General features: G+C 35.8%; 2 protein-coding genes across 3 annotated transcripts; one reads left to right on the forward strand and one right to left on the reverse strand.

Moving 5' to 3' along the window:
• Window positions 1-4,706: 4,706 nt before the first annotated feature.
• LOC147868669 (ARM repeat superfamily protein) lies at window positions 4,707-22,324 on the forward strand. Of its 2 annotated transcripts, none has more exons than XM_087322150.1 (39): window positions 4,707-4,908; window positions 5,891-6,104; window positions 6,207-6,302; window positions 7,340-7,457; window positions 7,873-8,046; window positions 8,225-8,395; window positions 8,659-8,714; window positions 9,034-9,123; window positions 9,212-9,348; window positions 9,510-9,589; window positions 9,667-9,798; window positions 10,832-10,891; window positions 11,113-11,281; window positions 12,002-12,144; window positions 12,222-12,338; window positions 12,414-12,591; window positions 13,793-13,884; window positions 14,009-14,164; window positions 14,275-14,431; window positions 14,619-14,758; window positions 14,833-14,917; window positions 15,077-15,257; window positions 15,420-15,495; window positions 15,594-15,764; window positions 15,863-15,952; window positions 16,044-16,151; window positions 16,353-16,442; window positions 16,532-16,683; window positions 16,771-16,933; window positions 17,018-17,191; window positions 18,220-18,315; window positions 18,395-18,462; window positions 19,052-19,430; window positions 19,510-19,728; window positions 19,978-20,586; window positions 20,672-21,087; window positions 21,182-21,431; window positions 21,515-21,679; window positions 21,849-22,324. In XM_087322150.1, the coding sequence occupies exons 1-39, from the start codon at window positions 4,737-4,739 to the stop codon at window positions 22,077-22,079; spliced, it is 6,375 nt and encodes a 2,124-aa protein (XP_087178276.1). In that variant the 5' UTR covers window positions 4,707-4,736; the 3' UTR covers window positions 22,080-22,324. The 2 variants fall into 2 exon arrangements, with proteins under 2 accessions (XP_087178276.1, XP_087178285.1); XM_087322159.1 differs by having other exon boundaries at window positions 16,771-16,921.
• Window positions 22,325-23,984: 1,660 nt separating this feature from the next.
• LOC147868670 (very-long-chain aldehyde decarbonylase CER3-like) lies at window positions 23,985-30,335 on the reverse strand. The gene is made up of 11 exons (XM_087322170.1): window positions 30,027-30,335; window positions 29,356-29,579; window positions 28,323-28,558; window positions 27,604-27,823; window positions 27,371-27,495; window positions 26,707-26,966; window positions 26,141-26,248; window positions 25,671-25,877; window positions 25,405-25,515; window positions 24,628-24,804; window positions 23,985-24,389 (listed from the first exon to the last, which is right to left on the reverse strand). Exons 1-11 carry the CDS (start codon window positions 30,090-30,092, stop codon window positions 24,234-24,236), a joined length of 1,890 nt encoding a protein of 629 aa, XP_087178296.1. The 5' UTR covers window positions 30,093-30,335; the 3' UTR covers window positions 23,985-24,233.
• Between the last annotated feature and the right edge of the window lie 21,518 nt (window positions 30,336-51,853).

Below are 51,853 nucleotides of genomic sequence, written 5' to 3' on the forward strand. Positions count from 1 at the left end.
TACAGGTAGATTTATTTTTGTTTCAGTTCAATGTCGTAGACAAACAAAGATTATTTTTCTAATGGTTAAGTGGTCATTGCCACATGATTATATTTTGAGGATTGTTCTTTTGATGTTGCGTACCAATTGTCTTGTTTTCTTTTGTTCATCACATTATCAAATTAGCTCTATTAACATACACTATTATCATACACTGAATGCTATTTAAATCTAAGTATATTCCCCAATGGGCTTATATTCTCCAATTTTATTATTAATTTCCTGACTTTTGGGCGCACAGCTATGAAGACTTTTCATTGTCATTATTTTTATGGTTCCTTGTCAATAATCTCTTTAAAATTCTATTGACCAACTCTAACCCCTAAAATAATGTGTCTTAAACTTGGATGGATTGGTGAATCTCCCACTTGTTTCTTGTATATATATCTAGATTCTATATATCTGTATGCTCAAATGACTTTTTGGGGTCACGGAAAATGAATAATTAATTGTCAATGCCAAGTGAGTCACACATGAATCCAATCCCCTCTTCCTCATGCTATTGACTTTGGTATTGCTTCAAAATCATGAACCGTGGAAGACTCACTTTATTCTTGTATCTTGCAAAATAAATTCTAATCATCTAGCATTATTATGTGTTTTAACTGAACAAAGAAGTTGAAAGTTAAAAATGGTCATCTTTTAATAATTCACATATCTTCCCTCCCAAAGGTTGGTTTGCCATTCACTTATAAAGCAATTTTCTCAATTCTAAATAGTTTTTTATATGTGAAAGTACAAAATGGCATCATGCAACATCAATGCAAGGATGTGTGCGCAACAAGTTACAACCAAATGAGCTACATATAGGCAATGTTATTTTGTTTGCATTCATCATGCTACATGCATCATTAGCCTTTTCCTATGTAAAGGTATGTCATCATTTTGACACAACCTTACCATTACACTATGTGATATGACAATACTTTGGTTCAATCTAGCATAATAATGTTAACATAATGGTATGTTTTATTTCTTGTCATTGTTATGAACAACTATATAGTTTAAGTTCTTTGTGAAGCAATGAAGGCATGCCTTATCAACTTTCCTAAATTCAAACTCTAGTATTTCTTCCCCTTAATGTTTATTTTGTAAAGATGACAATGAGAAGTGCAAGATCAGAAATTCGCCTCCTTTGAGTTAGCTCACACAAGCTTCACACTCACACTCTAAGTTACAATTAATGATGGCATGTGGTATCCAATGTATTAGAGATAAGGGGGCAATTGTTAGCATGATCAACTTTGAGTGTTGGAAGAAGTGGGGGAAGCCAAAGATGGTGCCAAGAAATGTCAGGTTGTGTATGGTTGATGGATGCATCTACCCGACAACCTATGGGGAATGGTGGTACATAGTAGTTTTGAAATATATATGGAACATCTTTTTCCCTTTGTAGTCACAATCCACTAATTAGAAGGCTTGCCACTACCTCTTAGACAACCTTTCTATTCCAAAATTGTTGGTTTTCTTTCTTGTTTCACATGAACAAATTTGTCAAATTTTCATCCTTTTTTCTCTTTGATGCTTTGATTCTATGAGTATGTCAAACGGGAAATAAGACATCTAGCATTTCTTTCTCATAACCCTATATATTCTTAGTGCAATGCACGAACTATAAAATGTGAGATGAGAACATAAGGCATCTTGCATTTCTCTCTCATAATCCTTTAAATTTGCAATGCAATGCACATTATTTATTCGGCCTCCTGCTAAAAAGAACCAAGTCTCAATGAATGCACTATAGAGAATTCTTATTTAGCACATTTTAGAAAACGTTGTCCAAAAACATAAAAACATTTGGATCCAACCAATACTTGAGCATCATGGTCAAGGCCAAAAAAGGTAAATAAAAGGTATATGGAATGAATTCTTGGTAAGGTTCTTGATTGTAATGCGTAGGTAATTTTTGGCCACGAGTAACAATCGCGTGTTGTTAGATGACACCTAAGTTGGTTGATGGATGTACGTTGATGAAAGGGCCACACGCCATGTTGGGTGAGCTTACTTGAGGATGTTGGCCTTTGTTGGGGTCAAAATTAATGATCAAGTGTTCTTGATTGCACACAAGATCAAAAGGCCAATTTGGATGATGTCAATGTATGATTTATTGGGATAAACGTGGTTGAGGATGGAATAGAAATTGGTGGTCAAATTGAATTGCATGTGTGATGTCCCAATTTTATTGTCATGAGGGAGCTTGAAGTTGTTTGGACATGTTTGGAGGACAATGTCACAACATTCCTCGTGATGACTTTAACTTTGAATCGTGGCTTTGTTTCTCATTTAAAATAATTCAAACTATACCATTTGCTCCATCCTCCTTGTAAGTGGATCCACATGGTTCACAGTTCCAAAGACTTACTTTTGTACTCACTCAATTTGTTGGCAATTTTCATGTGGAGTTTTTGAACTCATCTTGAACTACTTGAACCAATCATTGTTAGATGTATCACATTATAAGTAATGCTTTAAGTTGTTGATAACTCGCTTAAATGGCAATCAATTTTCATGCATCACCGTGCCAATGGAAATTGCATGCAATAATGCAATTTAGATGTGGCAAAAAAGGTTGGCGACAAACACAAACCAATAGTTTATTATGTTGGTAGAATTAATCATCCTCCCAACCAAGTAGATTGATTAACATTGGGTTCACCCCAAAAATTGATGGGTTAAAATGGAACATATATTTGATGCATTGGAAGTAGAAATTGCATGCTATTTAGATGTGGCAAAATAAGCACAAATATATTGCATACCATTGGCATTAAACACAAACCGATAATTTATTGTGTTGGTACAAGTAATTTTCCTCCCAACTAAGTAGATTGATTGACATTGGGTTCACCCCCAATTTTGATGGGTTAAAATGGAACATATATTCGTGATTAGGACATGTAGCTAGTGGCTAACATAGAGGAGCTATTGGTGTGGTTGTTGATGTTGTGCCACGTGGTAGAACTGAATATAGCAAGTGGGCATGGCTTCCCTTGCTCATTGAATGCCTTCTCAACTTCTCTCTTATTTTGTCTAAAGGAAACATGCTTGAACTCGAACTGACTCTTGAAAATCTCAAATGTTGACAAAACAAAAAAGATCACGCATCCATTCAACACTACTCTTCTCTCTTATTTTGTCTGAAGGAAACATGCTTGAACTCGAACTAACTCTTGAAAGTCTCAAATGTTGACAAAACAAAAAAGATCACGCATCCATTCAACACTACTAAAAAGCTCAAATACCAAATCGTAAGTGTGTTTATGCCATTTTGGGATGATCGAATGAGGCAATCCTCAAAGAGACCCAATGTTGATTGCAACCAAATGGATGTGCAATGCATCAAGTAGCGTCATGTTGACTGTAAACCAAATTTAGCCCATGAGATTGGTTTACAACAAAATAGGGCGTTTGACCATTCATAAAAAATAAAATAAAATAAAATAGAACATGGTCTTGTTTAACCCGAGAGGCCGAAAGGAGGGTGGAAACTTCATCACAAGTTCCCTCCTCCTTTCCTACTTGGGGACCCACTTTGTGATTTCCTGAAGTCCACTCTCTCTTGGAGCTTGTAGAGAGGAAAATGGCTTTTCAGTTAAGTCAGGTAAAACTTGCTTGCCTTTTCGTTGAAAAAGCAATAGAAAAAAGTTACGAATACAAGAAAGAAGAAGCCGCAACCACAACCCAAGCTAAAAGAGTTCTAGTATTGTACAAAACGTGCTATGGTGTAACATATTTTATAAAGGAAATGACTTTGTACTAGGCCTAGTTTCATTTCCATCCAAGTCTCTCGAAAAGAAGCATGAGGTCAAAGGTTTTCAATGTGGGTGGAACTTGTGGTCCCGATGTATAAGGTATCCCAACCATTGCTTCTAGGCGGTGTAGCTCACATTCCCTTATCTCGAGAGAGAGAAAGAGAGAGGTATTCTACGCCTTAGAAGTATTTTGTCAAACACCTAAAACGTCAGCGAGAGAAAAGAAAGAAAGAAAGATATATTAACTTCTTCTAAGACCAAATTTGGCCCATTAGACAATTGATTATAGAGAGAGAGGTATTCTATACCTCAAAAATATTCTAGCAAATACCTAAAACCTCAGCGAGAGAAAAGAAAGAAAGAATGATATATTAATGTCTTCTAAGACCAAAATTGGTCCATGAGACAATTGTTCATAGTAATAGGATATGTACCCAACCATCAAAAATGATAAATCAAAAAACAAATAAACAAGGCCCATGAGAGAGAGAGAGAGAGAGAGAGAGAGAGATGTAGCTCTGTTGGTAAGGTTGCCCAATGGAGACAAGGTGGTCATGGGTTCAACCCCTACATTCCACAGTGGCATCTAGTGAAATAGAGATATATATGAAGTATATAATAGAGAGGTGAGGAAATTGGGTTTTGAACCCAAGACACAGTGCTTGTAGTGTTATCGACTTACCACTAGGGTAAGCTAATTACGATAAAAAAAATTAAAGAGAGAGAGAGAGGGGTATCTTACATGCATAAAACGGGGGATATTGTGGAGAAATCCAGAAATCGCAGGGGTATTCCGGGAAATACCTAAAATTTCAGTTAGAGGGTATAATACGAATTAAAAAAAAGAATACACATATGTACATTTGTTGCCCCAAAACCTTACCTTTCTCTGCAGACTGCTACAGAGAGGGGTTAGGAAGCGAAGCGAAACCGAGGTTTTTGGCGATGGCGACGACGGCCTTGGCGTTGCAGCTGCAGGCCCTCTCCGCTATCTCGAACACCTCTTCTTCTTCTTCCTTCCTTTCAAAGAAGAACAACACGAAACCTTCGATCCTCTTTGATCCTCGGGAGGCTGCAGATGTTGACTCTTCCACGATTTTCTCTCTCGCATTAGCTGGTAAAATGCCTTTCGGTCTATACACACAAAAATCATATCTTTCCATTGCGTTTCTGACATATCTATCCCTTTGGTTGCGATCGTATCTCATCATCTTCCCGAGAAAGAAATGTTTGTTTTTAGTTAGGTATGCATGTCTTTAGCAATGGATTTAATTCGAAGTAATATTTATATAGCCGAGAAAGAGAAAAAGTTTTGTTTCTCAATGCTTCTACTGTTTCTTTCTGCAATGCTTATTTTTTTGAAAATTTTCTCTCTTTCTCTCTCTCCCCCCCCCACGTTTTGATACACGAGTCGAGCCAACTTCATTAAAAACGTTTACGAGAAAGAGGCATTGACTAAGAAGGTTGCCTGAATTTAATTGTTAATATCTAGAAATTTAGGAATCTTAACATCTTACCTAGCAGAATCACAATTGCCATTTCTTGATGTGTTCTCTTGGTCTAAGAAAGAAAATCCTTGTGGTTTCTGGTATTTGTTTTTGCAGTATATTTGTGGTTTTTTTCCTTTTTCACACGAGGAATGAACACATAAAGATTACAAGTGGTGTAACTGATACAAATTCTTTATTTTTTGCTAAAACCTCATATAATGAGAGTATGTAAAACTGACCCTAATTTTATCAATTTTTTTCTGTTTTCTTTTTGGTGCTCTGATTCTATGAGTACGTGAGACAGGAACATGAGGCATTGAGCATTTCTCTCATAATCCATTTAATTCTTAGTGCAATGTGCCATATTTCTTCAAACTTCTGCTTTAAAAAACAGGCTCTTGAAGAGCTCACTGCAGAGAATTCTTATTTTGCAATGATTAATTTTATATTCTAATTTTATCAATTTTATTCCATGTTTCTCCTTGATGCTCTAATTTTATGAATAAGTGAGATTGGAACATCAGACATCTAGAATTTCTCTTTCTTCATCCTTGAAATTCTTAATGCAATGTGCCTTATTTCATCACACTTCTGTTTCCAAAAAACCAGGTCTCGAAGAGCTCACTGCAGAGAATTCTTATTTTGCAACATTTAAGAAATCACTGTTCAGTGTCGAGAGCAGCCAAACAGAAAGAGAACAGCAAGGAAAAGAATTCAATGAAAAATTGGATGCGTCTATTCGTAATTTCTTGTTATTAGTTTCAGATTATCTTCTTTTAAGTGCATCTCATCAGATCCTTGAGTATCTGATTAGGAGATACAGGTCACTATCCATTTCTCCTTTTTTCTGTTTTCTCAGAAGGCATTTTAGATGAGATTTGTGTAGTTCTAACATATTTCTATTGTTTTTGTTTTGATGTTCTAGTATTCACATTTATAACGTGGATGATCTGATTACATTTACGCTACCATATCATGAGACCAGCCTTTTTGTTCGAATCGTGCAGCTTGCTAATCTAGAGTATGCTGTTTATTCATCTCATTAAACCCACTATCATTAACTTGTATGAAATATCTTTATGCTATATAATTCAGTTTAAATGAAAGATTTTTCACACCCTTTCCAGTAGCTGAGTAAATAGAGAGTAAATTCTAATAAAGTAAAATTAAAGGAGTGACTGCTATGAAAAGGCAATGTACCGCTCACTACTTAGTCTTAAGTATCTTATAGAAATCAGTAAAAGCATATCTTAAGAAATCTATTGTTGTAAAAGCTCTGTATTATGTTTAGATAAAAGTTTGAAGTAGATGCTTCTGCTGTTCAGTTTCACATTAAATGCTTAAGAACTACATTTCTGTCAGCTGCATTGATTCTTAATGAACTATTGTTATTGAGCTGTTATAGCAGACAAAAAAAATGAAAGTTAATATACACACCAGTTTCTCCCCAAAAAGGAAAGAAAGAATTTACGCAGAGATATACAGCACAATTGCGTGCTTTAGATTGTGTATTGCAGTGATCTAGTGGAGTTCTTGGCCATACCTCAGAATTTGGCCATATTGCATTAACACAGTGTCCAGATAATATACAGCCCTCATTTGAGAAAGAAAGAAAGAAATATTAATGTCTTTTAAGAGGTTGGAATGGCCAATAAGACTAAACAAGATATTACATCTTAAAATGTTGTCTTCTCTGTGAGAACAAAAAAGCTGTAATTAATGTCGGTAAATAAATAGTAACTAAAAAAATAAATAAAGAATAAAAGAAAAAGAAAAAGAAAAAAAGAAAAAAAGGGAAAAAAATAGAAAAAGAAAGTAGAAGTGACTAAATAATTCTGCTATTTATACATGTAAGACTCACAACAAGGTAGATTCTAATTTCTGTCTTTGAAAGATCTCAACATGGTCGATATATCTTCTAAAGATAGTGATGGCCTATGATATCTACAAATTTACACGTTAGAGAAAGTAAAAAAGCTACCAAGCACTGGTCCTGTATTATCACACCAAATGTTTCTGTAAACAATGAAATGTTCATTTTGTCCCTTCTGTTTTCAGGAATACTAGATGGCACTTTCTTTCAGGTGTTAAGAAATCTGGTGCAGCGCCCCCTAGAGAGCTTGTAGTTCAACAATGCCTTCGAGATATGGCAGTTTTGGATGGGATTTGTGAGTTGGTATGTATTATACTTCCAACAATCTGGATATTGCCAGATGTAGTTAACATGTGTCTGTATTTTCTTTTTATGAACTATATTGTAACCAAAGACTTAGCTTCATCCTTTCATAATACTTATGCAGTCCATTACGATGTGCTTGTACCATTTGTTTATGAATCAGATTGTGGTGAAGTGTTAATGCCATGTCTTGTTATAAATGCTAGCTTTTTTGTGCTCTTATATTTTGTTCATGGATATGATATGCTATGTCATCTTGTTGTGTTTTACATGCTCATTAAATATTCTTTGTGGTGGTTCACCTTATTTCCAGGTGTTCTACCATCAACATATGTGGTGTTAAGAAAACTTTTACTTATTGTTTATGAATCAGATGGTGGCCTAACAGTTCATCTCATTCATGTCTTATTTCTAGGGCCATACTGTGGTATCTGGCAAGGTTTCCAGATTCAAGACAACTTACTCTTTTAGTGCCACTATTGTCATTGAGGTTTTGGCCACAGAAAAATCAGTCGATTCTGCTCTAATAAGTAGAATCCTCCCCTTCATAGAGAAATGCTTTAAGAAGGGCTCGTCTGAAGAATATGAGGTATTGTTTTTACTTGTTCTATGCTATGATTCTGTAGAATACTTTGTAAATGGTCACTCCTTTACTTTTTGATATATATATTCAGTCATAGTTATGATTCATGACTAATAGAGAGTATTCATGTATACTTGGATTTTATGTTAGTGCCTTATGATTAGAAGCTTATTTTATTTGGCAGATTGGAGGGTTGATGATTATTGGGACCCTGACTAGGAAGGCAAATTTAACTGAGGAAATGAGTGTGTCACTAGTTGATCTAATTGCAAAAGTTTTCAACAATGAAGTGCAACAGGTGGAAGGTGGCAAAATACTCGAAATGGGTTTGATGGTCATTATCCAAATCATGCAGGTTGGCCATGTTTATGAGGACAGTGTCACTAACAAATACACATGCTCTAGGAAAATGGGATAATTTTGTTTCTTATAGCACAAAGATCTTTTGATAATTCTGCACCATAGTAGCTCATTCATTCTTTTACATTGTAGGTTACATATTAGTTTTAGCCTATAGTCAACTCAATGAGCTTTTCTTTTGTATTGGCAAGATATCATTTTAATACTTGTAGACACTGTAATATAGTCTGTGTTTCTTTTTTTTTTTTGCTTTTACAGACTCAACCTGTGAGTTACTTTCCTGATAAAGCATTCAAGTCTATGGTCAAAATACGGTAACCTATTTAGGTCTCAAGCATTTTGGCTCCTGTAAAAGATGTTAATATAATTTTCTTTCTTTTTAATGTGAAAACGTTTGAAATACCCCAAGTTTTTTTTATCTCCACAAACGTCCTTGGTCAATGATGTTGTTTTATCACAATTACATGTCCTATTTGATCAATTATATGGTCAATTCATGGCCTCTGGGGCATGCGGGGAAATATCAAAACGGCTTTGAGGAAATGAATTTAAAACCAAGTGGTATTTCAGGGTTTTTCCTTTTCCAATATTGCTTTAAAGTGGGCTGATATTTGAACCATTTCTTGTTAACAGAGAGCTTCCCCACATCTTGAAAAGAATAACCACTTCTTTCAGATCTGAGAAGGCTTTATCGCTTCTAATCAAAAGCCTTGTTAAACTCTGGTAAAGTTTTAACTGAGATGTATCCTGTACATGCATATAGAAAACGTATTCTTCTGATGTGGTCATCTATATGTTTCATTGTTTGTAGTTTGTCAAGTCCGCACTATGGGAATTTGCTTCAAGATCTTATTCGTACCCTACCACTCCAGGATCATGCAGAATCAATGATATTGTCTTTTCTAGAGATGTGTTGCGCACAAGCCACAATGACGGATCTCTTGAAAGGTTTTATTTAATTATCAATCCATCCTACTCTTAATTGAGAACTCCTCTTGAAGCTCTTTTATATATAAGTGAATGAATAGGTTCAGTGCTTGTGAAGTTTGCACTCTGGCTTCAATTTCAACCTTGTATTTCATTATATGGTTTTGTGTATGTGTTTATAGGTGAACTTATGAAGCTACTATTAGATATGAAGAACAGTTTTCCTAAAGAATTGGACATGTCAATTAACAAATTCCTCAAGGTAGGTATATCTTGTAGGTCTGCATTGTGCATTAATAACAAACGTTGGTACAAAAAGGTGGTGTTATTATGTTGCAGTCTCATGTGGAAGCAAAACCTGTCGCAATGGGCGAACTTTTATCATTTTTACGTGATACCCTTGATGGAACTCTACATGCAGTTTTGCCCAGCACGAACCAGAGCATCTATATGTCCTTAAAGCATCCTGAGGTATTATATTTGTTAAGTAAGTGTTCGGATATTTGTTAATATTTTAAGTGTTAATTATTTTCATGATATATGATTTAAGCTTGTCAGTTGACAAAGAATGGCAGGTTCTTAACATGCTAGCATTTGATATTGCTATAATAAACACACAGTTTGTATCTAGCCTTCATACAGTATAGCATTTGAATGTATCCGAGATCATGCTGATGGGTATAAGCCCAAAATGGAGTATGATTAACAAAGCCGCTATTGAGGAGTGCGTGTTTCTGCGCGAAGTGGTCCCTGTCACGGAGTTTGATGGGAAATCCACATGGTGACTGTGGTTGATTGGGGAATAATGTCATGTAGAAGCTATAGTGGAGACATTTCCAAAGATTTATACCTTAGAACATTAATTATTTGATCTGCTAAACCATATTTCATATGCACACAGAGCTTGAAGGTATCAAACCTCCTCTACTAATTTATATTTCTTGAAAGAAATGCGAATAAATCCACATTAATGCACCTAGCTAAATCTGGTTCAAGCTTCTTGCTTTGGAAATGGTCTACTGCTGTACAATGGAACTTGATGATCCAAATAACCACCCTTGGTAGTTCTATTTGCTCATGGGTCATTATTACCATCAATTTCTATAGGAACTGCTATGAAAGGAATGATGACTATAGAGGTTGCAATTGATAGGGTAGGAATAATTAAGACATTGAACTATCCGATATACAGACGGTTTTCAATGCTGATGGTCCAGTCACAGAAGTAATCTCACAGGCTTGTGCTTTCGCTTCTTTCTGAAGTTGTGATCATGATAATCTTTCGTATCAAAAAAATTAGTGATTCCCCAGGGGAGGATGAAGCAATCTATTAATCAATGTTTATTTATCAATCTTTTATTTGCTTTCATTCAATTGAACCTTTCTCATTGTTTTTTTATGAAAAACTAAATTACGATGGAGTTAATGTAAATAATATCTCTTCCTTCAAGCTAACATATATACATTTTTCATGACATTTGACATTTGAGATTGTTTTCTACAGGCCAATTGTCGAGGCTTGGCACTTCAGCAAGTGGCAGATGTAGCCAGAAGAAATCCAGAGGTTAAAGCTATTATTTATTTGTTTGATGTGTTTTAACTTAAATTTAAGCCAATGGTCTTATTATATCTTATTTTTTAATAAAATATAGAGTTAGACGTAAAACAGATATAATTGTCCAGATTGAATATGTAGATGTACTTTATTCTAGATCAATAGTTGGTTTATTGTTTCATTTGTAATATCTAGTGTAGGCTTATTTTGTTTTCTTCCATCTGTGACAGATGAAAGTTATCTGCTCAGAGGCATTGCTTTTAGGACTTCATGATGAGGATATATCTGTAGTCGATTCAGTTCTATCTATAGATGGGCTGGAAAAGCTAGTGAATGCTATGGAGTTTTTAACGAGTATGATCGATGTTTTAGCAAGATGCAATGAGTTGTTTGAGAAAGGTAATTCTACACTGCTTGGAATCTGAGTTTTGTAACGTTCTAGCTAGGATGGATTGCCTGACAAAAGCAACATAAATTTATTGAATTCCTTTTACCATAATTAACTTCTAGGAAATTTAACTTATTCTGGTTATTCTGCTCAAAATTGTCTCGACAGGGCTAATTTCATACTTTTGCAAGCATTTTGCATGTATTATGAGAAAAACAATGGCATATTATTGTGAAATGCACATAAGAGATCAAAACCACCCTACTTAGCTTCTTACTTCTTGCTCAATTTATAATCGATACAAAGGTACCCATTTGGGTTGGCTTAGCTACATGCGTGCTAAAATGGGTGTCCTAAAAGGGTGGGTTGGCTTAGGTACATGCATGCTAAAAAGGGTGTGCACAAAGGAACACATGCACACCACATTATGATCCACTAATGCTTCTTCATAATTCTTCCAAGTTGACTTTCTGTGCAGCATATCGCTCACCTCTTTCAGATCTGATTCTATTGTTTCTATGTTATAACTTATTAGCTAGAGTAAGGTGTTTTTGTTAGTTCAAACTTAAGGATGTTCAAGCAGAAAAGCTTAACCTCGTACACATGTGAATGTATTTAGGTATCTGTAGTAGAAACTTGGAACTTGTGTTTCCACTATTTCTATACTAATCTTTGTTTTGGAAAAGCAAAATAACTCTGAAATGCATATTGATCAATCTATGATTGGACAGGATCTCGGTCAGTGAAAGCTCAGGCAAGCTCAATTGCAAGACATTGCCTACAACTGTTGTCGTCGTCATATTTGGATTCTAATCCAAGTTATGTAGAAAAAATTGGACAGGTGTTTTTGAGCTATATTTTCCTCTATCCAAAGGTTAGTTTTCAATCTTTTATAGGGTAAATAAAGTATTCACACTACATTCAACTCAAACCTGTGTCTTTTTGTTGCAGACATGGAAGTTAAACCTCATGGCATTAAAACAGTCGAAGAATTTGCAGTGGAGCTTCTTTAGAGGATTGTGCTCAGTAAAAAATGACATATTGGATGCAGATGTTGTTAATGACAAGGTAAAAGATTGTCTTAACTTACGAGATTTTTTGTATTTTTGTTTTTGATAATTTTCTTCATTTTTTTATTTGTAGGAGTCGAAGAAACTATGGTTATATGATGTGAATACTAAGGTTGTTGAATCACTTGCAAATGGCCTTTGGGAGGACTTGGATTCCCTCCCATTGGAGTTCGCTTCCACCACAAGAAACCATGGAACAAAGTGTTTTATACTGCTAGTCCTATTGAAAACATTGTCCAGAGGCCAGGAAGGTATTGTCTTATTTATTTTCTTTAACAATGGACAATCTGATATTTCTAGTATCTTGTTTAGATCCCACTACTGTGTCCCAATAATTCCCATCGAATTTCAAACATTATTGCTAGATGACACTTAACGTACATAGCTAATGGATTTCTCATGCAATTTTGATGACATACAACGCATTAATATATTCATCACCTGAATACATACGATTTTATCTTATGTGATTTGCTCACCATCAATCTAGGATTTAACAACATATGATGCATTAATTTATGAAATATGTAATTACTCACTGCATGTGTATTGTGTTTGACAAGTTTTTATTTGGAACTTTTCATGTTTCACAAAAGAAATAAGAATGTTGATATTTAGGATTTTCTCACATGAAATGAATAATGATCTTTGATGCCCCCACTCAATACTAGGCTAACCCAGAATCTGACAGTACCATTTCTTCCTTTTGTGTGTTGTTCTTTGTTTTTGTCCGTAAATAACTCAATATTCATTCCAAAGTGTAATGTTAGTCCTCAAAAGAATACCGTTGAATATTGTATGAATCTTCTTCGGTCGTATTGAAAGTCAAACTTTTTTGTTTTAACCAGGTAGTAGTATCGGATGGTAAACGTGGCAAATTTACATAAAAACTCAATATTGCTGTTGACGTTAATATGTTGGCACTCTAAGAAGTGCACCTGTATTACTAAGAATCAATTGGAATGTCATCCTGAGACTCACTTAAGCCTGATTTATTGAAATTGTACGCTACTGTTCATGGAAGTTAAAGAGTTACACAATGAATCTTTGTCTCCACTGATGACAAACTTCCATTTCTTTCTTTTTTTGGGGGTATTTGTGGTTCATCTACTTTTAACATAGTTTCCTTGACAATTTATTGTTCAATACTACTTGGAGCGCTTCTTGTATCATTCTTACAAATACATTAAAAGTGCGTGCATCCTATGGAGTATGTAGTTCACAGCGTAGGTTACTGAAGTTCAAGCGTTACTATCAAAACCTTGCAAGTGTCTGTTAGAATACTGATTGTTGAGCTGTGCCTATCAAAACCTTATGTGACAATACATGTAAATACTTGAATGCGATTTCATGTTAGTTGAGAAAATTTCATCTCAAAATTACAATATGATGTATGTTACTTAATATCTTGCAATGCTAAGAAATGTTGTAGTTTTATGCTCCATTTTTCAGGATTAACATTGAACCTCTCAAAAAAATATTTTGGATTTTTGAAGCAAGAGTGGATAGATATAGAGTCTAGTGAGGAATTTTCAGCATCTAAGGTATACATATTGGCATAGGCTTTGACTGTTTTTTATACAATCCAATGGAATGCATTCTAATATTTTATAGGAAGATGAATTTAGCAAACATTCTCTGAAAAAATCTCCATTTGTGGTGTTGTAGATTAACAATGACGACACCATTGGGGCTTCTCTGTTTACCTATGAGTTCTTCAAAACAATGCAACAAGAATCAAAACTTACATTTGGCCGTCTGGTGGTTGAATCCTTCTACAGAGTCTTGTCAAGCATGCCATTGATAGAGAAGGGAAGGAAAAAGGTGATATTTATTGACATAAATTATATTAACTCATGAAAAAAGATGCATTGGTGAATATGCTCTGTTTATGCAATGGCAGGGTTCTCACTTGATCTTCTTTTGTTTCCCAGGGATATGAGAAGTCATGGTTGAATATGATGGAAGATTTGTTTGTTGTTTTTTCATCATCTCATTCAAGATTGATCTTTGAAAAACACATTAAGCTTATTTTAAACAGAATACCGATATTGCCTGTGGTGTTCCTTTCAAATTTTTTCAATGCAGAAGGTTATGATTTTATTTCATATATTTTGTTGAACTTATTTATGGTGTGAAATAGATTTATATTGCCATATTTTCTTTTGAAAAAGAATTTCTGTGTTATGTTGCATAGTTATTTATTGAAGTCGACATTTTGAAGAAACTATTATCAGAAAAATATTAAAAAAGTTATCAATGAATGTTTTCTGTTTAGGTGGTACTGTTCCTGTGAGTGCTCAGATACACAGTTTAACTGTTCTATCTTGCTATTGGGATGAGACCAAAGATATTACAAGGTTAGACATGCAACTTGCAGTTCCTCATTTGGTTACAGCACTTGCAAGTCCCATCAAGGTATGAGAGTGTATATGTTATTGATATCAAGGTTGTGTTTATGTTCCAAATATAGCTAAAAGATCGGTAAACAGGCAATAAGAGAAGGAGCATGTGGCTGCTTGGAAAAACTCTATGCTCAATCCAGATATAGTTCAGGCTTAAGCAATGTTCCAAATGGTAACATGTATTTCATATGATGTAATGTGTTTTATTGGATTATTGGTAAGAGGTTATTCAAGGTGACTAATCTAGATTATTTGTAATAGGTTATTGAAAGGTAAATAACTTGGATTTTTGTATTTTTATATTCTTTGTTGGAATGCCATTCGTTTTCAGGTTCTCAGGTGGAGATTGATGTCCTTAATATTGAGACATTCCATTCATTTTTGGAAACATTGTTGGAGTTTAGAGGCTCATTTATCTCAGATGGGGACTTTGTATCTAAATTCTTGATATCTACATTGGGTCCACAGAAAGAGCATAGAAATAGAAAGGCTGAAAAGGAAATAACATTAAGGTGATAGTCTCTGTTAATGCTATCATCCAATCACCTATTAACTAAACATGCCTTTAATTCTTTAGATTATCATGTTAATTGGTTACTTATAGAAATATTTTCCCTGTCATATAACTTTTAACACATAAAATTGGTTATTGTATGATTCTCAATATTTCACAGGCTTAAGAAATCTGCTAGAACTGCAGTATTTCTGTTTCTTTTACGGAATGCCATCAACTTTTCTCTATATTCACAGGTTTATTTATTTTCCTGGCTGTTGTTACTAAGAAATCAATTTGGATGTAGTACTGAATATATTATAGAAATTCTCACCAAGTGTAATTTGATTTGCAGTATACTCTTTTTCTCAATTTGAAAGGAGTTGGTTATATGCAAGAGCAAGCAGTAGAAACAAAAAAAATATTTGATTCATTGTTGAGTAGATGGAATCAATGGAAGTTTCACGGAGCAGATGAGGAAAATCTTTCAAAGCTTGAGATACAGTTTTTTCAGCACCTTTTGCAGGTTTTATAACAGTCACTCTCATATGCAAATTGCAAAGTGGAAAATTGCCTCGCATGATTTTCAGTTTTATGATCTCATCTTTCGTTTCTCTGATCTAGATACATCTCCATCATGATGGAATGTTCTCACTTCCAAATAGCAAGGATGGATCAAGTATCTGGTTTAAAACATTAATGACTGTTCTTAATGTGAGTATCTAACCTCCACAATTTTAATGGGTTCCTCTGCAGAAACGTCTCAAATCAAAATACAATACTGACCTGGGTTTTGTGTGTATAGATTGGTGAGGTTGCAGGGTCCATTGACGCAGATGTAATTGAGATACTGTGTAGTGTTTTGCCTTGCTTGGATGATAATATTTTCAATATGCTAGATAGCACCTCTCAGGTACTCGTATAGTACCACATATAATAATGATAGCGTCTATTTGATTGGAATATGTAGTTGAGTTGGATAAACCCATAAGAATAGTGTGATAACTTCTTTGCAACCCCGCCAGATTCAAAAAAGTGTGGCTCTGTACAATTTTTAGAAAATTCAAAGTATTAGCATTTTCTTGGCATATTTATATTGAGTTTTTTAATGCAGGATACTATTTTGAAGAAATTGATTGGTCTGAGTTTATTAAATCCTGAGCCTGTGCAAAGAGCCTCGCGTTTTGCATTACATAAGATTCAGGTATGGAACCCAGATATTTCGTGCAGGATTAATATTATGTAGCATGTGAAGGTTTCAAAATATTAAATGATGTGGGAACTTGTGTGCAGATGCGTCCACAAGTCATAACGAGGAGCTTGAATGGTTTCATTGGTTGTATCTATAGATCTTCTAAAGAACCTGTTGTACTGGATATGGGTATTATTGAATCTCTTATTGCTATAATGGAGTTCCTCCATTCAGAAAATGAGATTACTGGCATGTACGGCAATAGAAATTTGTTTTCAAATTTGTTTTTGATCTTTGTATTTTGTTTTTGTTCTCTACATTGATTGGCATGGATTTACAGGGAAGAGCTTATTCCGGTGTTATTTGATTTGTTACGTAAGCTCCCGAGAACAATGAGCCTTGAGAATAATAAGGTCATTGAAGATCGTCATGTAAGTTATCTTGAGAACCTGGTCCTGGGAGTGATTGAAAAGATTGCTAAATCTACCAAAGTTAGTGCAGAGGTTAGCATACTGTTTTTCTCTTGCTCATTAACTGTAAATTACATATGCTATCTAAATAGTTATGCTAGTTATGGTTGATCACAGGATTCAATATATGATGTGGACTTTTTGGTGGAGTCTATCCACGGTGCAAATGATATAAATACTGTGAACCAGGCACTAAGCTTATTGACAACTGTTGCTCAGGGCTGTCCAGATATTGTCTTGAAACATGTTATAACTGTGTTTTCTATTCTTGGGGAAACAACTATGGTGCAGGTTTGCTACACTAACATGTGCTGTTTTTGCTCTATTATTACCCTATTCTGCAATAAAATTCAAACGAGAATGCCTTCTATGATAATGTGTATAATGAACGGGAATGCATCATATGATCTTTTGCATAAATCAATGGGCTGCTGTGCAGAAAAACGAAATATATGTATGTTTATGTTTCCAAAAGACCATAATGGACTATGAGAACTGACATACATTATAGCTCTTTATGTTTCTCGTTCTCGTGGAGAATGTAATCCATTGGTAAATGGGTTTATTTAGAAGCCTTTTTCTACTATACAAAGGTACTTCTTAACCGTAAAGAATCCTAGTGCACATCCTAGTTTTTGATTACTTTTTACAAGTGTAAAATAAGCTAGTTATATTTCAGATGAATTGTGCGAAATTTGACGTGGGGTTGTGTTCTCAACCACACTTACTAGCCATAGAATCCATGCATAACCAATGTTTCCATGTTGCTGCATTCTTGGAATTTGGGACCACACACATTGTCATGACAACATTGGAACCACACACATTGCCATGACAACAAATGGACCACACAGATTGTCATGACAACATTAGGATCACACACACATTGTCATGACAACATTGGGATCATGACATTGGGACTTAATACATTGGAACTGACTGCCAAATTTCCAACTGTTGCAGATATGACCCGTATGTTCGCAATAATATGGGTTGGGCAAAGTAAACACGATCTCATCTTTTTAAGAAGCATCACTAATTTGCATTTGTGAAAACCATCATGCACTACACCCATATATTATGCCCTTCCAATTCAGCCAAGTGTCATGGAACATGGATTATATATAGAATCTTAGCTGATGTAACTGTTAGTGTTTCAAAGTTATGGCTATGTTACTGTTTTACACTACAGATGCACTGGATTTTGGTGATTTTAGTTGTAACTCATATTGATGTATGGCCTACTGATTATAAAATCCAGTTCTCTATATTCCATTAGTCTGATTCTATTGGTGTTAACATTACTGCAATATATGCAGGATGATAGTCATTCATATCTTGTCACCGAAAAGCTTATATCTGCGGTTGTCCCAAGCTGGCTGCAGAAGTTTGAGAACCCAAGGCTATTATTGGAGGTAATAATTTTTGTACAGTGCATTTACCCTAATTCTGGCATTATCTTAGTCAGCTGTAAATTTATGTATCATTTCACAGATAATTGTGAAGGCGCTACCTGATGTTCCATCTCATAGGCGAACTCCTTTACTGAAGACAACTCTAAGGTGGGGTTACGTGTGTTCGTGTTGTATCTCGGTCTACTGAAGGTTTTTAGTTACTTTATTTAATCGGTCTTGTCTTTTTTATGTATGCTTATAGAGTATCATGAAGTTAGCAAATTGCCATCAAGTCATGCTAGATTAATGGCAATAGTTGTTTTTTACAGCTTATTGTTCATGGAATAATAGTAAGAAAGCTGATTATGGTTATATTAAACATACACAACTATGTACAAATTGTTTCAAAATTCCTAATGATCAGAATACAGTATTTTGAATATCTTAGATTGAGTACATCTGTAGTGTTTCATTGATACAGGGGTTGCTATGCATGGCAGGAAGAATAATAATGGTATGCTGAAATAGCAAAGCGTTTTCCAAAGAATTCTTAAAATGCTGGCATATGCTGTATTGTGTCATCAACATTATCCCTGAAATGTTGTTAAGAAATGCTAAACATTCCGCATGTGCTTGTGATCATCAAACCAGAAAGAATAATTTATCTGTAGGCTTGTGTAACTGAGATAAACTATGACTTGATATGCAGTAGTTATGTACTATAGCATCTTTATCTAAACTTCACTTTGGCATTAAGATTCATGCAGGAGTCCACAAGCTTACACCTTCTGTTGCTGCTGCTCATCGAAAACACCGTTTCATCTATGAGACATCCAGAAAAACTGCAGAAGAAAAGATTCAGGAACAGCAATGTGAAGTCTGTAGATTTGGATGTTAAAAAATGGTCTGCGGAGTTTAGTAACAGTATCTGTGAAGAGTATGAGATCCCTATACGGTTGCCTGGACTGCTTAACTTGCTGAAATGCAGTGGAGACATCTTGTTGTCTGAGGAAAAACCTACTAATGAAAGTTCAATTGTGATACATGATAAAGTGGTCAATTTCATTTCAGCTCAGTTACAGAAGATTGGCCAAATTGAAGATCTGCCACATCAACAAAATCAGAAAACTTTCAGGGTAAATATTGGCATGTATTAGACATGGGGTATTTTCCTTGTGAGTGGTCATATGACCTTTGTTTTTTAATTGTTTACAGGGAGTATTCATTGAGATGTTGGAAATAGTTCTCAGTCACTTGCAAAGTTTGAGCATTAAGTCTCTTGATAAGAAGGTATCAGTACATGATGGTCTAAAATCACTCCAGGATAGTTTGGAGTGTCTTCTTCAATGTATCACCAACCTGTTGTCTATAAGTGCATTTACTGAAGCGATTCTTCATGTACTCCGAGGTTCTGATGCAAAGATGAAGATGAGGGTAGGTTGTGTTTGTGAAATACTTCAAAACATTTTCTTTTCAGATGCCTTAATGTATTTGTTATTTCCCAAATGCCCTTGGTCAAGCCGTGTTGAACAGTTATATTGCCTACATCAACTGTTATGTAGCCTTACTCTTTCACAGGTTGGCTAGGGCATTTCTGAAAAAGGGAAACTTGGAGTCATTTCAGAGTTTTCTCATTTATTTTCATGAATTATTGGGCTGATGAAGCATTTCCTTAAAATGCAGGCACTATGTCTTATATCCATGAAGTTGAATTCAAGTAATGAATTGTTAAGACGAAAGGATAGTATTAGTGCTAAATCTGGAGCTGAATTTTCAACTGATTCTCTAGAGTCATATGAAAATCTGATCAGATCTATTGTTGATTGTTTGGAGGAGAATGAAAACGTGTCAGATTTGGTCCTTTCAGCACTTTCAGCTTTGAAGAGCTGTAGCCAAATACTTGCCAGCAAAACAGCGCCCGTTTTCTTGTCAAGTACACCAATATTGATTAAGAATGCTATGCAGAATGCTTCTATAGCACCTATGTGTTTCCAATGTATTGCATCTATAATATCGGGAACTGGGTCAAATTCCCTTCCTGTTCTAAATGAGGTTATCAGAGGAGTTCTTGAGATTGGCAAGGAAAAGGAGATAGCCAAGGAAGCTGATGTGTGTGTTGCAATTTTAGATGTTTTAGAGGTTATCGTTGAAAAGCTAGGTTGCTTTTTAAGCCCTTACCTTGATGAGATTTTGGATTTGCTCTTGCTTCAACGGTGTTTCTTGGAAAGCACGTCCAAACTTTTAACTGAAAAATCGGAATCAGTACGACAGTGTCTGCCAAAAATGATTCCGGTATGGACATCAGATTTTTTAGCCCTTTCAAAAAGTAATTAATTTTACAATTATGTAACCGAATAATGTTCATCTGTGTCTTCAGGTGCGACATCTAATCAACCCCCTTGTTAGTGCATATAATCGATGCCTTCAGAAAGGCGAACTTTCTGTGCTTGCTTGTATTAAGATGCTTTCTTTGATGGTGTCTCTGTTCGATAAGACATCTGTGGCAGCATATTATACAAAAGTTTTTGAGTTATGCCTGGGTGGATTTGATCTTCGGAGAAATCCCCCTAGTTGCCTTTCCTCTACTGTGGACATAGAGACAAGTATTATCTCTTTATTTTCTGGACTGATTATGAAGCTTAATGAGAAAACTTTTAAGCCCTTGTTTGTCAGAATATTAGAGTGGACAGAGACAGAAGTAGATAATGCAGCTGGAGAAAATGAGAACAATAGAAATGTTCCCCGTAACATTGTTTTCTACAGAGTTGTATGTCAGCTTGCAGAAAAACTCAGGTCGTTTATCCATTTTTTCTTGTGCATTCCATTCTGTGTCACAGATGAAGGATTGTAGTTGAATTTGATAGGTGAAATATACTTGAATTTGCAGGTCTGTTTTTGTACCATACTTCCAATACTTGCTTAAGGGAATTGTACAACTATTAGGAAGTGGACAGGACATACCAAGTTCCAAACCACGAAAGAAATCAAAGGTTTTGTCAGAAACTGAGCAGAGTAGTAAACATAAGTCTCAAAGCCTAACGAGTGATGTGTGGCATCTTCGCTATCTCATTGTATCTGCTCTTCATAAATGTTTCCTATATGATAATGTGGGTTTTCTTGATGCTGACAAATTTCAGGTAATTAGTTTAACAGTTTCTCTGTTTTCATTAAAGCTTTTAATTTGGTTTTCTTATTTCCCTTCGTTTTGTCATATTCTCAGATGTTGTTAGGACCATTGATTGAACAAATCAGTGTTGAGAAACCATTGAACACTACTGAGTCCATTCCCAGTACTCAAGACATGGATGAAGCATTGGTCACTTGCATTGGTCAAATGGCTATTACGGCAGGCACAGACTTATTATGGAAACCATTAAATCATGAGGTATTGTTTCAGTCACTTGATAACAATACAGTATCAAATGCTAATGTTAACATGATAGCCACTTTAACTTTCTATATTCACTTCAAAACAAACATTAGCATTTGATACAGTATTGTTAATTGTAATGGGACTGCAAATTTTAACTGCCTCTCTTTTGCCTTCTTTTAAGGTATTGCTCTGTTCACGGTCTGAAACAATTCGGGTTAGAATCTTAAGCTTGGAGATATTGAAATATCTGGTAGAGCATCTAAGAGAAGACTATCTTGCTCTCTTACCTGAGACAATTCCATTCCTTGCGGAGCTTCTGGAAGACGCTGAGCTTCTGGTTGTAGCAAAAAGTCAAGAAATAATCAAGCTTTTGGAAGAGTTGAGTGGGGAAAGCCTATCTCAATATTTATAATATCATAGAACATCACCAGTAGAAGGTTGCTGTGATATCACTCTTATATAAGTCTGATCAATATGATGCCCGCGATGATGGCACTAATGACATCAATCTGGTCCGTATAATATCACTACCACAGCCTAAGTTTGCAACACAATCAGAGGGCACAAAAGGTTTGCTGGTAGCATTCTTTTTCCAACTATGTTTCCAGCGGATGAATTTAGTTGGGAGTTGTGATAATTTATTATTGTGATATGGTATCCTTATGTGAGTGTAATTTGATTTTTTTCGCAAAATAACTTGTGAGAACGAATTTATTTAGATAATAGTTATTGCTGATTTGTATCTATTAATGTATAACAGAAATATGGGTGGTTGTAAAAGAGTGTTTATACCACGATTTTTTTTACCTGAATTTATTACCTGAAAAAGTAATTGATTAGCTGAATGTGTATTGCCTTGCTAAATAAAACCAAATGATCATGTTATGATAGAGGGATCTGTAGTTATGATAAAGCAAGGGACCTGTATTTTTACCTGAATTCATTCTAAAGGAACCTGTAGTTATGATAGAGCAAGTTTTCTCTGAAAATTAGTTTCATTAACCTCACCTCACCTCGCTTCCATCCATTTTTGAACATCCATGCATCCTAGTGCCCTAGTTTTTGGAATTGTGTAATAGCTGTTTTTGCTTGTTTTCTGTTGAGAAATTTATTGCCATAATCACGAATTTGTCTTAAAGGAGACATTCAATAGGATAAAACAATTTTAGGCCTTTGTGGAAATTGCAATAAAACAAATGTATATATACTCTTTTGAGTAGGTTCCATTGTCTTTCCAGGGTTGATTTTCCCACTTTAAATTCTTACCAATTCCGGCTTCCCCATTCATTTTTCAAACCTAACAAACCAAAGCTCAAAACATTAAATTCTCACCGATTCCAACTTCCCCACTTATTCAACTTCCCTCAAATTTTACTATTGATTACTTAATTAAGGTTTCTTCTTTTTTTGAAGCCATTGACTCTTCTTCTACCTGAGGACCAGGAGGATCTTGGAATAAGCAGGATGTGGTATTGTGGGAAAAGAGTATTCGATCTACTTTGTAAATCTTTTGGTGTGAATTCTCTTTATATATATAGTGGGAATAGACATACTTTATATTCGAGTGGTATACTGGCCCGCACTCCATCTTTGCCAACACGTAATGGAAATTCAATTCACATCCAACTCTCAATTTGATGTAGGATGAACACCACTAAAGCAAGGGAGCCACTTGTCACAACCAACATTTTGCTAAATGTGGGGGCTCAACTATGGGACCAAACATCAAGTTTCCAAGAATTCATATTTGGAAGATGAATTACATCTTTGCTTGAAAGGTCTTCTAAAGTTCACTACTATTTTTTCTCTTAACTAATGAAAGACTTACAATCACATTAGAATGGTACCTTTATACTAAAGATGTATGAAATTGGCAATGTGGTTTTAGGAAATTTAAACTTGCTTTTGGAGTACCATTTGTAATTTATGTAATTCGGTTGTGTAATTTAATGGAATATATATTCTTCAAATAACTAAAGGCACTTTTCTTCTTAAATTTGGAACTTGCAAAGGTTTCACCAAATTGAGGAAACTTAAACACTCGTATTTGGGGAAATAACAACAAAACCGTTTGTAATTTGAGATATAAAACCTAGATTATATAGTCACATAAGGATATCATTTAATAACTTCAATGACAGATATTTTTCAAAGGTGAGACGTACTTTAAGCCTCATAGTTGAAACTTACCAAGTATTTACAGCAAAAAACTAGTAAACTTGTGTACATTTGATTGTACAATTGCATTTCATGTGGACAACAATCATTCATTTGTGGTACTGTCTAATTACAAGAGTACAAACAAATTGCACTAAAATGAGCATGATAAGAAACTATACAATTAAAAAATATAAATGTAATGAGTACCTTCTTCATCAAAAGTCATTAAAAAGAATTAGAACAAACTGTAGTTGTGAACAATGTGTAGTGATTTGGTTGTCTTTCGATACTTTGTGTCCGGGAATGGTGAACACGTATATTTCAATGTTGAGATTCATTGGTCGAATAAATAAATGCTTGCAATGGAAATATTGATATGATTGTTAATACAAGAAGAAGTAAAGGGCTATGCCTGTCTGAAGCCATGCTTTAAGGCGGCATTCCATACGACATCAAGCATGTCCACATCCACTGCGCCTACTTCATGGTGTTGCCACCCCTCCAATGCATGAACTAAGCCTCCAGCATGGCACGCGTGTATAACATATCTAGGCATTGTATGCTAGAATTTGCAAAAACTATTCATGCGTTAGATAACATATGTAAATTCATGCAGACTTACATTAAATACATGTTTCCTTGTGTATACATCCATACATCCATACATACATCCATACATATAGATAGATAGATAGATGTAATGCACATGTGTGTATATAAATGATTACTATAGAGATATTTCTTGTAGTGTGAAAAGTAAGGTGTATTTTGGAGCATTGGCCTAGAGAGAAAACACCAACCTCACAAGTGTTTAATCCTTGGACGAAATTATCAGGGAGGCGAATGCCGGCAGAGTCATGGTAGATGCAATCGCTACGAAGATGAAGAATAGGTGGTAACGTGAACTGGTGGAAGTGGGTTCCCTTGGGGGCAAGATTTTGCGCTGTGTAACCCGCCCACTTGCCGATGATCCATGTCTACGCAAACAATAGTTCAGAAGATCTAGAGTTCAATTCCCAATACCACACTACTTTAGATGTCATCGTTATACTAATTCTTTCATTCCTCCATTAGTTGCATTAACGCAATTTTTCACAATCCAACATCACACATAAATAGCAGAGAAAACTCCAAATCCTGTACTTTTTGCAGTAATTCATTGTTAACTGGTCAGAAGCGAAAACCTTCAATTTTCCACTAATTTGTTCATTTTTCACAAACTCAAAACCAATTTCAATACCTTAGCAAAACCTAAACTCCACATCAAGCCTAAATATGTGGCAAGGCTTCTAATGTGGATATGGTCACTTTTCTTCACGTTCCTCTACAATTTTCATTTAGTGTTAATGTGATCATTCCAAATTCAAGGTGAAAACATAGACTAATACAATTTGGTCTAAGAAGTTATACTAGATTAACGTTGATATAGCCACATTTCTTCATGCTTCCCAACAATGCTTCAATATTAATATGTTTCCACATTACAATGTAAGCAACATAGGCCAATTCTATATAGTGTAAGGCATTATTCTCACATTAATGTGGATATTGTGGTCACTCAATATAGTTCTCTTTACCTTGCAATTCCGTCCTGCTTGATACTTCGTTGCCCTCACCAAATACTGTTGACAGTCTTTTGATGCCTCTCTCACGACTGCATTGAATCGGTCTTCTGATGCTGTCAACATCTATGAATTCACACATAACTTTTGTTTTATTTCTGTTTTAATTACCATGCACTGTCTATTTATCAAACTATCTATCTATCTATCTATCTATCTATCTATCTATCTATATAAGGTGATGTGGTAAGTATGCAATCTGATGATGCTAATGTACTTACCAATACTCTCACTCTCTTACGGCACAGATACAGAGCAATGGCTTTCCCAATCTTTGAGGTGCTTCCTGTGAGGAAGACTTCCTGGACATCTTCTGGAAGCTCATGAAGGATCACCGCTGTCGTTAATGTGTTGCCATGACATATCCTCACTTTAAGGTTCTTGAATTGATTGACAAAATGTAGTCCTCCTCCATTCATCGCCTCATTCTGACAAGCAGTTGTACCAATAATGGTCGTATTTTTTAACATAACTATATCCAACAATCATTACTTAAAACATATAGTTTTACGAAGTTTTACTTATTCTAATACCATACGACAATTGTAACTTTACAACAACTACAACTTCACTATACAACAAGCTTTCCCTTACCTTTGCCAAAACCTTCTTAGAAGATGAAAATCTTCATCAATTTACAAGACAATCACTATAAATTCATTTATAGAAGTCAGATGGACAAATCTCTTACCTTGTTCAATGCACCCAATGTTAGCACTTTAACGCCTTTCCTGTCAGCCTCCAGAATAGCTTCTTCAAGCAATTTGTTAGCTTTTCTGAAGGCATTAGGGAGAAAATACTGCACACCCAATGCGACAACATTCACTAGGGTGTTAATTATCATAACTAATGAAGTTAGAAAAGGAAACAAGATATTAAATGCAAAGCATAATTTGATACACTTCCTCTGTTCCAAAAAAAGGAAACGTAGACAACACAAACGTGTGCACAAAAATGAAAAGCAATGTATATGCTTTTTTAAATGGATTTCAAATTTTCTAGCAACTCGCTTTTTATTATTATCAATTAAATGGATTTCAAATTTTATAATCTTACAGATATATCTTAACATATAGCAACTAGATTGTGCTATGCTTTTCGATTATTTTTTTGTTTCACAGTTTTTTCCTATTAAATATAACTCTGTAAATTTAGTTTAGGTTACGAATACCATTTTAAGCTAAGATTTCGCGAAAAATAAAATAAAAAGCTACCATTAAGAGAGGCAATGATATACTAGAAAGCATGTGTACTCACTTGGAAACCGATAAGAGGCACACTCCAGACTTGTTGATTCAATCCATGTACAGTGTATTGAGACACTACATACACTTTACCCCATACCCATGTGATCCATACTCCAAAAAACACAATGGGTGTAAAGATTTGTGTATACCATGTCCATCCCTCTCTTGGATATGAAGAGAATGACCGGCCAAAGATTCCGACATGCAATGGACTCACAAGATCAACTCCATGTGCCACAAATACTGAATCTGGAATAATCTCCTCCCTCCCTATAAATTAGAAAATCTATTGCATTAATATATTTCTCCAGCAAAACATCTGAGATTTGGTGTAAACTTCACTAGCAATCTTTCAAAATAAATCCATCTATTAAGTTTTAAAAATTAAGGTGCAAATCTTGAAAATTTCTAGAATAGAATCCTCCAAAGTTTGTGAGTTTTTTCTTTTTAAGTAGTTTTCCAAAACTACAAATAAACGCTTTTTGGGGGGCAAAAATGTTTTTTCTTTCAAATGCGTTTGAGATTACGCTGCAGCATTGAACATATGTTATCTTTATAATGAGTCCATTAGGAATCATAACCGGCACTTATCTAGGATACTAATTACAATGATTTGTCTCTCCAATATGTTTTTATTTAGTTCTTTCTCTGATTTCTTCATCATCAGATCTTACCTTTTACCATTATTTCTTCGTGGGTCTTGAATGCTGTTGACTTGATTGTGCCTCCAAGATAATCATAAAAAGGTATAAAGAGGCAGTAGTTTGCATCTCCATGTTCATGATGGATGGAATGGTAACTGTGATAGGTTTTATTATTGTTATACATATATAAGATCAAATCTTGGGGTTGCAAACAAATTTGTATCATAAAGCTTCATTCACATATAAAGAAGGTGGGTACTTACGATGCTGTAATAAGCAAATAATGAAGGGAAGGGATGAGTTTGAATGGCCATATGGGAATAAGCTCAACATTTGAGTGAATCATAAAACGGATGAAATCAAAAACCAAAATGTAGGCATAGAAAACCGATAAAGATGCCATTCCCATCATCATAACACCGATCAAAGGCACAGCCATCACAAGTGTCAACAAGAGGTGCTCCAAAAAGGTCGCAGATCCAGCTACATATTATATAAATAGAAAGATCCATCAACATTCCGGACTAACAAAGAAACATTATAATGTATATGATAACTGTTATAAATGCAAATGAGCAAGATTAATTCAATGCACTTGATCGAGATCATTCAATGTGTTTGATTAAATTCACTCAACACACCTGATATAATTCATTAAATGACCTAATATCATTCACTAAATGCACTTATATCTTATTCATGGATCCATTAAGGAATATAAAATTGGTAGTCAAAATAAAATCCCACAATCGAATTTGAAACTTAAGGATTTAATGCAAAGTTTTATGTGAAACCTTACCTATTAGGAAGACAAGAACCATCAGTGATGTCTATGATGAATTTATCAATGCACTTGATAGCATTCATTAGATACACTTAATACCTTCATTAAATGCATTTAACGTCATTTATTTATGCACTTAATGTCATTTATTTATGCACTTAATACCATTCATTAAATGCACATGACACCATTAATTACCTGTAGACGGCTCGGGTCGAGTTGAAACATGATGGTAATAATGGTATCCATTATATAAATATTGAATGTTATGAAAGGCACGATGAATATAGTAGTAAAGAAGCTCCGAGGGGCCAGCATGGAGGATCAACACTAGTACGAAACCTCGCCAATGGAATGAAGGTAATCCAGAAATATTTGGAGTATATGTAACTACTAGGAAAGCAATCAAAGCTTGAAGGATCACATAATTGTCCCTAAAACATGATAAGAGGTAAGAAAGTTTGAAATATCTAACATATTTTTCCATTAAATCAATGTCAGATTAGTTATGTACTGAAACCTTTTATGAGTTAAGCTCATATAAATTGTGTGGAAGACTGTTATAACTTATAGCAATGCTCAATTGAACTTACACCAAATCTGAGATTCAAATAAAACCTAACATCTTTTCAAAAGGTAGTAAAAATGAAAAACATAGGAATACCTAATATTGCAAACAACATATACACACACATATATATAATATATACATAAAACATGTATGGACAATTTACAGGAATATTTTTGAACTTTTTTTGAGAGTCCATGTTCAAGTTTCAACTTGATGAATGAACACAAAGCTCCATGTCAAATATTAAAAATTCTTTTGTAGGTAATTTAGGATAATTGAAACCTTCGACGATCCAGATTGAGATTTGGCACTTCATGATTGAATGCAAATGCTCATGTAACACATCACCAAAATTATGCATACATAATTCTCAATAATCAGAAGAATTGTTTTTGGAGCGCATTTGAAACTTCATGATTTTGTGCAAAGTTTCATATAAGACATTTCCTAGATTATGTAAAGGAAGAAATTATGAACAATTAGAGGGTTCATACTAAAAAGATTTGGAATTTATTGATTGAATGCAGAATTTAATGTGAAACATTTCCAAAAATTATATGCGTTTAAATATTTAGTTAGAAAAGAGACCAAAGGAACTTTTTGAATGGAAAAAAGTTTCATATATATATATATATATATTCGTTTCTATTGAGAACTCACCAATCAAATTCTCTGTCTACTTGCTTGAAGTCAAGGAGGGCATCTTGGATTCTATGCTTTGCTGTTATGAAATGGACTCTGGACACTATATGCCATAGCTCAAACACAGTGCACCGGAGAACAGAAATGAGCAGAATGTGGAAGCAAGGATGGTGCAAAAGATTACATTCTCCATTATAAGAGCTCAGAAGAGCTTGAGAAGCTAATGGCAAATAGAGGAGATACTACACACAAAAACAGGAACAGATTAATTAAGTTGTTTTACTAAAAATATAATATAATTTCCAGCAAAATAATAATAGTAGTAATAATGATAATAAATTTAAAAAGAGAAAAAAATGGTCAAACCTAAAGTTTATGTACAAAAAACTTAGTGAAAAATTGCCCCAGATAAGCTTAAGCACAAACAAATTACAGATAAAACTAACTTTTAGAAAACGCCCAAACCCTACCAAAGTCTTGAGTGGAAGCCAATGGGTAAATGAAAAGAAGAAGAAGAAAAAAAAAAACAGCCAAAATTAAAAACCAGATGTTCAACAGTAGAAACAGTTTTAAGTAGCACAAAAACAATAAGTAATTTAAAAAATAGATAAATAACTCGTTTTAGCAAAACTGAGCGTGAGGTTCTCTTTGTGTGTGTGTGTGTGTGTGTGTGTGTGTGTGTGTGATACCTTATATGTTCCTGTCCAATGCCATGGCCATGAAGCCATTAGATAGGATTGTTCTCCTAAAGCCATAACTAATTATAACTTATTATTATTATTGGCAGAAGATCCAAAATAATGTACAGAGAAGCACGCTTGTAAATTCAAATTATCCACACATCTGATCCAAATAAATACACGGCCTCTCTGCGTTTCTTTGCATTGTTTTTGGGTGGGGGTCCGGGTTGTTCTATATAGAAAGAGCAAGGGAAAGCATGGTTCTCTTAGTTTTCAGAACAAATGCATAGTATTTATTAGTTTATTAAGCATTGATGTGAGCAGAGAGAGAGAGAGAGAGAGAGAGAGGAAAGAAACAGCAGAGAGAAAGAAATGAATGTATCCATCATCTAAAAAGAAGGTTCTTATTACTTTGTTACTACACCTACACACATACATACATACATACATACATACATACAATACATACATACATGAGCAGAGAGAGAGAGAGAGAGAGGAAAGAAACAGCAGAGAGAAAGAAATGAATGTATCCATCATCTAAAAAGAAGGTTCTTATTACTTTGTTACTACACCTACACACATACATACATACATACATACATACATACAATACATACATACATGAGCAGAGAGAGAGAGAGAGAGAGGAAAGAAACAGCAGAGAGAAAGAAATGAATGTATCCATCATCTAAAAAGAAGGTTCTTATTACTTTGTTACTACACCTACACACATACATACATACATACATACATACATACATACATACATACATACACACACACACACACATACATACAATACATAAACACACAGACACACACACACATACATATATGATCATTTATGGTTGTCCTCCTACATGGGTCCAGAATGGGCCCAAGGCTTGTATCCATAGACTTCTTCTATCTCGAGAGTGATATCTCTTGCTTAGTGTGAGGTGATCTAGCTCTCGAGGAAATCTCAAAGTGGGAATTTGGGGTTTTTGGCCAAGGGTGACATACATCTCAAGACCCTACCTTCGGAAATATGCATGTGTATTGTTTACTCTTAATGCTTGTCATGGCCACAACATGGCACATCGTAAACATTTTATAAGATTTTAAACTCTATGTGATCGGCGGGGGAAACAACCATTTCGGAGGCTGAAAATGCCAATAAGGAGTACCATAATTGGATGTCATGAATGGAGTAGCTGTCCAGACATTAATAAACTCATGCTGTTGAGCAATTTTAGCATCGGAATCTCCAATGGTAATAAGACCACATTCAGATTTAGTTTGTCCATTCAAAAGTGTTATGAATCAGTTTGAAATTCGTTCGGGCATCTGTGGTCATAGTTCATCTTAGCTCGTGACAACAACATTCATCAGATTCCTTCCTACCTCCTCCCCTCCCCCCCCCCCCCCTTTCCTATTGGTGTTAGCTTAAAGGTTGACATGGTCCCCTCCACTATAGTTGGCCCGCCAACATTTATGAGCCTCCTACCCCTTCCTCTATTAGTGACGAGGTTGACATTTGTCCCTTGGAGATCGAGTAAAGTAGGTGGGGGGGTACCACTTGACATGAGTGCAGTTGATACGATGGTCTCGATTGTGTTAGGCATTGGGAGCCATCGATAATTCATGGCATTTATGAGCCTCATAATGTTTCGGTCTCCCTCTTACTCGCTCACTTGTCCACATAAGCCGGTTGCGTCTCACTTTATAGTGTTATTATCTTTCCTTACTACCTTTTGTCTCTTGCCATTTTCTTTTAGTATACCTCGAGTGAATGCACTATTCCTTTCCATAATTTTTTTTGCTCATCGGGCACTTTGTCCTCTAATAGAAATTGAATTTTTTTTTCTTTCATCTCTCTCTCTCTCTCTCTCTCTCTCTCTACATATATAAACATACACACCCTACTTTTGCAAGGAATCTTATTTTTTGACATAGCAAATCATTCTTTGACTCGTGTCCTAACTTCCCCAATACATCATAAATGTGGCCTCATCATTACATGCACATTATTCGAGGGACTACTTACTTTGTAGCTATAGTCTCCGTGATTTCTTATTGTTAACATTACTTTCCAATTTTCATAGCATTACCGAAGACAAAAGGCCAGTATTGAACTCTGATGTAAACCATGGTCCATAATCTGACAAGCTTAACAAAATTAGGGTATGCAACAAAAATTTCCCTTTTTACCGAAAACAAAGGAATTGCAATAATTTACATGCTCTTTATCATAAATACTTAGGAGGAGTAAAAACACTATACACGAGACAATGCATGCATTAACATGACTTTGACACGAATGTTTTACTAGTAGTAATATATGCCCTTCAAATCCTAGATCAACATCACAACAAAGTTGTAATGTCTAACTACCCTCCTTTAAGGGAGGGCTAATATAATAGTATGTCATTGTGTAAGGGGTAATGTATGTAAAGTCTAACACCCCCTTCAAGTGAGCACACTTGACCCATTGTCCTCGCTCGTATTTTCACATGTCCCTTGTTCTTCTTCATGCTCTACCTGGGTAACACAACTATGTTGAAAACGTGAGTTTCCATATCATAATTTTTGCCACCTACATGATTAAATGCAAGATTTTAGATGTTAACTTATACATGTAACATTCACCATAACTAAGGTATAAATATGTGAAAGGAACAGAAATCATACCCCAAGAAAGAGGGTAATTAATGTAGTTCGATGAAATCCTCACCATGATTAATCAACTCTCTTTCTAATTTTTGTTTTGTTTTGCGGAGAAAAAGGTTGGATCCTCTCCACAATCAAGTATCCATAAGATGCTCAATGAAATACTACCAATAGCAATGCTTGGTCATCATAATTGGCATTATTAAAAACGATGAGTAGTGGAGTTAATATTATTGCACTTGTTTGCAATAAAAATTTGTATAAAATTATAACTTCTTTTGCTTAGAAATTTCATCTCATGTAATTGTTCTCTTATGCTAATATGTTTTTTCTTTTGCAAATAAAGGACATTGCACTGCATTGCCTTGCACATGTAATGTCTTGTTTCTAGGGCATAAGGAAGAAGAAATTTCATCTCATGTAATTGGTCTCTTATGCTAATATGTTTTTTCTTTTGCAAATAAAGGACATTGCATTGCATTGCCTTGCACATGTAATGTCTTGTTTCTAGGGCATAACGAAGATAAATCGATAAAAGTTTTTGCCCTTGAACAAAATACTTGTAGGTTTCTACATCAAGGGCTTGAGAGGTAAAATAACATTGTACTTGTTTCTAAAAGAGGTAAGTTTTATTTTAATTAATGTTTTAATCATTGTTTGGTGATTGAGTTTTGACTATTAGGGAATACTAACATTTCTATATTTGTCTAGTTCTCACTTTATTGTTCGGATGTGTACATATTGATTCCCACATTCTTCAAGTGTTTGTTGTGTTGTGGGGTACATAGTGAAATTTCCTATTTTTGCTCGTGTTTGAATTTCTGTGGAAGGGGCAAATGAGGATGGTGGACACAAGCAAATCCAAAATTTGCCATGTGTTGAATTGGACAAATCCCCTCTTGATGACCATCGACAAAGCTACTTATTCTATCGTATACTCTTTAAGTTGTAAACTGTTTTGATTTTGACATAACTTTGGGGAGGTGAAAGGCTTTAGGACTTCATAATTTCAAAAGTCTAATGAGCTTTACAACTAAAATACAGTGCTTAAAGTTTTCATTGCGGATTCTTTCATTTGTTTTCCTCCTTTTCATGATGCAACAACTTTTGTCATTTATTAATATCTCTCCCTCTCCATCCTCTCTTCATATTGTTCATCACATCAAAAAACACAATTGTGTTACCGGTCATTCATCATTAATATCTTAAAAGGCAAGTCTTGCCAACTTAATGGATTAGGTGAATCCTACTTGAGCCTCATAATCATTTTTTAGCTAACATAAGGTTTTTTTTAAAACGAGTTATAATGATCAATCTAATGACTTGATTTCAAACTTCATTTTCAATAAAGGATCCTAGGCCAAGTTCTTCGTCCGCCTATTTAGATATCTTGATTTTGTATAATTGTTGGCTTCTTTCACTCATGTAAATAAAAACTTGTAAATCTCATTAATGTTCTCCTATGATACAATACTTTTTGAAACATGTACGGTTATAAGTAATTTCTTAGACATATGTTGACAGGAGAAAATCGTCAAAAAGAAGATAAAGGGATAATTTCATGTTTAGAGAGTTGGGATCAGGTTGTCTATGATTGCCTTGGTAAAGTAATTTTGATAGGCCATATTTTTCTAAGATGGTTGCTCGATCCATGGCTTGACACGACAACTTTATAATAAAAATTGTAGGAGTATAACCAAAAGAGGAGGCGATTAAACATTACATGTGATTAAAAACCTTTACAAACCCAAAACATTTTCTTGTTCGATCGTGATGTGGTTGTATATAACTTGCAACCCAAAAGAGGTCACATGGATACAAAATAGTAATATTCTTGCAATCAATACATAAATATATGAGACAACTTCAAGAAAGGTTTTCTTGTTTGATGGTGATATGCAAACTACTTTTAGTAGCCAATGCTAATAACGATGCTCTTGCCAATAGGCCAAAGGGCACAAACTTAAATTGAATAATTTCAGTGATCACATTCTAACCATAACAAAAAAATCTATTACACAATTGAAACAAGTATTTTTTATTGTTCATGTATCTAGTGAGTATATTAAAAATCACATCAGTCAACTTGTAATATTGTCATTTCCCATGTATTTGTGTTTGATTCATGCACAACAAAAGCAAAAAAAGACAATATATGCAATGACGCACTTTCTCCACACTACATTTATGGTTTCTAGTAGGTACAAGAATAAATGTTAAAGCTGGCCATTATATAAATATAATGTATACACGAAAGGTAATGTTCTTACTTTATATGTCAAACCATAGATTGACCCATGCGTGATATTCTTGGTATTCGCCATCCGTAATATTCGAGAATACAAAAAGACCCAAGAATATTACAGAACCACTCGTTTTAAATTTACATAATAAAAAATAAAAAATATGCTAAAAAACTAATTAATTCACTAAAATATTAACCAATTCACTAATAATGAATTAATTTACTAAAAATATTAATTAAGTCATTAGGGTTCCTAATTTCAACCAAAATTAGGGTTAAAATATTAATTAATTCACTAATAAGGAATTAATTTACTATTAATTAGTGCACGATTAATTAATTAATTAGGGTTCCTAATTTCAGCTAAAATTAGAGTTTTATGAATTAAAATATTAATTAATTCACTAATAATGAGTTAATTTTCTAAAACATTAATTAATTCACAAATGATCAATTAATTAGGGTTCCTAGTTTTACACAAAATTAGGGCTTTAAGAATTAAAATATTAATTAATTCATTAATAGTGAATTAATTTACTAAAAGATTAATTAATTCATTAATAATGAATTAATTTACTAAAACATTAATGAATTAATTAGGTCTCCTAATTTCAGCCAAATTTAGGGTTTTAACACCACCCTAGGTTTGGAGGCTGAGAATAATATGTAAGTGACACTTAGAGGATGAGGGGGAGGCGAGGATGCAGGCTGAAAAGAAGAAATATGGTTGAAATTAGGGTTTCGACTAAAATTAGGATTTTCAGCTGAAATCCTAATTTGCAGGCCGAGAACAAGATGCAAGGGGAGGCGAGGGTGTAAGCATCAAGTACAAGATGTAGGGTGTGGCCTCTTTGCTCACTAGCTAGAGTAAAAAAAAACGATTTTTTTTTTCAAAAAATTTTAAAAAAGAAAAAAACGAATATTATTACTTGTATTCGTATTTTGATTCATATGCATTCGTGGGGGAGGCCCCACGAATGCGAAATATGTCAATCTATGTCTCAAACCATGACATTGGACGTTCAACTTCTTCTTTATTTCAACAATCTTCAATGTAAGCAAGCAAATTAATGTTTAACATATGGACAAAATTTTAGAAAAATAAATTATAAATCATCTATTTCTAAAAATGACCAAAAATTATGTTTGCAGATAGAACCAAAGAGGCATACACATCCAGTTACAAACCATGTATATACAAATTGGGATGAAACAATTGTTTTTGTGATATCTCGTTGTATATTCACTCATTGTAAATACCATTATGATATTGAAAAGGAATTGCTTCTATTGTCCTATCAATTCTCCGTGTTAATATCTTGTAGTGGTTATACATTACCATGATCCCTCATTCCTAATCTTCTTTTGTATTACCTACGTTGTGCAATGTGTGCATCATAGATCATGGACAAGAAGGATGTAGAGTAGAAGGTTTAGATGTAGGACATTTCTAGGGCTTTGGGGTTTTCCACTCCTTGAATACATCTCAACACCATTGTAATTGATATCTTGAAGCATATAATTTTGAGGCTCTCCCTCGATGACCAAGTTGCTAGTTGGTGTAATTAGTTATATGTCGGCCTATCAACCATATTTGATGTGGTCTGGCACCACCTTCTTACGCAAGTTTGATAGGAACTTATTCATGCAAGAGGTCTACAACCTCTTTTACATGATGTACCAACTTTCTCACCAAAGTTGCCCTAATCCCTTGTTCCATTCAAGTCACAATTGTGCCCGCTATTGCCCAGATGAAGGGGGTTGACTTGAAGGTGATTATGAAGTCGAGGATCAATCAACCTCTCATCACTTATTATTAAGTACATGGCATACATTGTGCTTCCCATGCTTTTCTAATGACATCACTTTGGGGTTGGTACCAAAGGGATAACTCTAGCAATAAGGGGGCAATAGAAAAAAAAGTAGAAATGCAAATATTTATTGGTTAGTACAAGTAGCTTTTAGGGTTCTTTTGAGTTTCTTATTCTTTTAATCACTTTTGAGGTAGAGCGTTGACCTATCTCTCTCTCACTCTCTTTGGTGAAAACACACAATTATATTAATAAATGTGTGTAAAAAACACTACTTACAATGGGTGCGACAATGGAGTATGGTCACTCACTAAATACATTACATGGGTAGTGGAACATGTTGAATTGCCGAAAGGCAAGACGAACACTCCCCCGAGGAAAGAATTTCCACTTGCTCCAATAAAGAAAATTGCCACATTAGTACTCCCTTCAACTTTTGTTGATATGCTTTCACTCCATGTCTACCATTGAATACAAAAGTGTTGCGCATATTCCAATTATGACGCAATCCCCAATATCTCAGAAATAGAAATATCCCCAATTATGACGCAATCCCTAAACCCTAAACCCTAAACCTGTGTAAATTGTGCAAACACCCACTGTCTAGGTGTCAAATAACACTATGATAAGACTTGCCAAATAACTCCAAATTTGACAAGCAATCAGACATTGTATAAATCGATGAGTAATATCTTCCATTTGAACAGTGCAAAAAATGCAATTACCCGTTGCTAATCCACAACGCTTTAGAGCTAATCCCAAAGGCTCCAATCAAAACTGTCCAAATGAAGACCTTTGCTACAAGTGGCAACTTAGAATGCCAATTACGTTGTAAGATCTGCCACCACCCATGATCATATTTGTGTATTCTCCATTCTTCTTCAACCTTAGATGATAACCATCCAAGAGACTCAACAGAGCAATGATACAAAAGATTAGTAGTCACTTGTAACAAAGATGTTTGACCCTTTAAACACCAATCAATCTACGGTCGTTCTCCTGTTTGTAGAGGTAAGAGACCTTGCATCAATGGAATATTTTGTTATAGTTGTTGCCAAATAAACCCATAATTAGCCGGAATGCGTAATAATTGTCGTGCTTCAACAAACTCCAAAACTCTTTGAGATGAAGCCTCAATTGTATCTCCCACCTCTTTGACCCCCAAACGAAACAAACGATTAAATTGAGAGTGCAATCTCTCCTTTCCCAGGCAACATAATAACCGAGAAGATACAAGCAACCATTTTTGCAAAGAATTACAATGCTCTCTACTATATGATGGTTTCCATACACATAACAAGAGTGCTTCTTGCCATGAGGTAACCAAGTGTTGAACACATGTAGAGTCCGGAATCCTAATTGAAATACATTCATTCAGTAATTGCCACCATGAAGCCTTAATCGTTGTCCTTCCATTTGTTAAACCCTTGTTCTCAATGAAATATTCAACAATAGATATCCATGTTTGTGAGTTTGAACACATGTCTTATAATAATGAAAATCTATAAGCCATCATATGCTTAGATAAGTTCAATATTCCAGTTCCCTCCAAGCGCTTGGGAGTTGCTAGATGATTCCACACAACCCAAGTGATTCCCATCTTATCCCTCTTCTTCCACAACAAATATTGAAGAGGTTGCAAAATAGAATGCAAAGCCTTCTTTGTCCATGGCAACAATGGCAAGTAATATAATATCATGGGTTCCATAATACATTGTACAACCTTCAAGCGTACATGAATGGTCAAGATTGTGACTTCCAATACATGAACTTATCCCTCAATTTACTAGACATCCATTCAATCAATTGACCATTTGTAACATTCATTCCTAATTGATAGCTGCCCAAGTGTCGAAAAATAGAGCTTTTTTTTACCATAGATCCTTGTCATCCAAAACATTCCAAATCCCTTTCAGTACATAATATGAGACTAGACTTCCTCCAATTAATATGTAATCCGAAAAGCCAATGCAAATTGGTTCCATACAAGCATCCCCTTCTCAAGATTCTCTCGTGAGGCTTGTAGAAACATAAAAGAATCATCAACCAAAGCTTGTGCTACTAGTTGCCCTCTAGATGGAAGGTGTAGACCCACAATGTCACCATTTGTTGCAAGCCCTTGATAACATCACTAACAAGGGATGAGTAATAATAACAAACAACAATGGGTGAAGAGGGCATCCTTGATGAACGGATCTTGTGAGGGAAATATCTGATGTAACTCCCCCATTAAGCATTACTCGAGATACCGCATCTTGTCCTAATAAAAATATGAGGTGAGACATACGAGGTTCAAAGCCCATTGTATGCATCTTGTCCTAACATGATTATTAGCTTTCTCCAAATCTAATTGCACCATAATTAATTCTTGATGAGTGTTTCGAGCATACTCCATGGCCATTTGAACATTCAACACATTATGCAATAAAACCATATTGGGCAGGATGTATCAACTTTGGCAAATACTTTTGTAATCTATTTGTCAAGACCTTTGTAAATATCTTATAGAACCCCCCATCAAAGAAATAGGTCTCCATTGATGAAATGACTCAGGAGATGCCACCTTAGAACTAATTTAATTAGACCAACCTTCCAAGCTTGAGGCATATGACCAGAATCCCAAGAATGTGGAAACATCAAAGTTAAGAGCCCCTTTAAAATGTTCGAATATTGCTTAAAAACTTCATTTGTCAAGCCATCCCAACCAAGGATCTTACTAGTAGGAAGATGCCTTAAAACTATGTCCACCTCATCGACAATGAAATCCGCATCCAATTCATGACTAATGAGGTCATGCACAATACATCGAACCACATCGTAAAACTCATGATGTGCTCTACTCACCTCATTTGTCATTAACAATTATGGGCCAATCAACTCCTTAAAGTAATGAACACATATGTCAATTATTGTAGTAGGATCCACTATCCATTCATCCCCTTGCTTCACGTGTACCACATTAGATCGAGCATAAGTAGGATGTAATGCTTGAAAAAACAAATGAGTTGTCGCATCTTCGCATAATGATAACTTTGATGAAATAATAACATGCAATTGACCTTGGATATCCAAAAGCTCCTCATCTAATGGTGCATGTATCAATACAACATTACACCTGGAGAGAACTTGTGAGAATTGTCGAAGAAGACCTCTTCTTCGTTGAGCATTAGTTACTCCATACATACGATGGATGATCTTAATGTTTTGTACCATGATATCCCATGCTTTAACTCCTTTAAGATTCACTTCTTGTGAAAAATTTACCAAAATTTGCTCCATTAGAGAATCAAAGTGAGGTTGAAGCAAAAGAGAAGAGTTAAAGCGTAGTGGAGGCTTTCCAAGTAAGGATTTATACATGTCAATTGCATGATTACAAACCTCCAAACAAATAGGAAAGTGATCTGAAGTTCCTACATCTTGTAGAACTCTCATATGAAGTGATGTCTGTAAAAAAGAATCATTGTGCATCACATACATTCTATCTAACCGACTCCATGTTTATCTATGTTGAGCGGATTGGAAAGTAAAACCTGGATCATTCCCATGCAACCATGTCCAAACATCCAACTTCAGAACCTCCATAGCCAATGAACCCCAAGCCAGTTGCTTAGGATCATCCATGATTGAATGTTCAGATGTAGATTGAGATGTATCAACACACATGTTAAAATCACCCATAAGTAATCTTGGACGACCCGCACATAAGGTTTGAAGGAGTGAGCCCCATAATGCAATATGTTGAGTGGCTTGGTTAGGGGCATAAATCCCAACCACCCACACAACCTCGCTAAAAAAAGTGATTTCTAGAACCAAAAACCAACCATAAGGATCATTATGCACCACTTGAGGATAATATTTATCTTGCACGATTAATACCACACCTGAATAATGATTATTAAGATGTCCCGCATAGAATCATGATGAATATCCACGTAAATGAACTATGGATCCTGCTAACTCGCGACACTTATGCTCAACTACACATAATACATCCCATTCTTTACTTAACAAAGTTTCCCATAATATAATACTTCTTATGAGGAGAGCATGCCCCTCTTACATTCCATGTTACCACTTTCACTCAATCAACAATGTTATGGCTGCACTTGCTCCTTTAGAACAACCGATGTCATGAAACTAGTCAAAGCATGCTCCAATGCTCCATATGGATTTTCATGCACCACATCCTTAGGGTTATCTATGAAAATATTTTGTTTAGGTTCTCCCGCTTGACGAAAAACTCGAGAATTCGATGAATTTACAACCTTTCCCAATGAGTCAAATTGAAGGTCAAGGGGTAATCCCTTATCCCTAAATTGTCTTTGTCAAGGAACTTTTCGAGGACCCTCCCTAGTTCTTGAATTTCGTTTCCAAGTAGTCTCACGAGTAATGGGCAAACTATTACGTTTCATATTCATTGATTTCCCCTTCGACTTGCCCTTAACCCAATGCCAATCCTTTTCAACAACATCACTACTAGTTCTATGCAACGGTTTTTTCCCCTTATCTATAACCACCAAACTTTGTTTTTCCATATCCATAGATTGAGTTCCCTTATTCTTAGGACCCAAACCTTGAAGTGAAACCTCTTTATAATCTGCTCTAGATGATGTTCCTTCATTCATAACAACCATAATATCTGACACACCAACATCTCTCCCAACTCCTTCCTTACCATTTCCTTCATTAGGAACCTCTATAGTTGAAGGACAATGACAATGGCATTCCGCCATAAAGTGACCCTATTCACCACATTCAAAACAATGACATGCAAATGTCTCCCACTTCAATTTAAAACAAAGTCTTTTCATACCAGGTGTGTTCATATGCACCCATCCTGGCCTCTTACGACTTGTATCCCATAACACACAAAATCTGCACTTATTTGTAGTATTTGCATGTGGAGATACCAACACTTTACCCATTTGATTTATCAACTCTAGTAAAAGTGGCCATAAAGAAACATGCTTACAATCCACTATTACCCAAATTGTGCATTCTTGTTTTCCATATCCACTATTACATGCACCAATCATTTATCAAAAAACACGGGAACTTTAGCCAACAATGCACTTTGATGTTCTGGTGAATGAAACACTACATTATAAAACCCTCGTGGTCTTGCATATATATTTTCAACATAATTTGGTGACACGATTGTGTTCAACCATTGTTTAATCCAATTAATGTATGGGAGTTTCCCGGTAAAAAATAATATAACTGCACGATCATAGAATACATCAAATGATTGCAACACTGCCTTAGCATCAACTTCCACATCATGCACATCCTCATCAATGCATTCTTTGCTTCATTTTCATTTTCTTCCACAATATCATACAATGATCCTTGTCAAACTCAGAAATTATCCCAATTACAATGATCCTTGTCAACCTCATCTACATGTATTACTTTTGCATATGTCAATTTTTCGGATTAATTTCCTCAATACCCTTAAACCTCTTACAGCTTCCAATTGTCATGATGACACTCACATCATGCATCGAAAGGATTTGAACCCACAACCTTGTTATGCACATGTCAAATCCTTAACCATTGTAGTAAAATGTTTATGTGTATGGTTTTTAGAATATATAATCCAATATCATAAGAATATTCTATATTAGTTTATATTCTAGAATGTCCTAGAATATTCTCCATTGTTCTATATGCCAGAACCTTCTAGAATACTCTATAAACCTTTTGGACTACTAGATTACTCTATATTTTAGAATGTCCTAGAATATTCTAGGGTAATCTATATTACTCTATAGGGACTTATAAATAGGGGATCTATCAATCCTCCAAAAACCAAATTGGTTCAACGCCATCCTATAGCTCACTTTTGTCTACTCTTTGTACTCCATCTTATATTGCAATACAATACTTTCTTTTCAATTCTTTCTTTCTATCTCAACACTATATCTCTTTTCCTCTCTTTTTCTCTCTTTCTGTTTGTCTTGACTGTTTGAACCAATTGTTCATTTCTCCCTCTTCCAACAAGTTCGGTTCTTTCTTCTCCTCTCCCCTCGTAAGTTATGGAGTCCCTGAGCAAACAGGAATACATGCGTGTTCTTTCTCAGCTCGATATGCTCACGAATAAATTTGTGGCATTAGAGCATGAAAATCAAAGGCTACTAGCGACCTACAACAAGTGAGTACTGAAAAAGCTCAACAATGTAAAGAGTTATCACAACGGTTTCATCAACTCGAGGCTACTATATTGTCATTACGAGAACAAGCGTTGGGGGCTCAAAACTCCCCGAACCAAAGATTAGCCTCCCTGCCAAGTTTGATGGTACGAGGTCTTTATTTCGAGGCTTCTTGAATCAAGTCTGTTTGGTTATTCAGTTACATCCCAATCGGTACCCAACTGATGCTGCTCGTGTGGGATTAGTGGGAACCTTGCTATGTGGTACAACATTAGCATGGTTTGCACCACTTCTCGAGAAGAAATCACCGTTGCTGGAGGATTTTGAGGCATTTGTTAAGGAGTTTCAAGCTCCTTTCGGAGACACCGACAACACTAGGACGATGATAAACATGATTCGAAGGCTTCGCCAAGGAGATCGTCCCATGTTAGCTTACGTAGCTGATTTCCGTCTTTTGGCATGCGATATCCCTTGGGATGAGGCGGCCTTAATGGATCAATTCCGTCAAGGTTTGCGTAATGATGTCAACGATCTTCTTCTTACTTTCCATGAAGATTCGAAATCTCTAACATAGGCCATTAGTCGAGCCGTGCGATGTGATAATCGCCTATTTGAGTGACACTCTGAGCGCCAACAAATGTTACGTCGCCAACTGGAAGAGACGTATGCTTCTGTAGTTGGAACGCGTCCACAAGTTTCCAGACCCATTACAAGGGATGGCCCAACTCCAATGGAAATAGAGACAACACAACATCGAGGGTCTTTATCAGATGCTGAGAAGCAACGATGTCGAGTGCACCGCCTATGCCAATATCGTGGAGTTCCATTGTTACTTCTAATAACATAAATAAGCCTAATAGTCCATGCCATGAGAATAGATTTGATCTCTGGATTCAATTAGAGGATGTGTTAAACGAGTAAGTCTGGCCAAAATAGGAGCCATTTGGTTGGACCATCCTAGATATGTAGAGTCAAGTGAGTAGAGTTTTTTCTGCACAAGTTGAGCTTACCACATCTACATGTCATCAAGTCCTAGCCTCTGCCCTCTTAGATTTTGGAGCAAACTCTTGTTTCATGGATCTTGAATTTGCACTGTCACAAAACATCCGTTTGAATAAGCTCCCGAACCTAGTAGCCATAGGAATCATTGATGGTCATCCCATAGCATCAGATGATATAGTCGAGGAGTCTGAGCCAATTCGTATAGTTCTTGGCAATTTGGCAAGCATAATCTCTTTCAACGTTATTCGCAGTCCGGAACACCCAATCGTTCTAGGTCTCCCTTGGTTTGAACTCCATAACCCGAAGATTGATTGGATGAAAAGGACAATTGAGGAGACCCAGGGAGAAAGAACAAAGGTCGCATCCCTCAACTCTCTGACATTTGATACTAGATCCCATAAGTTATCTACTATCTCTTTACGCCAGTTACGCGAGGAAGGGGGAACCGAGGATATGTTCGTATTTGCAATAGTAGCAACTCTGCCATCTAGGAAATACAAAGAGAAATACAAAGAGTTCTCTGACGTCTTTGATAAGGTGAAGGCCAATACATTGCCAAAGCATCGGCCATATGATTGCCCTATTGACTTACAACCAGGGAAAGAACCTCAATGGGGCCCAATTTATAATCTCTCCCCTATAGAGCTAGAGACTTTGCGGGAATATATTGACGAGAATCTCACAAATGGATTCATTCGACATTCTAGATCACCTGTTGGTGCACCTATCTTCTTCGTTAAGAAAAAGAATGGGTCTCTTCGGTTGGTCGTGGATTATCAAGGGTTAAACGAAGTGACCATTTGGAATAAATATGCTCTACCGTTAATCCCGAATCTTTTGGAATGTCTTAGTGGAGCAAAATATTTCATGAATTTGGACCTTCGTGGTGCATATAATCTAGTTCGGATTCGTCCGGGAGATGAATGGAAGATTGCTTTTCGCACTCGCTATGGACATTTCAAGTATACTGTAATGCCATTCGGTCTCATGAGTGCACCTACAGTTTTCCAGCATATGGCGAATGATATTTTTTGAGATTTTCTCGATATTCTCACTATAGTTTACCTAGATGACATTTTTTATTACTCGAAGACCTACGAGGAGCATGATGAACATGTTCGTCAAGTACTAGGTCGACTATGAGAATACGGTCTCTACGCAAAATTAGAAAAGTGTAGTTTCGGCCAGAATCAAGTGGAATTTTTGGGGTATGTTGTATCATCAGATGGTATTTCTCTGGACCCCATGAAGTTTCAAGCAATTTTAGAGTGGCAAACGCCTGTTTCAGTTTGCAAACTTTTATCGGAAATTTATTAAAAATTATTCTAAGGTCGTGCTTCCGCTCACTCAACTCACACACAAAAATCAACCATTCATATGGAATTTAGATGCAACCAAGGGATTTGAAAGTTTAAAACATGCGTTTACAATGACACCTATTTTAGCACATGTCGACCCAACAAAACACTTCATCCTTGAAGCTGATGCATCCGATTTTGCATCAGGAAGTGTCCTATCACAGACTGGAGATGACGGAGAGCTACACCATGTCCCTTTCCCGAAAGTTTGAAGCTACAAAGATCAACTACAAGATCCATGACAAAGAACTTCTTGCAATCGTGGATTCCTTTCAACAATGGCTCTTCTCAGCAGATCATTGTCTACAATGATCATAAGAACTTGGCATATTTTCAAAATGCTCAAGTTTTAAGTCGTCCCACTTCGACTTTGTAATCATATATCGCCCTGGGATGCTGCAAGGCAAAGTAGATGCGCTTTCTCGACGCTCTTATATGAAACTTCATCCAGGGGAACTTGTGTTTGAGCATCAAAAACAAATCCTTTTGGGTCCTAATCACCGATGATTAATGGTAGTTAATGCCATAACAACACTTGAAGATTCCACTCTTCTTGATTCCATTCAAGGTCATATGGCCACTGATAAATTCACCAAGGATGTTTTGGATCATATTGTCCCAGATCGTGCTTCTTGGTCGCAGTTGAAAAACCCTCGTGATGATTATCGTCAATTCTATTGGCATGGTGGTTTTCTATTTCGACAAACCTATTGTATGTTCCTGATGGTCCCCCGCGACTACAAGTTTTACCATGACTCACCAATGGCTGGACATTTTGGAGTACGCAAAACTCTAGAATTAATTCATTTTGTTGAGGAGTATGTTCACAATTGTGATACATGTTGTCGATCAAAGAGTTCTCAACACCAATCCTATGGCTTACTACAACCACAATTGTGATACATGTTGTCGAATATCCTTGGATTTTATTACCGATCTCCCAGTTTCAAAAGGTTATGATGCAATTCTCACAGTGGTTGATCGACTTACCAAAATGGCACATTTCTTGCCATGTACGAAGTCTCTTACTAGTCAAGAGGCGGTCAATCTAGTTATGCGTGAGGTGTTTAAGCACCATGGTCTTCCAGATGATGTTATTAGTGATCGGGGTCCACAATTTATCTCAAACTTTTGGAAGCACATACTCAAACTTCTCCAAATTTAGGGTTATCATCCTGAGACTAATTGCCAAACGGAGCGTACCAACTAGACATTGGCGCAATATCTTCGTTGTTTCATCAACTACCAACAAGATGATTGGGTTGATTTTTTGCATTTGGCTGAATTTGCTTACAACAACTTGGTCCATTCTTGTACGGGATATTCCCCATTTTTTGCAAATACAGGCCGTCATCCTTGGTGGACAATGAATGCGCATCCAGAACGGTTTACCAAACCTATTGCTGAGGATCGTGAATCGCCTCCAAGAAATTCACGCTACCATTCTTCACAACCTGCATGATGCTCAAAGTACACACAAGAGGCTTGTGGATCCTCATCGCCTAGATTCCTCCAAAATATTCTATGTTGGGGATCGTGTATGGCTTCTCCAACACAACATCAAGACTACTCGGCCTTGCAGTAAATTGGATTACCAACGTTTTGGCCCATACATGATCATTGGTAAGATAAGTGATGTTGCATTTCGTCTTGGCCTCCCTCCGCATATTCGTCTTCATCCGACGTTTCATGTATCCCTTTTGGACCCTTACACCACAAGTTCAATTCCGAATGTGCGCAACAAGTTGTATTACTTGGTTGATTGGGTACGCTATACCCCCAACGATCGAACTTAGGAACTTGCAACAAATCTTTCCAATGTCGCGGACATGGTCACCACATTTCATCGCGACTATCCTCATAAATCGGGTCCTACTACAAGCCCTACGACTCGTGAGATGTGTTGTCGAAGAAGGGGGATAGTGGCATGATGACACTCACATCATGCCTCGAAAGGATTTGAACCCACAACCTTGTTATGCACATGTCAAATCCTTAACCATTGTAGTAAAATGTTTATGTGTATGGTTTTTAGAATATATAATCTAATATCATAAGAATATTCTATATTACTTTATATTCTAGAATGTCCTAGAATATTCTAGAGTGTTCTATATGCTAGAACCTTCTAGACTACTAGATTACTCTATATTCTAGAATGTCCTAGAATATTCTAGAGTAATCTATATTACTCTATAGGAACTTATAAATAGGGGATCTATCAATCCTCCAAAAACCAAATTGGTTCAACTCCATCCTATAGCTCTCTACTGTCTACTCTTTGTACTCCATCTTATATTGCAATACAATACTTTCTTTTCAATTCTTTCTTTCTATCTTAACACTATATCTCTTTTCCTCTCTTTCTCTTTCTCTCTCTTTGTCTTGACAACAATGTCTTCCCTTTCACGATTACATTCAACCATCACATTACTCTTTTTTGATCAATTGTTTCCATATCAATGCCCCCAACAATTTGTGATGAATCATGTTTATATCCATCGATCCGAGATAAAAACAAATTTGCATGAACAAGAGAGACAATCGGAACTCACCCGATTGAGGAGGTCGAAGATGATGAAGATAATAGAAGACCCACAATGTGTGTTTGAGTATGTGGATGTCGATAACACAAGATTCCTTATTTCTATCACAGCTTCTCATACATACCACCAAATTTAACTTGCAATATCTCGTTACGAAGCTCTAATCGAGGGCTTTCTAACGCTTGTCTTTATGCCGAATTCTCTCTCTCTCTCTCTCTCTCTCTCTCTCTCTCTCTCTCTCTCTCTTGTTGGAAATATAGGCAAATAGGGACATGTGACCTATGAGACTAACCCTCGCCTTTTACAACTATGCTTTTGGAATTGCAATGGATACCCATGGAATGCGGGATTTGGCATAAAGGAGTTCATCGATGACTTAGATATCACACTTCTTGTTGAAACATGGGAGCATGATACTCAAAGGTTTCAAGGTTTAGGAAACTATAATGTACACTCTTTGATATGGAAGAAAAATCCAAGACAAAGAAGAGGACAAGGAGGGGTGGCATGTTTGATTAAATCGGAAATAGAGAAATATGTGTCAATCATAAAAAATGATGAACATAAATGTTGCATATGGCTTAAAATAGAAACACCTAATGATTTGCCCACTTTTGTAGTTGGATGTTACATTCCTCATCAAGATTCTAACTTTTATGCTTGTTTGGATAAAGATCAACCTTTTGCCAATCTAGAAGATGATATTACTTATTTCAAATCCAAAGGGGAAGTTATTGTCTTTGGTGACATGAATGCTCGTACAAGAAATTTCCAACTTGATTCACAAGAATCTTTCATGCCACATATTTCAAGGATGCAAGAGGATATGTAAATGTATAGCCACTCTTCTAGCGATGAAAAATATCCGAACCAATTTGGGAAGTTACTCCTACAAATGTGCAATAGTACTGGATTGCTTATTGCAAATGTTATTTTCTTATGGCCCAACACTAATGGTTTTACATGTAGAAAACACAACGGAAATAGTGTGATTGACTATGTGCTACTTTCCGAAGGTATTTTCGATCAGATACATAAATTCTCACTTGGCGAATGGACATTGGAATCCGATCATAGGACTTTATGTATTGATCTCAAATGTATGCATAAGTTTGATTGTGAGCAGGCTATTGAAGATAATAAACAACCACACTTGAGCATGAACCTTAAGCGAACGCCCATGTATTCCAAGATGGTTGAGGATATTATGTTACAAATGACAAAGATACAACATAGTGCCACACTAGAATGCAAATGGGAAGCTTTCAAGAAATGTTTCTCGACCAACCGCACATCTTGTGAGTTTTAGACTGTGAGGTCGATTCAAGGCGTGCAAGTGGTATACAATCGGTGGGTGGGTGTATGTGAGGGAGAATGAGAGTGAAAGAAGAGAAATGTGAGTCAAAGAGAGAGAGAGAGAGAGAGAGAGAGAGAGTGTGTGTGTGTGTGTGCGCGTGCGAGTGTGTGTGAGTGTTCAAATTTGATGATGTGGGAGGTATGGGGGTTGATATATTTGGTGTGGGATAAAAGATTTTATGGGCTTATTTGAAAACAAGTAGGGGAGTGTGAGAGAGAAAGAGAGAGGCCGGGTAGAAGAGAAGTGATGTGAAATTTTAGAAGTCAAGAGAGGAGAGGGATGAAATGACAATTTAGATAAGAAAAAGGGAAGGGGAGGAGGAAAAATAAGGTTTTAAGGGGGGAGGGGCATATTGAGATTAGAAGTAGAAGGGGGAAGGGTAGAGCGAAAAATTGGAAAAGTAAGGGGAGGGATAGGAGTATAAAGTGAGGGGTAGATTTAAATAAAAAAGGAAAAGTAAAAGCGAGGGGGAAGGAAGGGTATTAGGATAGACTAGAGAAATAGGAACAAACAAGAAATAAGGAGAGGGGTAGGAGGATGCTAAAATAATGAAAAGTGAGAGGTGGAGTTTAAAATAAGAAAAAGCGAGGGGAGGGTATGGTGAGAATTACTTAAAAGTACGAGAGGGGTAGAATTGAAAAATAGGAAACAATAAAAGATGAGGGGAGGGGTAGGATTAGAAAATAGGAATAAAGAGAATGAGGGGAAGATGCTAAAAATAAAATAAAAGGTGAGGGGTAGAATTGGAAAATAGGAGAAATAGAATTAGGAGGATGCTAAAAGTGAAAATGAGAGGGGTAGAGTTAAAAATAAGGAAAAGTGAGGGGAAGGGTATCATGAAAATATTGGAAAGGTAGGGAATGGGTAGAGTTGAAAATAGGTAAGGGTATGATGAGAATTGGGTAAAAATAAAAGAGGGGTAGAGTTAATATAGAGAGAGACTATGGGGGAAGGATATCATACTAGAGAAAGTGAGTGGGATGGAGAGTGATGTAAGGTATATTGGTTACAACGGAAGGGTAGAACATGTGTTGAATACAAATGCCGGCTACAATGTAGTCCCGCGCATTGGAAAGGAAATACTAAGATTATGCAAAATGCTGACTATCGAAAGTAGTCCCATGCATACATACTAAAAGAGACAAAAGGGAATGCATGGCTACCGAATGTAGTCCCATGCTTACAATGAAAAGATGTAAGGAAGTGAGAGATAGGATGTTGAAGGCGTGTATGGGATGTCGATGATGCCGATGTTGTTGTTGCAAAAGCCTTCCACTTGAAATGAGGGAACTCGACACGAAGTGGATACTCGAGGGGTGTCGATAATATGCCATCATGGGTTCACTTCTCCTGTGGATGGTCCTCCATAGAATTTCCTACAACTTGTGAGTTTTAGACCATGAGGTCGATTCAAGGAGTGCAAGCGGTATACAATCAATGGGTGGGTGTATGTGAGGGAGAATGAGAGTGAAAGAAGAGAAATGTGAGTCAAAGAGAGAGAGAGAGAGAGAGAGAGAGAGAGAGAGAGAGAGAGAGAGAGAGAGAGAGAGAGAGATACACTAAAAACTAATTCATATTAACAAACTTAAAAGGTAATACAAAGGAATGGTCGATGTGGCAAACTAGTTTCGCTCTTAAAGAGCTCATCAGTGCACATGACCATGTAGAATTTGAGGGGTTTATATAGGGGAGATAAGGGGGGGGAAGGAGAGAGAGAATGTGTGTGTGAGTGTGAGTGTTCAAATTTGATGGTGTGGGAGGTATGGGGGTTGATATATTTGGTGTGGGATAAAGAGAGAGGAAGGGTAGAAGAGAAGTGTGTGATGTGGGAGTTAGGGAGGGTGAAGTATATTGGTGTGTATGAAAAGATTGTATGGAGAAACTTAGGAAAAAATGTTTTGATAAAGAATGTCGTGAAGCTTGAAAGTGTCTTATGGTTTTGGATGTAGTTAAGGATAAAGAGAATTACCAAAAGCATTTGCATGAGTATAAAAGGCTTATTAAAAGAAAGAGAAGAATATGGGAAGTTACTCAACAATTCATCCAAACGTAAGAGAAAGCACATGCATGTGCTAAATTTTGGGGAAATCTAAAGGGGAAACATTTTGAGAGTTATGGTAACTTAACTCTTCACGACTTGTCTATGCATTGTAAGAATTTATATGAGTTATCTCTTGCCAGAAAGATGATGTGTTATGGTTCTCTTTCACATATGTCTCGCTTCTTTACAATTGAAGATATATGCATAGGACTTAATAAATTGGCATCATGAAAGGCAAGCGATCTTCAATGTATAAAGGCTGAAATGCTCAAATGGACAGGAAAGGAAGCACATGTATGGATAAGCGATATATTTAATGATGCATTGCAACATGGTATGTCGTACGATTGGACTACAAATTGGATCAAACCTTTACATAAAGGGGGAGATGTAAATAATGTAAACAACTATTGAACCATCATGGTTGGCTCATTAATGGCAAAACTATTTCGATGTATAATGGAATCAAAGATAAGTGTATGGGCTGAAAAAAATGGTAAGAGAGCTTATGGACAAGCTGGCTTTCGAAAACACCATAGCACCATTGATCACCTTGTCACCCTTCGAGTATTAATGGAGGAAAGTCGCCTTAGAGGTAAAGGTTTATATTGTTGCTTTGTAGACTTCAAGAAAGCTTTTGATATGGTACCTTGTGAGCATCTTTGGAGGCGA

Source organism: Azolla caroliniana, unplaced genomic scaffold (genome assembly GCF_043228905.1).
Source record: "Azolla caroliniana isolate FFs.n. ecotype wild unplaced genomic scaffold, voAzoCaro1.0.p SCAF_1, whole genome shotgun sequence".
In the NCBI taxonomy this organism is placed as follows: Eukaryota; Viridiplantae; Streptophyta; class Polypodiopsida; order Salviniales; family Salviniaceae; genus Azolla; species Azolla caroliniana.

Bases quoted from the DNA above. Each gene is read 5' to 3' on its own strand.
- LOC147868670 (XM_087322170.1), bottom strand. From the start codon at position 30,092: ATGGCTTTAGGAGAACAATCCTATCTAATGGCTTCATGGCCATGGCAT. The intron at 26,967-27,370 runs GTAAGATCTGAT...TCTAATTTATAG, and splicing joins CGAAGAAATAATGGTAAAAG to GGAGGGAGGAGATTATTCCA. The intron at 25,878-26,140 runs GTAAGAGATTTG...ACTGCTTGTCAG, and splicing joins CATTGGGTGCATTGAACAAG to AATGAGGCGATGAATGGAGG.
- LOC147868669 (XM_087322150.1), top strand. From the start codon at position 4,737: ATGGCGACGACGGCCTTGGCGTTGCAGCTGCAGGCCCTCTCCGCTATC. The intron at 9,799-10,831 runs GTATTATATTTG...TGTTTTCTACAG, and splicing joins TGTCCTTAAAGCATCCTGAG to GCCAATTGTCGAGGCTTGGC. The intron at 19,729-19,977 runs GTAGGTTGTGTT...CTTAAAATGCAG, and splicing joins ATGCAAAGATGAAGATGAGG to GCACTATGTCTTATATCCAT.